This window comes from Bidens hawaiensis, unplaced genomic scaffold (assembly GCF_021521415.1).
Source record: "Bidens hawaiensis isolate Kalapana, Puna unplaced genomic scaffold, B.hawaiensis_p1.1 tig00013187_1, whole genome shotgun sequence".
Lineage (NCBI taxonomy): Eukaryota > Viridiplantae > Streptophyta > Magnoliopsida > Asterales > Asteraceae > Bidens > Bidens hawaiensis.
In genome coordinates this window covers 218,433-283,484 of record NW_027492113.1, presented here as the reverse complement: position 1 = coordinate 283,484, position 65,052 = coordinate 218,433, and the positions used below count along the sequence as shown (strand labels likewise).

General features: G+C 38.0%; 1 protein-coding gene and 1 pseudogene across 3 annotated transcripts; both read right to left on the bottom strand.

Moving 5' to 3' along the window:
- Positions 1-5,523: 5,523 nt before the first annotated feature.
- Positions 5,524-58,857, bottom strand: LOC143543603 (lipoxygenase 2, chloroplastic-like). Of its 2 annotated transcripts, none has more exons than XM_077035887.1 (8): positions 58,475-58,857; positions 10,548-10,807; positions 8,733-8,970; positions 7,503-7,820; positions 7,351-7,436; positions 7,163-7,273; positions 6,527-7,095; positions 5,524-6,378 (listed from the first exon to the last, which is right to left on the bottom strand). In XM_077035887.1, the coding sequence occupies exons 1-8, from the start codon at positions 58,830-58,832 to the stop codon at positions 5,619-5,621; spliced, it is 2,700 nt and encodes an 899-aa protein (XP_076892002.1). In that variant the 5' UTR covers positions 58,833-58,857; the 3' UTR covers positions 5,524-5,618. The 2 variants fall into 2 exon arrangements, with proteins under 2 accessions (XP_076892002.1, XP_076892001.1); XM_077035886.1 differs by lacking the exon at positions 58,475-58,857 and adding an exon at positions 11,589-12,049.
- Positions 52,555-55,352, bottom strand: LOC143543571 (lipoxygenase 2, chloroplastic pseudogene; annotated as a pseudogene). The gene is made up of 3 exons (XR_013137093.1): positions 55,097-55,352; positions 53,195-53,821; positions 52,555-52,903 (listed from the first exon to the last, which is right to left on the bottom strand). The product of XR_013137093.1 is annotated as a lipoxygenase 2, chloroplastic pseudogene (transcript).
- Positions 58,858-65,052: the final 6,195 nt, after the last annotated feature.

The following is a 65,052-nucleotide window of genomic DNA, read 5'->3' as shown; positions in this document are numbered from 1 at the left end:
ACATATGTATCAAGTAGTTTAAATCTTTACTCCTTTTATAGCTAAAAATGATTAATTTAGGTCATCTTCCTTGGGATATCACTGATAGGAAAATAATAATATTAATAACTTGTCACGCAAGATATAAGAACAAAATATTGCTTGAAATTAAGTAAGGCTTAGGCTATCAGGTTTACCTGTGAATCGTGGATGAGGTGGCTGTCACAAGGGCTGATTCACATAATCAGAGAAGGGAAAGACGATTTATGCATGGATATTTTCATGCATATCTTCATGGAGTTGTCCACTCATCGAAGACGGTCCAGAGAGAAAGAAAAGGAGAACAGTGAGGGTAAGTGATGAGCAGTGAGGGAGCGGGTCCATACCGTGCTGGGATGACAATGATGGGACGGTGATGGTAAGTAGTGAGTGATAAGTATATCGTGTAGCCTTATGCCTAATTTGCTATTTGCTTACTTGCTTTATTTTTACCGCATTCGGATAAGTCCATCGTAATAGTATGATCATACGACCGCCGTAGGGGCCGGCGTCCAGCCAAATGACAATTGTTTCACCGACAACTCATTTTTGATAACCAATGCCTGATTCGCATGGCAACGGTTTAGCCCTTTCTTGTAGTGTTAAAATATGGTGTTTTACTCACTAAACCATGTGTAGGCAAAAATTATTTCTAATTTATGCACATATGCAGGTTATCGTATGAATTGAATGCAAGTTGGTGAAGACGTGGTGATGAACTTACGTTAGAAGAAGTTTAATCAAGATCATTAGAAATATAAATTGTTTTGTTGTATCTTATGAAATATGTACTTGTTTATATTTGATGTATTTGATTATTTAATTGAATTAAATAAATATTGTCATTTTTAAATATTGCATGATAGTACCTTGAGAGTTGTGAGCAATCAGCTCACGCCCGACATTTCCGCCTAAGGTTGGGGTGTGACAGTCAGCATTCTTGTAATTTGAATCCGGTGATCGTTGATAAATTCGCAGCCCGAAGCTGAATTTTCTTGATCTTTTGACCCGTTCGTGATTTGAAAAATGTGAAATAATGACTAAAGGCAGTTCGAAATTAACTAAACCAAGGCCATTTACTAAAGCATCAATTCATTTGAAAATACCTAAAACATTAATTCATTTGAAAATACCCAAACTGCCCTTGCGAGTGTAAGATAATAAAGATGCATATTAACGAATATTGGAATATGATTTAAGGCTCAGACTCGTTTGAGCATCATAGCAACACGGTTACACAAAAATGGCTGCAATATAGGTTGCAAATAGAGTACCCAATTGCCATCTTATGTATATGCCAAGCCAAGTTTTTACTTGCTTGTTAGTCAAATAGCGTGTTCATCAGAACCTAAATTTGCATTTACAAACACCCGAAACAATGCTCGGAATAACCAAACCTAGCCCATTTACAAGAACATCAATTTCTTTTAAAATACCCAAACTGTTGTTCGGAATTCAAATTTATCTTTAGTGCTATAACCTTCATGTGACCTTTTCTCGTCAGCATCCACGTAATTCGAATTCAGTAAGATCTGTAATCAAAACACTTATCCTTCTACATCATATACGCATTGATTTATCAAGTTACGCGTGTAAGAAACAACATAGGAAGGATGTGCATAACCGTATGTGGCAACATTAACACACCTTGTAAGCCACAAACAATAAAAAAATAAAAACCGTATAAGTAGCACAATATCAAATTGAGAGTGATGACCATGGGAGGCTCGTAGGATGTGCGAGCCGCACCATCTGCCGGGACACATAAGGTTCGGGGCTACAAATTTTTTATTCATATTACATATATATGATTTTTTATGTTAAAAATAAGGTTATTTGCAATGGTTTATAAAATAAGTACATGTTCAGAATGGTTTCTACTTATAATAAACCGGTCGATAAAAGTTTAATTCATGTACAATAGCGAATAAAAAATTTTCGTTAAGACATACGGGCCTTTTTATTTTTGTTCGGCCGGGGTATTTAAATTCTCGGAAACGACCCTGATGATGACAAACTTGTTAATTAATACATAAATAATAATTAAAATACCGTTTGGCCATCATAGCAACATGCCACCATAATACCACCAGTCCACCACCACGGCATCACCGCTACCTAGGGTTCACAATGGCGTAACCGGCGGAAAGAAACCCTAGATCTAATAGCCATCACTTCCCCACACCGAAGCACTAACATATGACGTGAAGCACATCACAAACAAACCAATATGAAGGTGCCAACATTAACGCATTAACAACTTGTATCACATGCTTCAAAACACGTCGGGGGTAGCAATATGTATCTCCCGCCGACCTTTCAAATTAATATTTATATAATATAATTAGGACCCATATATGGATCATCAAGCAATCAAGCCTGCGTTTTTTAAACTGATAATCATCTTTTTCACTAATTTCATGAGTCAATTTGATTCCTTCACCATTTATCAACTGTGTTTGTTAATTGATTTCTGGGTTTGTCATATACTCAACTAATACTAGGCTTGAATTTTGCTTCATCCTTGATCGATCATGTGGATAGACCACTCTCTTGGTAGTGGAATTGATTTAGCCAAATTTGCGCTTCACATCAAGATGGTACTTTTGAATAATCACAAACACAAATTTTGGATAGTTTTTGTATAACATTGACTGTTAGACTTTCGTGTCGCCGGTGGCTAGATAGTTAAACCATCCAGACACACAAGATTGGCGCCAGTAACTCGGGGCGTCCAAGTGAAGAACGGCGCCGATGGGGGAGCGCCACCAATCTCCCTCCCTCTTTCCCGTTAGTGTGTTGGCAGCTAAATAGACTCAAAAGGTAGGATCCACCTCTCTACTAACAACCAATCACTTTTTTTTGGTTAATTCAATGTCTAGTTAAAACATAGCATGCTTGCTAAACGATGGGTTAGTTGAGGTTCACATTCTACATAACACTAATATGGTGTTGATGTGGCGTTTTAACTAGGCTTGCTAGTTAAACCATATATAGCCTTGATATCACATCACTCTCTCTCATTTGTTTCCCTAAAGGAAAACAAGTATTCTCATTAGTGACGTAATCAGAAAATTTTTTTGGGGAAAAGGTGGGGGGGGCTTATTGATCAAATGACAAGTCAGTGATTTAATGGCGGAATGTCAAACTTAATGTCCTAACTAGTGGTCGTCGATATTGGAATTTTGGCCGGCTTTGGGCTGATCGGCATCTAGTGATGCCGTCGGTCTTATGCAACACTGTGTGTACCACTTCTTTCATTCATTCTTTTCGTTTATAATAAGGTTTAAAGTTATAGGCTAAGAGACATTATTTGGATATTGGGTCTCAGAGTTAAGTCCATAACAAAGTTAAGATTTGGACATGGTTATTACTTATAATTATGCCTACGAGTAAACATATGAAAATTGGGCTAAATTAGATAAACTATATTGGCAATTATTATTTATATTAAACTCATATTTTAAAAATTATAAATATCTAATTTTGGTTTTTTAGAGGTCTGTTTTAAAATTTAATTTGGTTTGTTGTCGAAAGTTCAATGGAGACGATTGAAAATCTTATGGGGAGCGCTCGGAATTTAACACGTATATAACACTATATAAATAATTAAGAGGGGTGACCGCCCTCATCTTTAAGCTATAGGCCCTATTATTTCTCATATTGGAATCCGGTAACACAAATAACTTCAATTGCACTATGAGTCTATGACAAGGGCACAAGGGTAACAAGTACTATTTCATGGGCTTCCATCTTCAAATCTTCTGATTTCATAATCCTTTTTTGGGTTGATCAATCCATTTTTGTTTTCGGTTTTCAAAGATCACAAAGAAAACTTGGTTTCGGATCAAACCCGATGTATCCGACCAGGAACTGGTTCCTACCCGACCTGGCTTGCGGGTATGAACCGGGTTTCGATTCCTCAAAACGAGTTTTTTTTTCTCAAAATAGTGTTGGTGAAATATTTTTTTGTACCAAAGTATCGTTTTAATCACTAGCTTGTTTGTTTCTTACTTCTAGTCTTATTATATAACTTAAATTAATTAATAACTATTTCTTACTTTAGTCAGGTTTGTTACGATATCGGATCTAAACCAAAATATAAACTCGTAAAATGCGCATATTTAATAAAATAGCAAATTAAATTGGTAAAACCTAGGCATTGCTAAATGCAAACATTGTGGCGGCTATTTAACACGAACTTGATCGATACCGATTAGGTTTGTTACGGTACAAAACGAAATCCAGAAGAATAAAATTTGTATAATGAATTTATTTAAACATGAGACAAAAAAATATTTGAAAACAAAAAAAAATCAAATAAGAAAAGAAAAAAATAAGAACGAGTTACTAAAAAAAATAAGAAAAAGGCTTATTCACAAAAAATAAAAAAGAAGTTGTTAGATTTATCAGACTAAAAAATTATAAAAAATATGATAAAACATAAAAAAAATGGATTAAAAATAGAAAAGTTAGTTTTAAAAGTATAAGATGAATATAAAATAAGTGGAAAACTCCAAAATGGTTAAATATTTTTTTCCCATCAACACTAGTTGGTAAATATTTTTTAAAACACACCAAAATGGTAAATACTTTCTCACTAATACTAGTTTGGGAAAAAAATCACAATTTAGTTATTTACATTTAGAAAGTAAATCATATTATTTAAGAACTGGGTTTCGGTTCCTAAAAAAACGTACCCGTAACATGATCCAGCCCGGACCGGCCGGAACCGGTTTCACCTCTATCCGGTCATAACTTGGGCATGCCCAGCCTAAAAATTGATAAAAAAATGCCAAAACCCGTTCAAAATCCGACCATACTTGGAAGCAATGTTGCAAAAGTTGCTAGGCGGTCCGTAGGCGGCCGACCCCCTTGGAGGGAGTACTCGGAGTACTCGGGGAGTAATCGGAGAGTACTCGGACATGGAAAATATAAAGAAAATTAATATTTGGTTATTATATATATGTCAAATATCATAAGTTTACTAATATTTATAACAAAATAGGTGAATATCAATATAAATAAAAGAAATATATTTTTAAATATAAAATATTCTAAAAATTACTAATAATTAATTAAAAAAATGATATTTATTTTTTAATATTATTGAAATAACAATTATGTTTTATTTTTTTTGAGTCAAAATCGGTCAAAGTTCACCGATAAGATGTAATTATGGCTAAGGTTGACCACATTTGACCGATTCTTAGTAACTAGGTGGATTTACAGAAACTCGCCTCGGTGACATACCTTGTAGCGAGTACTCGGAGAGTACTCGACCTTGTAATCCTACTTTTACAACATTGCTTGGAAGCGATTCTTACCAGAAATCGATCCCGAATTGTGCACCTCTAATCACAACCAATCAGGTATTAAGTTTTGTTTGGTTAATAAGGAAATTTTAACCAGGAGAAACCAAAGGATACAAATTTATTCCAGTTGCTACTTCATTAATTACATTGACAATGGCGTGCATTAACAATACAACATGATATATAAGCTTATTCCAAATAACAACAAAACACAACCAAACCATGGCTTATGACTATATTACACAACACACAGACCATGTATCACACTTCACCAAACCAAACCAACTAGATAGATATGCTGTTTGGAACACCTCTACCAGTCACACCATCTTCAGAATACGGTTTAAGAAGCTGATACGGAACCAAACCGGCACCAGTACGGTTCTTCAAACTAGGATCCGTGTTCCTTGAGTCTATGATTGCCTCTAGCTCGTTTAGTCTCCCACGAAACTCCTCAAACGCTGCTTTTATAGCGGGCTCCGCCTTCCATGCCTCCTCGATATTACCACCAATGTACTCTTCATCCACTGAATGACTTGATAAAACATCCAAAACCGACATCACTTGTATAGCTTGAAATTGAGACGGGAAGCATTTTAACAAAGCATCCTCGGGACGCTTAATAAACGACTGCCATTCTTCGTCTGTGGGGTCTTCGTCAGGCATTTTGGTGCGGGCAATTGTTGGTCGGTTAGGGAAGTAACCCGCAAAGTCATATTGACCGAAGTTAACTGCGGAATGGTGGCCAGATGGCACCCACATTATGGTTGAAACAATTCCAATCAAATCTTGTTGGGTTTTGAGTTGTGGCCACCATGGTTCATTTTTCTTGTCACCATGACCAACTGTACGGATTTCATTCCACCATGCTTGAAGCTCTTCATCAGATTCGACTAGATTCGGTTGCGGGTAATAATGATTGACATAAGAAGTTGCCCATTGTTTAATGGCATCGTAAATGAGTAAACCATCGTTAGCAAACGGATAATCCTCGATTGTTAGTTTCACACCATGTGGTGCAGTTGGATCTTCAACCGCCATACCCCTAAACAATTTTTTTTTATTATTATTAGAATATTTACATAGTAATAACTTTTTAAAAAAATTGTATCAAAACTTTCATATGAGTAAACTACAAGACCAAATGTGTAAGTAACCTTATACGTATCCTCTTTCAGGCAAAAAAATAATACCTGCTAATTAGGTTAGATGGAAGTGCTTCATGATCAAAGCGCCATAGTTGATCATATGCATCAGAGCAAATTTGCATACAATATTTTCCAGGAGTAAATGTTGACTCTATGATACCACCAGCATTAACAAGAAGCCATCGAGCTAGAGAATTAATTTGCATAGTGTAACGGAAATGAGGGAGAAGTAGTCGTCGAATTGGGTGCATCTGGTTGAGCTGACGGTTGGTAGCAATTATGTAAGGCTCGGTAACAGCATGAGTTCTTAACCAATGGCTAACAAGTTGGTGAATACCGGAATCATGGGAAAGAACATGAGCCTTGGCTAGCTTCCAAAGCCATGCACCCGTGGCATCCCATGCGGGTGTATAGACATGTTTCCACTGTGGTTTACCATCAGACGGTGGGCGAGTCAACTCAATAGCTAGTGGCCTTAATGTTCCACTAGGAGTAAGGAACATTAAAGTTCTTGAACCATATAAAACTGACCCTTTAAGCTCTCTTGTTTTGTTAACATAAGGTAAAAGCAAATCATGGTAATCTAACATGAACAATTTCTTTTGTGCTAAAGCCTGCAAGAACACAAGGCATGAGAACGTAATCATAAAGCATTATAATTGGTTTTTTGTTTTTCATTACCTCGTCAAGAGTCATGAACCCTTTAATCTCTTCCTCTACAATCTCCTTTGTGATTGCGGATTCAGCTGGCCCGTAGATTTCAGGGTCCAATTTACTCGTCAATGGCCATTCCTAAATATGCACACATGTTATAAACTCGTAACCACTTACAAAACATCTTATTTAAGGATTATAAGTTAAATACATACAGTAACCAGCTGTATGCTGTAAGGATTGAGACCAGCAAGCATTTGTCTGCAAAATTCCTCATCACGGAACCAAGAGAACGTGTCTCCTACAATTAGAGCCACCAATTATACGCAAAAACATAAAAGATGCAAACTGTTAAATAAATGCTTACTGTCAATGGTTTCAGGGGTCTCGAACTTGATAACGGTGTTTGTAGCGTCAGTAGCCCTTTTGATGAGTCTAGGTAAGACACTAATAATCCCATTATCAGGTGGAGGAACATTAACACCTTCATTATAAAGCTTGTCTATGGAGGTGAATAACGGAAACCCCTCGGTCTTGTCTGTCACAATTGATTCTAGAATTGGTACAACTCCATGAAGCACAGAGTATAATGTTCTTGCTCCAAAGGTAGCTTCCTTAATCTCTGAAAAGTCTTCGTCCGCGGGTACATAAAACGGCGTCAAAGTTCTGGTCTCCGTCAATGGATCTGTAATTCAACACAACATGTTTTGTTATATTTTATGAATTCTTTTCTTAATCAAAATTCTAAATCCTACCTAGCATTCTTTCAAATTAGATCAAATGTTTAAACAATTTTCGGAAACAAAACTCAAAATCCGATCTGAAACTCATTCATCACATATCAAATATTTAAACAGCATCCGGTAAATTCCTCTCGTAATAAGTAAATGTGACATTCATTCATCTCATATCAACATTTTAAACAAGTTTCAGTAAATCCCACTGGTAATCGGCAGAACTCTAAATCTAGTCTAATATTCATTCATACCAAATCAAATATTTTAACGATTATCAGTAATTTCATCACATAATTTTGTAAAATTTCAAATTCAATCTTTCATTAAATCATAGCATATTGAATATTTAAACACTTTTCAGAACATTCTTCTTGTAAAAATAGGAAAAGTTATAAAAAAGAAAAGTCGATTTAGTACACATAAGCAATGGTGTGTATTGCATATATGCAATCCTGTTGTATTGCATCTAATACAACACTATTACACATATTTAATACACAATATTTTATGTATGTAAATACAACACTATTGTATATATGCCTTACATCGACGTTTTTTTCTTTTTTTGCATATAATATAATATTATTGCACATATACAATACACACTATTACATATATGCAATTAACCACTATTGCACGTATGTAACAAAAAAAATCGATATATTGCATATTTGCACTATATCGATTTTTTTATTATTTATTTTAAAAATAACAACATATAAAAAGGTTGAAACAAAAAAAATTTGAAAATATTTTTTAAATATATTTTTAAAAAATTAAAAAAAAAAACTCCTTTATTAGTTCTATAATTCTCTCTGTAATAAGAAGTTCTCTCGTGTGATACAATGAAAAATGTGTACCTTTAGAGGACATTTTACGACCAGTACGACACCGCCTAGGGTAAGGATGTTCATCACCACCTAGCACCGGTCGTGCTAAACCTAAGCTCAGGTCCGGAGATCCGAGATCATTGTACACGTCGTAATCGTAAATCCTCTCGGGTGATTTACGCTCTCCTTGGCCGTTGCCTCGAAGCGATTCTAGATCTTTCTCTCTTAACGACTTCAGTGCCTTAGGTGTTTCCGATGGAAGATACGACTACACAAACAATTCAAATTATGATTATTGAATGTCCATTTTTGTATTTTTAATTATTTTGTTTTAAAAACTTTGGGTCCTTTTAACCTTTTAAGGCAACATTTAAGCCGCTTAAAAGTTTATACTAATTACTAATGTTGCACAAACTGGTCCGATTTAGTTAATAAAAGTCAAAACCGGTTTATGATTGGTTTCGGTTTGAATTAAAACCGATTTATTGGTTGTTTTACAGTCAGTTTCGTCTGAGTTATGATCGGTTTTTGTCAGGTTTAGCCGGTTTTGGTTCGCTTAATCGGTTTTGATAGAGAAAATTACAAACCGGTTTATGATTGGTTTTAGTTCGGGTTAAAACCGGTTTGTTGATCGGTGATCAACCGGTTCGTTCAGGTTATGATCGGTTTTTGACAAGTTTTAATCGGTTTCGGTAGAGAGAATTAGAAACCGGTTCTGAATCTACGGTTTCAATCGATTCCAAACCGGTTTCTAAATAATCAGTTTCAAACTAATTTAGTTTTGGCTTAATTTTCGGGTCATTGGGTGAACCAGTTTTTTGCCCACCTCTACTAATGACTAAACTACAACATATCAATTTAATCAACTAAAAAGTTGATTTAGGGAGCAGGTTAAAAAGGTATCTTATCGTCGTATCTATCTTATCAATGGTTAAGATTAAAATATAAATAACTTTTGTTAAAGTTTTCAAGTTCCCCTACTTTCTTAAACATTAAGACATTTTTTTTAAAATTGTTTATTTGTTTAATGAGTTTGAAAACGATGAAAACTGTGATGTATGGATTTGTTCAACTATTATGATGTAGTTTTGTGTTGTATGATCGTGTTTTATTTTTTTGTTTTATTTTTTGTCATGTATTTGTTTAATGAGAGTTTGTTGTTTAGAACTAAAAATGTTAGGTGTCAAACTGTCACACACGTCATATTCGCAATTTTCTTAGCCTACTTGACAAAACACACTTTTTTATTTGTTCTAGTGCCAATTTTTCTTATACTTACACAAAATACACTTTTTTTATGTGATCTAGTGCTGTACTAGTGCCTGTATATATAACCAATTATTATAGGGATAATAATGAGTCGGGTTTAGGCCGGGTTAGGTATTTTCAAACTCATACCTAATCATAAAACCCGTACCAGATTCATCGGGTTTTAATAGAGTAATTACTTGTCTGGTTTCGGGTTTCCAAACCCGTCAAATTTTGAAAAAAATATAACTACTTAATTACAAATAACGATTACCACAAAAATAATATGTCTCAAATAATTGTTGTAAGCAAGTTCCAACAAATAATATATTTAAAACGTTCAGAGTATTATATATTAATATAAAAAAAGTTATATTGGGTGCATGAGATATATAGATATATAATCGGGTAAATAGGCCGATATAATCGGGTATATTACAAATTTCAAACCCATGAAAAATTTCAAAACTAATCTCAAACCCTAATGAGTCAGGTATTACTCGTTATAGTTAAGCCGGGTTTTGAATTTTTCCATCAAGCTCGAGTTCCCGTCATCCCTAATTATTAGATATAAAAATAAATAAGGTTAGGGTCTACCTTGTCGGTGAAAAATATTCTTTTCTCAGGATTATCATATTTGGAGTGAACCCATGATTCACATGTGAAAGTAACACCATTATCAAGAACAATGGTTTTGAAGAACATCTTCTTGCTATACTTATTTTCAACCAACACAGCTCCTATTTCCCCAAAATCATCAGGGACATCAAATTCACAATTATATGTGTACACACTAATGTCAAAATCCAATGCATTATATTTTGCAAACGCCTTCACTGTCTTTTGATTTCCTTTTGCTGTAACCAAAAAATGGAAAAAAAAAATTACAACTTCGAACATGGACTTTTGATGATATATAGTTGACAAACTTTTAAAAGCGAACAAAATTCTGTATTTTTTATAAGAAATCGATGTGTTAGTTACGTGAAGTTTTACAAACATGTGTTTATTATGTTGTATGTCTTCTTTATAGATCCAAAAACCTAATTCTAAACCTATGTTCTTAGCTTTTTGTAACTTTTCAAGAAATCAACGTGCCAGCCAGTGGTGGATCTTAAACATCTAGTATGGATGGGCCGAAATTCACGAAACCCAATTTTCTTTTCCTAATTCTAAGTTTCGGGTCAGGCTGTCAAACAATAATAACTCTATATTCAATTCAATCATAATATTTGTGGGCAAGACACAATAATATGGATGAGGCTGACATAAATAACATGGATAGGCCGGACTCAATACATATAATATTTTTTAGAATTTCCGAAAAAAATTACTCTACTAAGCAAAAAAGACGGATGGGCTGAGGCCCACTTTGACCCCTTATAAGATCCGCCAATGGTGTTAGTTACATGAAGTAGCATCCATGTTCAAGCTTATTGTTCTTCATAACTCGCATAAAGTTCGTGTAACAAACTCGTGCTTATTATGTTGTATGTAGCTCGTTTTAAATACAAAAACTAAGGTCTTTTATATTCAATCTAATATCAATATGGTTTTATAATTCTAACCTTTAAACTGTCATTTATCATTTATCTAACATCTTGTTTTTGAATATGTAATAACATTATATATACATACCATCAAGGTCATTAGAAACGATCTCCAGCAAGAATGAAAGCCCTAGAAAATCAGTGGCAACATCAACAACGCCACCGACACTTACACCATCAAGGGCGGAGCTAATAGTTGGTTGAACCGAGATGACGCCCTTGACGGTAGTGCCCTTGGTAAGAAAGGGAATTGATATGGCTTTAATACTACCTACATTTGAGGTAGGCCTAGCACGGGTTGCATTAGATTTCTTGGTGGACGTGTGTTGGTGGAGGATGGCAGGGGAGTAGGCGGAGGAAGAGGAATGGTTGGTGGAGTCACCGCTAACGAAAGGCTTGCGGATTGGGATTCGGTTGTAAAGAGAGTGAGACCGGTTGATTTGAGACTTCAACATAGTTTGCTTTGTTTCCTTTTCTTACTACACTCACTCTTGTTTTTGTGATTTGAAAGTTGGAACATGAACCTCTATTTATAGAGGGGAAATGTGCTATGTTATAACTTATAAGGTGTTTATTATTGGAAATTATTGGATATGGAAAGATGAATTTAGGTTTTAATTTCACGTGTTTTTAATCATTGTTGCATATTTTAATGTTGTGTCATTGTTCTAGAATACGGCTTGAATGCATTGCATGAAGTATATTATCGTTTATAACTACTGAATATAATATTATAAATTACAATATGTATCACATGAAGGTAATCAACGCAAAATGTAGCAGTAACGTATTGTTTTTGAGTTTTTTAATCAAGGAAAGAAAAGGAAAAGAGAGGGAATGATAAGAAAGGGAATAAAAGGAAATTTTGTTTAATTAGGTGTGTTTTTGAGTTGGAAGGAAATTAGAGGAAAGTGTAGGTCCCGAAACCGGATCAAACAACAAAACAAACTAAATACTAGTTGTTCTTGGATCAACCTCACAACTAGTTGGCGAAAACAACTAGTCGGACCGAGATCTCGGATCTTGTGTGTGGGTAGTGTAGGCCGAAAGTTAAGGGAAGGGTGAGGGGTTAGAGAGAGTTTTAGAGTTACAGAAAATATGGAATACTTGGATGTGAAAAAGCAAGGGTTAGGTTGGTGTATGAGATACATACACCTTATATATATGTGTGTGTTTACTCATACACCTCTTTCATTAATAATGCCCAATGGCCTCCAAATACAGAGACCTCGGGGCCAACCATACAAACGTAAACGAATAAACAACGTAAACGTACACTAGGTACAAATACGAAAGACTACTAATGAAATGGACCTTACAGAAAGAAAATGACAACTATGTTATCTTTAGTAATCAGCTCATTTTTTAGAGGATAATTTATTGGAAAAAAAACATTAATTTAGTCACTCTTAACTCCTCTTACTCTTTTTCTTTCCATACTAAAAAAAACTCAAGAACACCTTTTAACTATCCTTAGTTTTCCTTTTCTTTCAAAAAAAACTCAAGAATAGGCCGTAATAGAAGTTTAATAAGAAAGAAAAGACAAAACTCATGTAAAATAATTTGTGATATCTTATCCACTATACCACCCATTTATATACATTAACTAGTTAACATTGAATTATAACTTATTAATCTAATGATATCGTGTTACAATTTATAAAAGTAAACTATAAAAGTAAGTATGTGTCTTTGTAACAATAATTAAAAATATAAATGACGTGTAACAGTATTATATTTATGTACAATCAGATCATATTAAACAAGTTATTAAACGTCAACGATTGCTACTAATGTATTTTTAATCTTTTTAACAAACGTTTATTACAACTTTCAAATTTTATTGTGGTTGAAATTATACAAATAGACTACTTGGATTTGAATAATCGAGAAATAATTATATATATATATATATATATATGTCAAATTATTGGGTCCGTTACAAAAATTACTTTTACTTTTAATCCTTTATATGGATATTTGCATCGGCTTCATCGACGTTATTTTTCATCTGGAAGCCTAAGAACTAACTATCGAGACTTTGGACTATCACGACACACAATTCATGTAGTTCATGCATGTTTGTTACCAGGTGTAACAAGATCGAGTTGAAAATGATTAAAATCTATCTTTATTTCATTTCTATGATCAATGATCATAGACAACCTCTATACCATTCTGTATAAATAGGCTATTTAATTTGTACATATCTGGCAGAGGGACGTATTTAATCCTTGCTTATATATTTGCTTTCAGTTCTTCTCTTCGATGTGGGGTAGAGCAGTTTGATAGCTCGCAATGCTCATAACCTTGAGGTCACGGGTTCAAATCTTGAAAATCAACTTTTAGTCATGATTATATATAGGGTTGTTATTGGCAACAAAAATAAAAGTTATGAAATAAAAGTTATGAGTGTTATTAATATAACTGTAAGTATAAACTATCGTAAGTTAATTACTTAAAGTTTATATTATTAAAATTCAATTTATTCTATAAAGTTATATTGTTGATATTGAGTTATATCTTTGGTATTGAGATGAAATTATTGGTGTAGCCCGCAACAAATATTTGCAATATTTTAAAATCCGGTAATTTACTTGTCCCGAATTTGGTTCAAAATTGGTACAACCGGTTGAATAGTTTACCCTGTAATTTCATATAAATAACTTCAACTCAAAAAATAACTAAAAGTACATTAATAAACATCACATTTGAACCAAATATCACATGGCATGAAGGATGATCGAATCAAATAGGAAGTTTGTACTTTATATACGAAATTAATCAATTACAAAAGATGTAAATAAACCAACCTTGGATTTGCATGATACAAAATTGGTTGATTAACGAATCATCATTTATCGTGAATACTCGTTTCAATTCATTCCGCTATGCTAAAAGTCATTTTAAAAATATACGGGCCAAGAAAAAATATAAAAAAAATCTCTTAGGTTTAATACCGGTATTTAAAAAAACCGACGGTACGATGATATAGCAAACCGCCTAAAAATATCGGGCTCTAAACTTCGGTAGCCTTTTCAAAATCTCGTATAACCGCTTCAACTGGCCGATACATACTGGTTTTTAAAACATTGAATATTCGCGTTTGGAATTGATCCCATTTACTGTGTGTAATGAATTTTTATGATTGCATTCAAATAACTCCTAACATTTGGCCCATTACGACCATAAATCCTACATTATATAATCACATCCATTAATTGAGGGTTTGTATTGGCTCTAAGTGTGTAAAAGGAGCCAACCATAATCCTGTAACATGCATAACACATAAACTTGAATAACAAATAAATTTTAATAGCTTGCAAACAGAAACATTAATGGATTGGCATGACATTGAAAATCATCATACATAACTGGTAACCAATCACAAATGGTTTCACATTGTTGCTTAATAACGTAGCCTAGATATTTCTCTTTCTAGAGATTGAACCACACACACATACATATAGATTGAAAGGGTATCTGTCTTTCTAAAATTCAGTCACCCAACACGTAGACAGTGATGGACATAGAAGAAAAGTTGATAGATAATGCGGTCTAAAAAAATTTGTTCAAGGGTAGCCTATATATACATAAAACAAAGAAAAAAAACTTGCACTAAAAGTGTACTTCGCCAAGAAAGTTGATGGGTAGCGCAAAGATATTTTAACAACGTATAATTTCATAGGATTGATAAAACACCTCAACACACATGATTCATATTCATCAATACAAAAATGATGACACAAAGTAAGCGAAACGATCTATATGTCTCATTGTCTCAAAAAAATACAACAGTACATTGAATCAAAGCTAGTTACCACACTTGGTAAGGGTTCAAAAACTTAAGTTATGATATCATTGAGAAATGAAAAAAGAAAAAATTCATACAATCCGTTCACCCAAGATTTTTTTTCTACGAAGGTAGGCGTTTTTCGTTGCTTGGATGCCTCTTTACTCACGTTTGAATTTTCGGTTTGACCGGTAAAATTATGAGTTGCAATGTGATCTAAAATTAATTATAACCACTTCAAGGTAATAAACTGTTCAATAACCATTTTAAATGAATAAATGAAATATTTATTTAAAACAAAACTCTCTTTTTTCTTTATTCTTTTTGAATAGCTTGTTGTCGAAGTGTTCGAAAGGCGATTATCGTTATGGAAAGCACAGTCTTTACCGATTGGTGGTCGAGTGACTTTGATAAAGTCTGTACTTGAAACTTGAAATCCTGCCGAACATTTATTCTCGCTTTTTAAAGCTCCAACTAAAGTGGTAGAGACTTCAGAAGGTGTTATGAGAAGGTTTTTATTGGAAGGAACAAATAATGTGCATAAGATTCATTGGATGGCATGGGATAGGGTTACTATTATGTTGAAAGTGGAAGTCTTGGGCTCTCTAGACTAAAGACGATTAATTATTCGCTTTTAACTAAATATTTTGGAGGTTCCAGACGGAGAAAGAAGGGCTGTGGAAAAGGGTATTGAAGATTTTTATAGGCAAAGATCGGGATGTGATTCGACCCAGTTAATAAAAGGGTATTATAGGGACACCACCTTTTTTGCTAAAAACAACCCATTAATACATCTAGTATAGGGCCATATGGGGCGTATAGGCCCCCATATATGTCCCATATAGCCTTATACAGACCCAGTACGCCCCGTATAGTCTTATACAGGGCGTATAGACGTCTGGGTATCCCTAGTATGACCCTTAATAAAAGCCTAACGGGGTTGGTGGAAGAATATTGAGTGTGGTGAATAATCTGTCTTTGGCTGGGGCTAGGTAAGTCTAAACTTCAGATTGATTTCCCTAGTATCTAATGATTGGAAAAGGTAAAATTTTGGCTTAAATAGTTGAATTAGTTTTAGTTATAAATTTATTTTATGTATTAATATTGTAACTTATTAATTATCATAAGCCTACTACTAAATCTAAATCGACACATTGTCCAACAAGAGACTAAAACCTTAACCATTTTAATATCATAATATCATTGGACTACAAGCCTTTGATATCTAAACAACCTACTACTACTACTACTACTACTATTATTATTATTATTATTATTATTATTATATGAGACCAGAATATAAGAGGAGTGTCACACATCTAATCCTACACATGATTTAATATGTGAGGAGTAGACACAAACGGCCCAAATGAACTTAAAACCATAAATATTTGAATATTGTCACAATTTTGATTTAAATCGAAGGCATAATTTAATAAGGTTGGACCCAACAAGATATCAGTTAGACTTCTACCAAATAATTAGAAAAAAGTATCAAATTTTAAATAGTCACCGATTTGTAAGTTAGTCCTTACTTACAACTTTACACCTTTTATAGCTAAAATGATTAATTTAGGTCACCTTCCTTGGGATATTATTGATAGAAAAATTAAAATATTAATAACTATCACTCGAGATGTAATAAGAACAAAATATTGCTAGAAAGTAAGGCTTAGGCTACCTGGTTTACCTGTCGATTCACCTTGAGGGTAGATGAGGTGGCTGCCACAAGGGCCAATTCACATAGTCACGTCAAGGAACGATGATTTCTACATGAAGATCTCAATGCATCGAAGATTTCTATGTTGAGTTGTCCATGCATTGAAGAAGGTCTAGAGAGAAAGAAAAGGAGAACGGTGAGGGTAAGTGATGAGCGGGACCCATACCGTGCTGAGTGATGACAATGACGCGACAGTGATGGTAAGCGGTGAGTGATAAGTATACCGTATAGCCTTATGGATACGTGTTCAAGAGAAATTTATTAAAAAATACACACTAAAAATCAGTTTTATTTGGGGAGTCAACTATAGAAATGATGCAAAGTTTTAAAAATTGTGTTTTTAATCCACCTTTAAATAAGTATTTTTTAACTAGAAAGCATTATATTCAATTTATTTATTTTTATTGTTTTTAATGACTAAATGTTTGCACTTAACAGGGATTGAACATTTGACCTTTGGTTTCACATCATAACCACCCAACCAAAGTGGCAATGGTGCGTAATATTCAAATGGTTAAAATCAATATACCTATTAAATAATATCTTGATTTACATATATATTATAACTTGATTTTCTTTTCTGTGTATGAACCCTCACCAACCAACCAAACCCAATCAATACACCACCAACATCTACACTAACAATCACAAAATAGAGTTGCCCAATGGAACAAAAAGAAAACTCACATTTTTGGGTTGTAAGTATAAAATTTTAAAATACATAGCAAATCAAATGATCCATTGGATGACAAAACAATAAACACATTTCGCAGCTGTAAGCATGTCACGAAGAGGTCTAGATATCGGGACAAGCAATCTGCCCAAGATTAGCGACCCATAGATTGATTTCAAGAAAGGCTTTTGTGATCCACCTCGAACACAGTCCGTTTGAAATCGCCATGAAGTGGACATCTTTTGTATGCCCGGGAGGCAAAATATGTAAATACTAATCTAAATATAATGACCTAAGGCTTTTGTAAAAAAACCATTAAAAATGGACAGAAAACGTATAACTCGATAGACTCGGCGCAACGCGCTGAGAATCATCTAGTATATATTACATGAAGTAATTAACATAAAATGTAGCAAAATGTTTAATAAGAAAAGAAAAAAGAAAGTACTATATTCAAGATGGCCAAACTCAGGAGTGTCAATCGAATCGTGTCTGGTTGGTGGGTTGACAGGCTGATAGGTTTTGGGTTGGTGGATTGAGATTCTTCAACCCTAACCCAGCTCATCTACTTATTTGTGTCAAGTCGTGTCGACCATTTAAATATGTGTCGTGTCCGGGTTTTGTTGTAGACTTGTAGGTCAACCCATTCTACGTTCATTTACGAATATGAATAATACATAGTGACTTTGTAGCAATTTAAACAATTAAGTACTTTTATTTATATAAAACGTTTTAGTTATTTGTGTTTAATTGTTTTATGTATTCATCTTTCCTTCTCAATTAACAAAATTAAATTTACATATATAATAAAATATTAGAACAAATGTGGTCCCTAAACCTATATTTTTTTCGTAACATGTCAGGAATTGTGGTCCCTAACCAAGCGTATCTTAAATTACTTTAATTTAGTTATATAAATTTTATCACTTTCATAAAAAAATGTAAATAAAATATACATCTACACACACCTAGACAAGTATAGTTACCTGTTTGCTAAAATAAAGGTATATTAATCATCAAAACTATTAATAAATAGTCAGATTATATACACATTATTGAAACCAAGGATTGACGTTTAGTGCAACATTATTGATCAATCATTTAAAATGCATCTTATTCATTTTTTATAGACATTATTGAAACCTAGGATTGACGTTTAGTGCAACATTATTGATCAATCATTTAAAATGCATCTTATTCATTTTTTTTAAAACGTTCCGTACGATCGATTTTGTCTGATTGTCTTTGTATCGGGTTGAAATAATTGATACAAAATAATGTTTTTGCTATGATCACAACATCCAACCTTTAAAATACATAAATGTGTCTCATAGATAATGGGTAATGACATTTGGTTTTATATGAATGCTTAATATCATAGTCGAGGTTATATTTTCTTTCTAGTGATTGATTCATACGCCTCTTGACATACAATAACACATACAGATATACAGATTGAGATAATGGATCTCTTTCTTATAATCGGTCCCTCAACATACAGACATATTCAAACAATGTATAATTTCTATGATCAACTATACACCTCAACACAGTCGCACATAACCGTTATACATCAATACAAAAATTGTCTAAAGCATACAAAACGAGCAAGACAATCTTTACCTCTCAAAACATATAACAATACGCAAAACCAAAGCTAGTTACCATACTTAATTAGTAACCGGTTCACAAAGGTAAGTTATAACATCATTCAAAAACGAAAAAAATCATATTAGGAAGTACAAAAGCGTATCAAAATTATCACTAAAAATCATAATATCAACAATCAGAAAAAGAAAGAGAGAAAGAATGCTACATTAAAAGTTTAAGAAACGTTGAGCAGCTCTTACTCGAAGGCCAAACAATTCATATCACTAAAATACAGTTATTCGTACTTTAAGTCCTTAACTGAGTAGATTTGGATTTGAAGAAAAGCTCTAACGTCTATTTGATATGGGATAATGAAATGATAAGAGAATTGAATCAATGAGATAATGAAATGAACAATGAATGAAATAAATCTTTACCGGCCCTTCATCCTTGTTTGATTAACATATGATAATTGAATGAATTACCATTTATATATGTATGATAGAAAAAAAACCAGGAATGATATAAATGGCATAAATGCCCCAAAATTATCACACATGGGTAGGAAAAGAATATTAAATTATCACGTAAGTTAAAAGAGATGAAACAAGAACAATATGTTTATTAAAAGAATGTCCACACCTTAAGGCTCATGGATATGTTATTAAGAGAACGTCAAAAGCAGTTTTACTAGTGGAATCAACTAAAGGAAATGTATTTAATCCACTTCTACATAGTGTTCTTTAAATTATAGAAAGCTAATTATTCACATGTTGTAAATGATGGAGAGTTATGTTCGCCCACCTCAATATGAATGCTCTCCTATTAAGGCTTCACCAGAGCCTTCAATAGCAAAGTCAAGACGGCGACGGGTGATCTTCCCTTGCATGAGTGGAGGTTTTGAGAATTCAAGAGACCCGAGTACAAATGAAATTCAAGAGTTTAGTGATGACTTTAACGAGGATAACATCGAATTGCTTAAAAATATACGGCTTTGAGTCCGCATGACTTTATATGGTGGCTTAAATGCATCGCCAACCTTGCTAATGTGATAGTGGAGACAAGGAAACTTAAATCTTATCATATGTTATCGATTATGAAAGCTAGCATTGATTTTGCCTATTACGACAGTGCATGCTTAGAGGTGTTTCTCAATAATAGAATACGTAGAAAGTTTGCACAATCGCATTATTGATAATTAACATTTCGTGATATGTGCCGTAGAGAAAGATAAGCTTGTCGGCGTTACTCATGAATATGCAATTGAGTGTTTCTAAAAAGATGAAAAAACATAAAAGAACAATTGTAATACGTACAATTTTTTTCTAATAAATTTAGTAAACTATGTTTTTGTTATATTAAACAATATGATATTATGTTATCATTTGTTTTTGTTAACTGATGTTATGTTGTTTCTTACGGCTTTTTATCTAAAACTAGTTTTAATTTTTTAAAATGAACATTTATTTCAGAACTAAGAATATATTGAAAACTACGAAGACTACAAATACTTCCAAGTGTGATATACAAAGCGATTGCATAACCTTTTACTCCGCTATCACATCAAACTATAAATGCGTAACATACAAATGTTTTATACGACTCTTACGTATCACCCTAAATTTCTCATATAGTCATATTTACTTCTAGAACAGATATTCATAACTAGTTTGAATATTATGCATTTGTGTTACTCCCTAACATGGTCTTTTTGCACGCGGCTAATATATAACAAACGTGATTTTCATTTATATTGGTTATCTGCTGAAGAAACGTGTATCGACTCACTGGTAGACGATCAACTTTCCTCGGGTATGATTATGCTATTTCACCGATGGTTCTCCGGAGTACGAGTTCTTCCACCTACAAAACGAGCAGCACCGTGAACTTACCCCTCAGAAAGGGACAGAGGGGTCCTCTTTGGGGTAACCCTCCGGTGTGAGAATAAGAGTTTGTAGGAGAAGATAATAATCTGAGAGTAAGGAATTGGAATGTATTTTCTTGCTTACTATTTTCTGCCGTCCCCTCTCCTTGTGGAGGTGGTGTGGTATTTATAGTGCTAGGGTTTCCAATGATTGGGCTCAGATCCCATTAGGGCCTTTTTGGCCTCCTCCTGTTGCTTTGCGCCACGTGTCCTTGGGACACCTGGTGCTTTTTCATTGATTATTCTCTGACCCAGGTATTTCACCTGACCCATGTGCAATAACGTGGTAGCACATGGGTTTTGCTGAGTTGTCCACCTTTCATTGGTAGCTGTCAACATCAGAATATTCTTATTCCTTAAAGGATACCTTCTGGAAGGTTTGCTGACGAGCACAATCAAGGTTGTCCTTATCCTGATTTGGATAAGGACGAGGTTGATTATGTGCACGTGTGATATGCGCCTATCCTGAGGATGCGCGAAGTCTTCTCTTTATTCTCACGCGCAGATGTTTCATGCGCGGATGTGATATGCGCAAGCACATGTAATATGCGCCACGCGCAGATGTGATATGCGTGAGCATGTATGATGCGTGAGCATGTGATATGCGCCATGCGCGGATGCGCCACGCGCAGATGTGATATGCGTGAGCATATATGGTGCGTGAGCATGTGATACGCGTGAGCATATGTGATGCATGAGCATATGTGATATGCGTGAGCATATGTGATATGCACCATGCGCATAGGTTTTGGCTTTGTGCCTTCATAATATCTTGATTTCAAGCCTCTTGTATATCTTGTGGGTTGACCCGCCTCGCTCGATGTTGAGGCGGGTACATACCTCTTCAAGCCCCCCCAGTCTAATGTGTGTCTTGTCTCGCGCGAGCGAGGTAAGATAGATATTAGACTTAATAGTTTGCTCTTTTGATAGGGTTTGTCTTTTCTTTTTATTTCTCATCGTTGCGCGAAATTCTATCCTTTTGGTTGAAACGAATCGTCCATGTACGTGGTTGGTTGGTGCTGACATGCGTCAGAGATGGAGGCATGTGTCAGACTTTTCGTGTGCTCGAGGTGCTACAGTTGCCTTTCATGTCCCCTCACACAGTGTCAGGAACACGTGCCGCGCTCGTGTTGGCCTGCACCTGCGAGTGGGGGCGCGTGAACTCTGATCAGTGCCTGTTTCGTTCCCTTTCATGTCCCCTCACACAGTGTCAGGGACACGTGTCGCGCTCGCGTTGGTCTACACCTGCGAGTGGGGGCGCGTGGACTCTGATCAGTACCTGTTTCTCTCTCTCCTGGGCCTATAAAAGCAAGCACTTTGAGTTATTATTCTTTATTTTCCTTGTTATTTCAGAGCTTTCCTTTCCTTCCCTTTTTATTCCGATTTCCGATTAGGGCCTGTCTTCTGCTTCCAGATTTCCATTGTTGAAGTAACCTCTGTCTGATTCCCAGTTGTATGTCTGATAGCCCAGACACCACAATCTCCCCCAGCGAACGCCGTGTAAAGTCATTGGTGATGTCTACTTTGAAGAAGACCGGCAAGGGGAAACGGGCTGCCGAGGCCTCATCGGAGGAGGTGGGGAAGGCCAAGGTAGTGAAGAGGTGGGATGAGATCCCCTGTAAATTGAGACAGTCCGATTTTGACAGTCTTATCGCCTCTCAGGGTTTTCTCCCTGAGTATGGCTGCATGCTGCCGGCGGCCGGGCAAACGGCGGCGGATCCGCCCACCGGCTATATCTCCCTGTATTGCCATTTTTTCACCCACTGCAACCTTCATCTCCCGATGACAAGGTTTGTGGGTGCGCTGCTTCGATTTTATGGGATTCACATATCCCAAGTCCATCCGTTTGGACTTGTGCGCATGACTCATTTTGAGTTCATGTGCAAATCTCAGCGCGAGGAGCCCACCCCTCGGCGCTTTCAGTATTTTTATAAGCCAAAAATCCAAGATTCTTGGTTCTCATTCGTTCCTCGCAGTCAGAAGGTCAAGTGCTGCACTGTCTCTTTCAAAAGCCTTCATGACTGGTCTGAGAGATTTTTTTATATTAAGGCTGGTGTGATTCCCATCCGCATGACCATGCGCGCGATCTCTTCTGCGCCCGCGGATGTGGATGTTCTCAAGAACCCAACTGGCGCTTGGGTTAACAAGTTGACTGCTGAACCATCCCCCGCCAAGAACATTTGCGAGGAGGCGCTGGTGGGGGTTGGTATGAGCAGGAGGTGGGCCGACAGCGCGACTGAGCCTGTTATCCAAGTTGACAGCTTGTGTAAGTTACTAACTCATTGCATTACTTCTGCGCGAATATAATTCGTTTTGCTGATATCATTTTTGTTTTATGCAGTTAGCAAGGAGTACGTCCACGCCGCCTATGATGAGCATATGGAGGGTGGCTCTGTCGCGCTGGGCGCTGGGGAAGTTGGCTTCCCCGATCGCTTCGATGACATGTTCATCCCTGTTGATCTGGGATTTTGCTTTGACAGCGACGCGCCTGGTAAGCCCTTGTACTTATGCTTATGCCTTTAGAATACCAGATTTGGTTAACATTTCTGTTGCACGTATTGTAGATGCGCTCGAGAACTACGAGCTGGAGCTCGCGGGAGAAGAGGAGGAGGAGGAGGCTGAGGTGCCACAGCTCAAGCGCAAAGCTAAAGGGCAAACTGGCGCAGGGGCCAGTAAAAAACAGAAGAAAAATGATGCCCCTGTTGCTCAGGATCCTCCTATTCAGGCGAAGGGACTTAAGAAAACCAAGGGGTTTACCTCCAAGGTTTCTTTGTCTTCTTTGCCTCAAGGTGTGGGCAGTCCTCCTGTCCACACGAGGTATGGTGCCGCCACCTCCTCTCTTCGCGCGGCGGAAAAGGGGAGCGGCGCTGCGCCTGCTGTTTTCTCTTCAACAGGTATACTTTGTTTATACTTTATGTTTTACGAGCGCGATTCGGATAGAATTATTAATGAATCTTTGCTCACTCAAATGTTTGTAGAGCCGGCGACCTTGGTGGGTCAACCTCAGGCACAACCAGGTACCGAGGCTGCGCCGGAGGTTGCTTCGAAGTCCCCCGTTTTACCCTCAAAAAAGGGGAGAATGGACTTCATGGCGATGTTTAACTCGCGAACGGCGGTGCGCCAAGGTATGTATTGCGCTTTTATTTTCTGACTTTTTTCTTTTAGATCAAGTCATGAACCATTTCTCTTTGTTGATTTTTTCATAGGAGTCATAGTTGGCGTACAAGCTGCTGGCGGCACTGCTGGCGCCGGCGCCAGCGCCGTTGGTTCTGCTCCTGCAAGCACTGAATCTCCCCTCATCGGGATTACTAAGGAGCAGGAGGCCGTTTTACGCGCTGATCTGGCGGCGTCGAGACCTCCCTCACCTCCTCCTGCGCGCAGCCCTCCTCGCGAGGCTGATTTTGATTTTTCCAGGTCGCAGGAGAAAAGGCCTGTTACAGAGGAAGATGAGGATGTCCATTTTGAAGACACCGACGGCGGCCGCGCAAGCCCTGTAGCGCCACGAGATTTCGCGGCGCAGTCTTCTCGTGGGGCTGGCGCTGACTTTTCTGCTTGCTCCCCGCAAGTATAAGTTCGTTTTGCTCCGCTGTGCGGACTTTCATATTAGTGTTTAGATGACTTAGAACATTACTTTGTGTTTGCAGGAAGCCGATCACATCTACCGCCCGAGATGGAATATTACTGAGGATAGCTCATTTCAGTCCATGGGGGTGTGTGAAGACTTCTGGGCTCACTCCGTGCCTCCAGCTGAAAGGAGGTTTCAGGAGGAGCGCGCCCGCGTGGACTTGCTCAATGACCATCTTTTCGCTGGGTCGGCTTTCTTTGCTGCCTCCCAAGAGCTTCGTTATGATTATGTAAAGGTACGTGATGCTCTTGCGGAAGGCAAGCAAGAGGCTAAAGTATCTGCTTGGAATCTTTCTGATGCTCTAGAGAGAGCTGAGAAACTCCAAGCAGAGCTCAGCGAGAATCGAGCAAGTGCCAACGCTGCTTTCGTGAAGCGCGGGCATGAGCTACAGGCTGCGCGGGAGAAGCTGCAGGCGGCCGAGGCGGACGCGGCCAAGTACGCACGACGAGTGCGCGACTTGGAGCTGGACGCAGAGGCGCGTGACCAAGCTCTTGTGCAATCTATCACCGACAAATCTTCATTAGAGAGTGAGGTTGCGCGCCTGAAGAAGGAGCTAGAGGCCGCGCGGGCAGAGAAAGCCGAAGCCCTGGCGACGGCAGCGTCTAGCGAAGAAGCGCTCGATGCTGCGCGAGCGGAAAGGGAAGAGGCCTTGGCGGCAGCAGCGTCCGACAGAGAGGAGCTGAAACAGACCAAGGAAACTGTTGAGTTGTTAAACTCTCAGATTCCTGCTCTTGAGACGTCTGTTTCTTCCCTCGCGCAGGATCGCCAATGGCTAATCTCACAGGGTATGACTCGTTGCGCTTATGCAATGAAATACTCAGACGAGTTTCAGACCCTTGTGATGGATTGCAACGCTGCCTCGCGCTTGGTGGGTCGAGCTGAAGGGTTTAAGGATGGCTGTGAATATAGCATGTTGAAGAAGAACCCATCCGACTACCCTTATCAGCTCGACGTTGTCTGCGCGGACATGGCCGAGATGGGGGAGAAGTATTTGAATACTCCCATTCCCATCCTTGAGCAGGTATTTTAACCTTAATGAGTTTACCTTGACTTATTTTCCTAGTCTTTTTGTACTCATATTTTTCCTTATGATTTGCAGATATCCGCGCTCGCAGACTAGCCCGATCTCGGCGCGCTAAAGAAATTACTTGACGAGTGCGAAGGGGCTGGTGGCGGCGATGATGGCGCGGGGAATGCTGCCCCTGCTAGCGGCTCTGGCGTGGCCAAAGGACCCGCTCCTGACACTATTATGATAGAAGACGACTCCATTCAGGACGAACATCTTGACTATGGTCAGTTTGGAGATGACGAGGAGCGGGCTGCGCCAGATGCTGAGGGCGGTGATGAGGAGGGCGATGAAGAGGCTGACGTCGACGTGGAGACTTGAGAAGCCCTTCATGTTTTTTTTTATTTGTAGTTTGTATCTCATCATCTTGTAAACTTGTAAACTTCAATGCTTTGGAATGAAATTTGTTTTTCCCTTATTCGCATCTTGCGCATTCCCCATTCATCTCTTTATATTTCATGTTTGCTTGTTGAATATAAGATATGTTTGCACGTTGAAATAAGAACAAGGTTGTAAGGAAATTATTTTACTTAATCCTTGTCATATTGTAAGTGATTTTGCAATATCCTGACTATGTTGACACGTGCTTTGGCGTTTCATTATTCCTCTTTTGCGCGACGTTATCGCGCATTTATTATAGGGAATTATGAGTTTTTTAGCCTTTACGTCAGTATGTGTTACTCTGATATCCATTACAATTCCATGCGCGACCTCGACCTGAGACCTTAACAACTATGTTTTGGCATGTGCTTTGCCTTAGTTGTGCTTAGGTATTTTTATGGTCAGGCTGCGCAGCATGTAGGATGGATGTTGTGAGTGATTTGAGCTAAGGCTCACATTATTGGGCTAAGGCCCTGAGCTAAGGCTCATATTATTGGGCTAAGGCCCTGAAGTTTTAGAGTTAAAACTCGTTAACGCGTTTGAGCTTGAAGCTCGCGCATGTATGTTTTACTTCGTTTTATTTTTGTTTTGATGTCAATACAATGTTGTCATATTGCTCAAAATTAATAAAGGGAAGCGTGAAACATGTATGCAAAAAGTAATAGAACACACATTAAGAAAAGATAGCGCGTATCATTATTCATAATGGCTTAAAAAGCCTTGATTACAAACTTGACAATTTTTACATGAAACATTTTCTAAGCTGTGCTGCGTTCCATGCGCGCGGGATCTTCTTTCCATTCAAATCTTTTAAAGCGTATGCGCCTTTTCCCAATTCTTCCGAGACTTGATAAGGTCCTTCCCAATTGGGGGACATCTTTCCCGGGGGTATCGCGCGGCTAGCTTCATTGTTTCGAAGGACAAAATCATTCTTCTTGAAGTGGCATTCTTTCACGCGCTGATTGTAATATTTTTCCAGTTTTTTCTTGTATTTGGCTTCACTGATGATAGCCGCCTCTCTGCGCCCTTCAAGCAAGTTGAGATCCAACCTCCTTTCGCGCTCGTTATCAATCTTGTTCATCATGAGCACTCTATGGGATGGGCATCCAATTTCTGCTGGAATCATAGCCTCCGTTCCATAGGTTAGGCTGAACGGGGATTCGCCATTGCTGGTTTTGCTTAATGTCCTGTGCGCCCACAGGACATTAGGTAGCTCGTCAACCCAAGAATGGGATTCTCCCTCCAACCTTTTCTTCAGCCCATTTAGCAAGCTTTGGTTCGCGCGCTCCACTTGGCCATTCCCCTGAGGGTGGTATACTGAAGTGAAAATTTGGTTGATGCGCAATTCCTTGAGCCAGCTGGATATCTTCCTGTCAGTGAATTGTTTGCCATTGTCGCTCACAATTTCCATGGGAAGGCCAAAACGGCATATGATGTGGCCCCAGATAAATTGCTTCATCGCCTCGGCTGTGATTTTCGCTAGTGGCTTGGCTTCAACCCATTTTGTGAAATAGTCTACTGCCACTACCAAAAATTTTACTCGCCCTTGCGCTTGCGGTAGGGGACCCACAATATCGATTGCCCATTTGTGGAAAGGCCATGCGGAGGTCACCGGAATCAAGTTGTTATTTGGCCGCATGGTGTTTGGCGCATAGCTCTGACACGCTTTACATTTTTGGATCTCTTTTAACGCGTCCAAGTACATGCCTGGCCAATAGTAACCTGCGCTCATTGCCTTGGCAACCACCATGCGCGGGCCAGCATGTATTTCACAGATTCCTTCGTGTATCTCTCTGATCACATAGTTTGCTTCTTCAGCATCTAGGCATTTCATGAGCGGTCCAAGATAAGAGCGTCGATATAATGTACCATCAAGCAGTTCATAGTTCTGCGACTTGTGTCTTATCTTCCTCGCCTGTGCGCAATCGTCCGGTACCTTTCCCTCCTTCAAGAATTCAATTATTGGAGTTATCCATGATGAAGGGGTTGTATGAATTACAAGGACAGACTTCGCTCCCACCGACGGGTTGCTCATTACTTCTACCCTGACATCTTTGCCAAAGTGATCAAAGCTGGTTGATGCCATCTTGCTCAGCGCGTCGGCAGATTTGTTTTCACTGCGCGGAATATGTATGATTCTGAAGCAGTCAAATTGCTCGATGAGCTTTTTCGCCTGCTCTAGATACAGAGGCATGGTGTTCTCCTTGGCATCATAAAGGCCATTGACCTGTGCTGCTACCAAGTATGAATCAACATGGGCCTCTAGCTTTTTAACTCCGAATTTGTGCGCGATGCGCAGGCCAGCCAGCAGGGCTTCATACTCAGCTTCATTGTTGGTGCTCTTGAAATCCAACCTGATTGCATAAGTATACTCATGATTTTCTGGATCCACCAGTTTGAGGCCTGCGCCGGACCCTTCGTTGTTTGAAGCTCCATCAGTGAATAATCTCCAAACATTCTCTTCATCATTGGCTCGCGGAGGATCTACCTCGCGCTGAGCCTCTTCAATTTTTCCTTCAGGGATTTCTGCGATGAAATCAGCTAAGACTTGTCCCTTTATTGCTGGACGGGGCTTATAGGCGATCGTGTGCTCTCCTAATTCCAGCGCCCATTTTGTCAGCCTTCCTGAGAGCGCGGGACGCTGCAAGACTTGCTGGATGTTGTAACCAGTCAGAACTTCAATAGGATGACCATTGAAATATCTATGAAGCTTGCGCGACGCGTGTGTTAGTGACAAAACTAACTTTTCCATGATGGAGTAGCGCGTCTCAGGATCTGTCAGCACCTGACTCACATAATATATCGGTGTTTGGATTCCCTTGCGATCCACCAACAACACTGCGCCGATGGCGCGTTCTCCTGCTGACAGGTACAGCATTAGAGTTTCGCCAGGAAGTGGAGATGTGAGCGCGGGCAGATTTATCAGACATTCTTTTATCTCATTGAAAGCTTGCTCAGCCTCAGGCGTCCACTTGAATTGGCTTTTCTTTAGGCAATTTCTCAATGTGTTAACGAATGGGGTAGATTTGCTTGCATGGTTCGCTAGGAACCTGTTGATTGATACCAATCTACCATTCAACTTTTGAACTTCTTTCATGGTGGATGGCGAGGGCATGTCAAGGATGGCCTCCACCTTTTCTGGGTTCACCTTGAACCCATCCTTGGTGACCATTACCCTAGAAATTTCCCCTCTTGTACGCCGAAAGTGCATTTGCTCGGGTTGAGCTTCATGTTTACTTCCTTTAGGCGCGAAAGGGTTTCTTCGATGTCTTTGAGCATTTGTTTTTCCTCCCTGCTTTTAATCACCAAATCATCCACGTAGACTTCTAGGTTTCTTCCAATTTGCTCATTGAAAACAGCATCCATAAGTCTTTGGTAGGTGGCTCCTGCATTCTTCAAACCAAAGGGCATTTTTGTGTAACAAAAAACACCATTGTCGGTTCTGAAGGCAGTCTTGTCCTCATCTTGTGGTGCCATTTGAATTTGGTGATAGCCCTTGTAGGCATCCAGGAAACATTTGAACTTGAATGGCGCCACCGAGTCCACCTTTGCGTCGATGTTTGGGAGGGGGTTACAATCTTTTGGACATGCTTTGTTGAGGTCCTTGAAGTCAATGCACATCCTCCATGACCCGTTGCTCTTCTTTACCATCACAGGATTGGCTACCCATGTCTGGTATCGTATCGGGCGGATGATGTTTGCGCGCAGTAGATCCTCAACTTGCTCATTCATGGCCTTCGCCTTCTCATCCCCCATGACTCTCTTCTTTTGAGCAATTGGCTCTACAGACTTGAACGTGTTGAGAGAATGTTGCGCCAGGTCTCGCGGAACCCCAGTCATATCAGAGTGTTGCCACGCGAAGACCGACATATATGTTGTGAGCAATCTTTTTATTCTCAACCTCGTGTCGTCTGATATCATAGCTCCAATTGTGATTTTTTGCTCTGGGAATTTTGGGTTGAGAATCCATTCCTCTGGCGCGTTGTCTGCCATTGGAAGTTTCATTCTCCCTTCCCGCGGTGTACTTGTCACTGCGCAGATCTCGGTATACGAACGTTACACCTGTTGGTGTTGGGAACCCCAACGCGCCGTGCGCTGGCGACGGTATGGCGTTGAATTGGGCAATCGTTCCTCTACCCAAGATCATATTGTGGCATGAAGTGGTGGGCAAGACCAAGAAGTTGACAATTTCGGCTCGCTTGTGTTTCTCATCCCCCATAGTTAGTTCAAATTGTATTTGACCTAGAGGGTGAATGATTTCGTTTGAAACACCAGAGATTGGTGCATTCACAATTTCGAGCCTTGCTTGGTCTGCCGGATCCAACTTCCTGAAACATTGCTCATACATGATGTCTGATTCACTGCCAGTGTCCACCAGGACTTTTGACACTTCATAATGAGCAATGTGTGTAGTGATGACTAGAGGACTGCTGATAGAAGGGCCTCCCCTGATTCTTGGGAAGATTACTTGTTGCTCGCGCCAATCTCCTTGGACTTGCGCGCTTCTCTTTCTCGATCGTTGCCCTTGCCTTCCTCCCTCGGCTACACAGATTCTTTTGAACTTTTTGTTGGCTGGGGCTCCTTCTGGTTGTTCATTTTCTGGTCTTGGGTTTTTTACCAGGTGAGCCAACTTGCCTGATTTCACATCTTTTTCAATTGCATCCTTCAAATGGTGGCATGCATCAGTGTTGTGCCCGGTGGACTTGTGAAACTCACAATACTTGCCACTGTTTGAAGGTCCCTTATAGTGTAGTGGCTTGGGGCTTTTGAACTGGACATTCTCAGTGCTTAACACTTGTGAAGGCGTTTTAGTGAGGGGGGTCCATATTCTTGGTAGAGGTCTGTTAGGATCTCTGCCACCTTCCCTCATGTCACCCTCTCCGCGATTACGAATGTCTTTTTGGGGCTGGGGTGAGCTTGGTTGCGCCTGCTTTTCTGCGGGAGAAAAACTGGTTTGTTACAACCTGGACCATACAGAGTTTTGTTTGCCCCTTCTTTCGTTGTTGCGCGGTGCCTCTGCTTGATGCCCTCTTTCTCTTGCTCTATCTTGGGCAATTTGTTTTTCATTTCGCGCGAAGACTCGCGATGCTTCCATTAGCTTAGCCCAAGTGGTTGGCATGCCATCTCTGCTCACGAGAGCTCTGCGGAGTTGATCACTGCGCGCACCTTGTATAAAGGCCACGCGCAAGAGTTGCTCAGTGATACCTCCAATGGCAAGAGATTCCTGATTGAAACGAGTTATGTAGTCTTCAATCGTTTCATCATTCCTGCGCACGCAGTGCATGATGTCATCAGGGTCGCGCGTGTGTCTGCGCTGCTGTACGAAGTGAGCTTGGAACTTTTCCAACAGCTCTTCGAACCCATCGATTTGCCCAGTCGGCAAGCTTTCGAACCAGACACGCGCCGCGCCCGTAAGGCAGCGAGCAAACATGTGACACCATGTTGGCATCGTCCAGCTTTCTAGGTTTCCAGTGTTATAAAAACCTTGTAAGAAATCGTCTGGATCTGTTGTGCCGTCATATTTGCCCAAACCACTTGGCATCTTGGTTTTGTGCTGAATGGGAGCCTTCGCGATGCGCTCAGTGAATTTTGAATGCTTCACCAAGATGGCTGGCCTGTACGTTGTGGTTACGTCCACTTGCGCTCTCACTGGTGGGCTGTATGGTGTGTACAGATCCAGATCGGCTTTGGCTCCAGGCGCCATGTTCATGTGCGCGCGGAGCTGTGAGCCTCCTGCATGAGTATCTCGCGTCTTCCTCATGCTGTGCACTTCTTCATCACTAAACTCAGCGTGTTCAGTGTGAACAGAGTGACCATCTTCCGGCGCGCGCGCCCTTTTTGTTGTTCCTTGAATGGTTTGCTTATCAAACGCTAGCCTTTGTGTTAAGTCGGCTAACTTTTTGTGTTTGACCAGCTCATTGTACTTGTCCATTAGACGTCGTTGCTCGTTTATGAGCCATTCTTTAGGGTCATTGGTTTCATCTTCTGGACCCATTGGTCCTTTTTGTTTCGCGCCGGTAAGATTTTGGAACGTGAGATCGTCTGGAGGAGTTTCAGTCTGGCTGTGAGGAGTTGTGATGAAGGGATGGTTACTGGTGGTGCGCGCAGAATCACGTGGCACCCTCAGAAACTGTTGTCCCTCATTAACATCCTCACGCTCAATATCCTCCAGAACTTGATCGCTGTTACGAACACCAGAAACCATGGTGAAATTTTTTTTTTTTTAGAGAACTGATGAGATTTTGTTGCCGTTGTAACAGGTGATGGCGCCAATGAAGAAACGTGTATCGACTCACTGGTAGACGATCAACTTTCCTCGGGTATGATTATGCTATTTCACCGATGGTTCTCCGGAGTACGAGTTCTTCCACCTACAAAACGAGCAGCACCGTGAACTTACCCCTCAGAAAGGGACAGAGGGGTCCTCTTTGGGGTAACCCTCCGGTGTGAGAATAAGAGTTTGTAGGAGAAGATAATAATCTGAGAGTAAGGAATTGGAATGTATTTTCTTGCTTACTATTTTCTGCCGTCCCCTCTCCTTGTGGAGGTGGTGTGGTATTTATAGTGCTAGGGTTTCCAATGATTGGGCTCAGATCCCATTAGGGCCTTTTTGGCCTCCTCCTGTTGCTTTGCGCCACGTGTCCTTGGGACACCTGGTGCTTTTTCATTGATTATTCTCTGACCCAGGTATTTCACCTGACCCATGTGCAATCACGTGGTAGCACATGGGTTTTGCTGAGTTGTCCACCTTTCATTGGTAGCTGTCAACATCAGAATATTCTTATTCCTTAAAGGATACCTTCTGGAAGGTTTGCTGACGAGCACAATCAAGGTTGTCCTTATCCTGATTTGGATAAGGACGAGGTTGATTATGTGCACGTGTGATATGCGCCTATCCTGAGGATGCGCGAAGTCTTCTCTTTATTCTCACGCGCAGATGTTTCATGCGCGGATGTGATATGCGCAAGCACATGTAATATGCGCCACGCGAGGATGCGCCACGCGCAGATGTGATATGCGTGAGCATGTATGATGCGTGAGCATGTGATATGCGCCATGCGCGGATGCGCCACGCGCAGATGTGATATGCGTGAGCATATATGGTGCGTGAGCATGTGATACGCGTGAGCATATGTGATGCATGAGCATATGTGATATGCGTGAGCATATGTGATATGCGCCATGCGCATAGGTTTTGGCTTTGTGCCTTCATAATATCTTGATTTCAAGCCTCTTGTATATCTTGTGGGTTGACCCGCCTCGCTCGATGTTGAGGCGGGTACATACCTCTTCATCTGCAATAATTGTATGTTAATATTCCTTTTCTTTTGGATCTATCTATTTGCTGTATAAATAGACTACAATAATTCAAACAAAAAACAAAATAAGAATAATTCAAACCAATAACCTTCATCGAGACATATCTGTATTTTGAAAATGAAAAACTCCCCGTATATTTACTAGATGGAAGCAATCGTAATAAGTTAAAAGGGACTTTACGATTTCCCGTTGATATTTTAATTGAGAGATGTAACGAGTTTAATTATATCTGATCATAAAAATGTACCATAGTACGTACTATTAGAGGTGCACAAAAAACCCGAACCCGGAACCGGACCCGAAATAAATACCGGAACCGGTTTTTCTAATACCCTGGTTTTTAATACCCGAACCCGACCCGTAGGGTACGGATAGGGTATGTATTTTGGCACTAAAACCCGAACCCGAACCGGACCCGATTTGTACCCGGTAATACCCGAAAACCCGATTTGTACCCGGTAATACCCGAACCCGGAACCGAGGTTTTCCAATACCCGAAACCGGGTATTTCAAATGCCCGATGTATACCCGAAAAATATCTTAAAAATACCCGAATAATACCCCTAAAAAGTGTAAACTTTTAAAAAATCCAATCTATATAAAAAAAATACCGGAAAAAACCCGAAAAAACCCGTAAATAGAGTTTTTTCAATACCCGATAATAGGGTATTCAAATACCCGGTTTTAGAATACCCGGTTCTATACCCTACCCGAACCCGATGCATAGGGTATGATTTTTAGAGACAATACCCGACCCGAACCCTACCCGACTATTACCAATACCCGGTCATACCCGTACCCGGTCATACCCGAACCCGGTTCTATACCCGAACCCGGGTATTTAGAAAACCCGATTTGTACACCTCTACGTACTATATAAAACTTTATAAAAACTAATCAAGATTGTTTTGGACAAAAATCTGCTAAGGATCAATTATCCAAATCTGTTATGTGAGATGAGGTGCTAACTAGATAATGACAAGTGTATGAGCGTAATATTGGTGAAGACAAAGGTTTGATCACGAGGGAATAAAACCCTTAACCAAGTTAGTCTTACTTCGGTCAAAACTTATCAAGGTAATCGTTGGTAAAATAACTCCGGTCAAGGATTAATAAGATAATCTTTGGTCGAAGCACTTTAGTCAACGATCAACAAGGTAACCTTTGGTCGATGAGTATATGGTTATCGTGGTCTCCGGCACAAAAAACCCTCGGACGGTGAAAACTATCACCGTCGATTATATTGATAAATAAAAGGTGATTACAAGTGTTTGTGGAGTATATGATCGAGATTACAAAGAAAGCTAGTGTGTAGAGAGAGTATTTGCTTCTGCTCTAATGTGTGTGTAAGTACCTGTGTTCCCTAACTGATCATAATCTCCCTTATATATAAAAGATAATAACTCAAGGGAGTTATGATTAATAAAGACTATTAACTAATAATCCCTAAAAATCCGCCAAGTCTTCAATATAATTGTTTTGGATAAAAATCACTCAAGGATAATGTATCCAAATTCGTAAATGTGAGGTATGGTGCTAACTCGATAATATCGAATGAGTAATCGTAATCAGGGTGAACACAGTGATTTGATCACGAGGGAAAAAGCCCTTAACTAAGATAGTCTTACTTCGGTCAAAACTTATCAAGGTAATATCTTAGTCGAATCTCCTCGATCAATGATTAACTAAGTAATCGTTGGTCGAATCTTTTCGGTCAAGGATCAACAAGGTAACCTTTGGTCGATAAGTATGTGATTATCGTGATCTCCGGCACAAAAAACCCTCAGACGGTGAAAACTATCACCGTCGATTATATTGATAATAAAAGGTGGTTACAAGTGTTTGGAGATTGTGATCGATATAACAATGAAATCCTAGTGTGTAGAGAGAATTATAAGTTCTGCTCTAGTGTGTGTCTACAATGTGTCCTATAACTGATCATAATCTCAATTATATATAATAGATAATAACTCAATGGAGTTATTAATAATAAATGCTATTAACTAATTTTCCTAAAAATCCGTCTTTATCTTGAATATACTTGTAACAGCCACTTTGACCACGTGTTCCATCACTCAGGCTGCGAAATAGGTGGTAGACCAGGTCTTCTAGCCGTTACACTTATTAAATATCAGCCTTCATATAAGATACAACCGTTAATAGTAGCAAATACCGAGGATCCATGATCCTGACATAGCTCTAGAACTCTTCAGAAGGATAATTAATCCAGACACGTCAATATCTTCTTGACTGCAATTTAGTGGATAGACTGAGTCTTCTAACCGTTATACCTGCTAAATATAAGACCACACATGAGAACAACCGTTAGTAAATAATAAGTACTGTGGATCCTTGATCCTGACGGGATCTAGAACACACGCTAAGGATAACTGATCCAAAACATATGCCATGATAACATATCCACAGTGTCAAATTTCTGTGCACTAACAATTGCCCTCAAAATGGCGGTTGTGATAAGATCACAACTGTCATTTTGCCTTTGAATTCAAACTTCCTGCAAAAACATATGAGATTTGACAAGCTAGATATAATTGTCACGTATCAATTGAGTTTCCTTGGGAACTTCCCTTCTGGCTGTATACTCTTTTTTCCTGCAAATCCTGAACAACTAGTAACACCTGTGTAACCCGGGTGGATGGTCCATTTTTTGAATGGTGAAATCCGGGTTAAAGATTTTTGGTAATTGCAAGTAAATAATATCTTTTAACTATTTGTTGATTGTCTGTCATTTTGAAAGTATGTCTGATATAGCTTTAGACTTGTTGAAAGTTTTGAGAAATACTCTTTAGTATAAAGTTTTTTTTAGGATAAAATATCCTTGCAAAAATAAACCAGGATCTTAAATCCTTATAAAAATAGATTGAGAATAATGAATCCTTATGTCTATGAAGATATAAACTGAAATCAAATAAGTGTAAACCGATAAACAGAAATCATACTTTAAGGTCTGGTTAGACCTAATTTACCATAAGTATTGATCCTTTTGCAATCCTTATAAAACTGAATTAAAGGATTTTGAATCCATAAGTATTGATCCTTCGGTGATCCTCAGAATCTAATTTATGATACCTAATGCAAATAATTTATGATATTATCTGGGATTAAACCCAATAAACCGAGGACAAGCCCATAAAATAAACTGGGGACAAGCCCGTGCAACTGGGGACAAGCCCGTGTAATCTAGGGACAAGCCCGTGAACTGGTGTTAAACTGGGGACAAGCCCAAAAAATGGGGACAAGCCCAAGGATACAGATGTTAACTGGGGACTCGCCCAAACCGGGATTTAGCCCAAACGTGAGTGACGTGAAAACGCCAAAACCTTAGCTAACATGAAAACGTTAGAAACATTTGTTATGAGATAACGTGAAAACGTTATAAACCGGTGGTATGGTACGTCTACCATAAATCGTAGGATCTTCCATATAGCCGAAGACAACGAAATTGTCAGCCACTAAGAGTGTACTGGTCCCGCTTCCCCGGACTATACGTTGGATAACGTGCTCTCCAGGCGAGAGTGTAGAAACTCTAATTTGTAATAAAGGTGAAAACCTTTAAACCTTGGAGGATATGACCATCGGGGATCATATCCAATCGTGGGCTAGGTCAAGGAAAATAGCAATGTACCTTAAGCGTGAGGGAGAGGTGGTCAACCTCTTAGACATTGAATCTCTTATTGAAATCTGCATTGTTACTTAAAAACTTGGAAAAGATAAATGTTAAGAATACATTACCCTTAAATTATTAACAAGAATATGAAATAAATAAGTGATCAGATAGATATTACCAATTTTATGATGCTTGATCCTAGATGGATGCTTGATTTTCGAAGGATACTAGATCCTGACTAGAAAAAATATTTCTTGAGATGGATAGCATTCCATGCTCTTGGTAATCTGTTGCCTTCCATGGTGAGCAAATGATATACCCCTTTCCCAGCTTCCGACTCGATCAGATAAGGACCTTCCCACTTGGGTGCTAGTTTCCCATCTGCCGGATTGGTTGTGTTTTGAAAGGCTTTCCTCAAGACTAGATCTCCTTCTTGAAATCTTCTTATCCTTATATTTTTGTTGTATGCCCCAGCTACCCTTTGTTGATATGCTGCCATTCTGATATTGGCTAGGTCTCTGAGTTCTTCAACGGTATCTAGATCTTGGAGAAGGATTTCATTATTGGCCTCAGGATCACGGATGCTTGATCTAGCAGTAGGAACCACCATTTCTGTAGGGATTACAGCTTCTGATCCAAACACCAATGAGAAGGGTGTTTGACCTGTTGCATTCTTAGGTGTTGTTCTATCAGCCCAAAGAACATAAGGAAGTTCTTCAGCCCACTTGCCTTTCTTGGATCCTAGTTTCTTCTTCAAGTTGTTGATGATAATCTTGTTGCTTGACTCTGCTTGACCATTAGCTTGGGGATGTACCGGTGTGGAAATAATCATCTTGATGCCCCAACTGTCACAAAAGTTAGTGGTTCTTTTCCCAATAAACTGGGAACCATTGTCACAAATAATTTCTGAATGGATACCAAATCTAGTAATAATATTTATTTTAATGAAAGATATTACCTCTTTTTCGCGTACTTGAACAAAAGCTTCTGCTTCTATCCACTTTGAAAAGTAATCAGTCATTGCAAGCATGAATACTTTTCCTCCTGGTGCCTTAGGTAGTTTACCCACAATATCCATGCCCCACTTCATAAAAGGCCATGATGAGGATATAGGATACATAGGTTCTGCTGGTTGATGTAATATGTTTCCATGCCTTTGGCAAGCATCACATTTCTTTGAGTATTCCATGACATCTTTCTTCATTGTTGGCCAGAAGTATCATGTTCTTAGAATCCTAGAAAACAGAGCTCTACCTCCAGTGTAATTACCACAATCACCTTCGTGAAAATCTTTGAGCACCGCTTGAACTTCAGGATCCTCGATGCACCTCAAGTATGGACCTGCAGGAGATTTCCTATACAGCACATCATGTAATAAAATGTTGTGTGATACCTTGAGTTTGAAAGACTTCGGATTCTCTGTAGCTGGAATTTCTCCATCTTGAATGTATTTTTTGATTGGGAGGATTCAGGATCCTTGGTTGTTTGAGGATGATGGATCCCAAAGTACGATGTCAGTTGTTATCTCCCCAACTTCTTGTTCTCCTATTGCTGGTGAGAGAACATGAATGATTGGAATCTTCGTGTCTTCTGGAATTTTCAGAGTTGAGGCTAAATTTTCCAAAGCATCTGCACCGGCATTTTCTTCCCTTGGTACCTGTATAATACTAAACAATTCGAAGGATTTTGCTAACTCCTTCACAACATCTAGATATTTGATTAGTTTTTCACCTTTAACAGCATATGATCCATTAAAGTGGTTAGCAATCAATAATGAATCTATATATACTTGAAGATACCTGATCCTCATGCACTTAGCTAATTGCAAACCTGCGATCAAAGCTTCATACTCTGCCTCGTTGTTCGTTGCTTGGAACTCACATGATATAGACTGGGGTAATATGTCCCCCTGTGGTGATTTCAGTAGGATTCCTAATCCTGTTCCTCTTACATTGGAAGCGCCATCAGTGAAGAGTATTCAAGAATCCTTACTCTCTTCTAGTTGTTGAACCTCCAAGTCAGCTTCTTTCTGCATGTCGCTACTGAAATCAGCCACAAAGTCTGCGAGTGCTTGTGACTTGATGGCTGTTCTTGGCTCGTACTGAATATCATATGCACTCAGTTTCACAGCCCACTTGGCCATTCTACCTGACAACTCAGACTTTCTAAGGACATTCTTAACAGGATAATTAGTTCTCAAACTAATAGTATGAGTTTCGAAGTAATGTCTCAATTTAGTAGAAGCCATAATAAGTGCAAGAACTAACTTTTTTAAATGAGAATACCTGGCTTCTGCATCTAAAAGACTCTTACTTACATAGTAAACGGGATGTTGTTCACCTTCATGATCCTTTGCCAAAACGGAACTTACTGCATTTCCTGAGACAGCTAAATACAGATATAAGGATTCTCCATCCACAGGCTTCATTAGAGCTGGAGCTGAGGATAAGTAATCCTTCAAGGCTATAAGGGCAGCCTCATACTTTTCCGTCCATTCAAACTTCTTATTTTTCCTAAGGATGTCATATAAGTCATTGCACTTCTCGGAGGATCTTGAATTGAACCTATTGAGAGCAGCTATTCTTCCAGTCAGCCTTTGGACATCCTTTGCATTTGCAGGAGATTTCAAATCGAGGATGACTTCAATTTGCTCGGGGCTTGCTTCAATTCCTGTTTTAGTCACCATATATCCCAGAAACTTTCCAGCCTTAACACCAAAGTGGCATTTTGACGGATTCAATTTCATGTTATATTGGTCGAGGATATTGAATGCTTCCTCGAGATCTCTAAGGTGATCCTCAGCTTTCTTTGATTTTACCACCTTATCGTCTATGTATACTTCCATAGTCTTGCCCAACTGATCCAGCTTGAACATCATGTTGACTAGTCTTTGGTATGTTGCCCCTGCATTTCTTTGTCCAAATGGCATAGCAGTATAACAGTATATGCCGGTAGGAGTCATGAATGTTGTATCCTCTTGATCAGATGGTTCCATCTGAATTTGTTGGAATCCAGAGGAAACATCCATAAAGGTAAGCATTTTATGCCCTGCCGTTGCATCCATCATGGAATCTATATGTGGTAATGGGAAAGGATCCTTGGGGCATGCCTTTTTTAATCAGTAAAATCGACACACACCCTCAACTTTCCATTCTTTTTAGAAACAACAACCACATTAGCTAGCCATCAAGGATACTGAACCTCTCTAATCATACCGGCCTTAAGAAGTTTTTCAACTTCTTCTTGTATGATCTTGTTCCTTTCAGGAGCGAATTTTCTTCGCTTCTGATGGACGGGTTTAATAGATAAATCAAGGCCGAGTTTATGAGTAATTACCTCCTTTGAAATACCTGTCATGTCTGAGTGCTTGAAGGCAAAGGTAGATTTTCTTCGCCCTAAACAGGATATGAGATCCTCCTCGATCTTGCTAGGGATACTGGATCTTAGGAACACCTTTATCTCTGGATCCTCGGGGTCCAAAGATACTTCTTTAAGGTCTTTCTCCCGGGCTTCCAGCACGTCCTTAGGATGTTGCTGTAATTGCTATGCTATCATTTGTTTAGCTGTCGGCTTCATGGATGAAGAATAATAATTCTTGCCCTCCGCTTGGTCACCAACTATCTTTACAACTCCCCAAGGAGTAGGTAGATTGATGCATTGGTGATAAGTTGAGGCTACTGCCTTCATTCCATGGAGCCAGGGCCTACCTAAAATAACATTGCAACAGGAAAGGTTATCTATAACACAAAATTTTTGGTATGAATTTAACCCTTTAATATAAATTGGGAGGTTGATGTCCCCCAATGTCTTCTTGGTTTCACCACTGAAACCGACTAGCACTGATGTTCTAGGGATGATCTCTGAATCTGGTATGTTCATCTTCTTGAGGACATCATGCTGGATAATGTTGACCGAGCCCCACCATCAACTAGGATTCTGCGTACATAATGGTTAGCGATAAATAAAGTAATAATCAAACCGTCATGGTGAGGATCCTGGATGTTTAATTTGTCTTCCTCATCGAAGAAGATCCTTTTATCTGTCGTCATAGTGGTGGATACCTTTGGTTGGTCTCCGTTATCTATCTTGATTTCTTTGGCAAGTCTTCTTGCTGCAGAGAAAGAAGTTCCACAAATGTCTGAACCTCCAGAGATGAAATTCACCATTCGGACATCCAGCTCATCCTGGTGAGGATCCTGGATCCTCGAGTCGAAGAAGATTCTTTGATTAGTCACTCGAGTAGTGGGTATAAGCAGTTTTCTTTCATCATCCAACTCGAATTCTTATGCGGGACAAGATGTTTGAATCCCTGTATTCTCTGGAGACGAAGTTGATCACGTGAGTGTCTGGTGGTGGTGGTGTTGCTTTTTGTGGAAGATCTTCAGGATCTTGGATCTTGGATCTCTTCCTTCTCAAGAGTTCTTTGAAGTGACTATTGCTCAGAAGATATCCAATTTCCCTCCTCAAGCCAATGCACTAGTCCGTCATGTGGCCAAAATCTTCGTGAAAGGCACACCACTTAGATTTGTCTTTGAAGGCGGTAGTCCTCTCGTTCTTCCGGGGCCACCTTGCTTTGTCCCCCAGATCCTTCATGGCACAGATTAAGCCATGAGTATCCACGGAGAAGCAATAGTCGGAAATACTTGGGTAGTCCTCATAATCATCTCCTTCTTCAACTGCTCGGACGTTTTGGTTGTTGAACTTGGAGTAAGGCTTCGAGTTATTGTTCCTGAATGAGGATCCTTTATTCTTGTCAGGGGATTCTTGTTTCGTTTGCCCTCCAAGACGATCCTGGATCCTTTTATCATCTTCTAATCGGATGAATCTTAACGCCCTGTTCCTGACTTCATCTAAGGTCCTGCACGGAGTCATCACAAGATCATCATAAAAAGGGGAGCCCCTCTGAAGTCCCATCTTGAAGGCTTCAACAACCGTAGCCATATCAAGATTAGGGATTTCCAAGGCTTCCCTTCCAAACTTCGTAACATAATCCCTAAGGGATTCGTCACTTGGTTGGATAACTCGGCAAAAGTCACTGGTTAACTTTTCAAATTTCTTACTATAGGAAAATTGGCTGTTGAACAAGTTAACTAAGTGAGAAAAAGAAGTAATTGAAAAGGGGAGGAAGACTAAGCAGCCATTTTAATGTTGATCCTGTCAGTGTGGATCCAAAGCCTTTGCATAGGTAAGCTTCTTTGAGTCTCTCTGGAATAGGATTGATCTCCATCCTTTCTCTATATTGTGCCACGTGTTCTTCAGGATCAGTGGTCCCGTCGTAAGTCTTCATATTCGGAGTCTGGAACCGCTTCGGGATTTCAGCATTACAGATAGGTGGAGCAAATATGGATAACTTGTGGCTCCCTTCTGGTATTTCAGGAATTGGACGACCACTCCTGGCAGGCTGGATATCATATCCGTAGGCTTCTGAAGTTCCCTAGCCATAGCCTGATTGATACTTGTATCCTGCATAGAGCCAAGGTTAGTGTCTGAGGATATGTGATTATAAGCGTTACCTCTTGGTTGGTTGAACGTTGGCATCCCAGAAGTGTAGTTAAGATAAGAGGCATCTGCTACAGTAGCAGGTCCATTAGAGGCAATGGTCTGCATGGGGATTATATCTCCTTCATGGACCTCAGAGGATCGTTGAAGTTGAATTCCTGAGGATCCTTGATTCTGCCAGAAGGATCCTTGAGGTTGGGAGCAGAAGGATCCTTGAGGATACAACCCAGAGGATCCTGGTTGAAGGATAGATGATCCTTGTTGAAGAAACGAGGATTCTTGAGTTTGCTGACCCATGGACCCTTGTTGAAGGATAAATGATCCTGGCTGAACGAACGAGGATCCTTGAGTTTGTTGACCCACAGACCCTGGTTGAAGGATGGATGATCCTTGCTGAAGGATCGAGGATCCTTGAGTATGTTGAGCCACGGATCCTGTAGTAGTGAAATCCAGCACCCTAGGCATCAAGGGAGTTTGATCCTCCGCTGGCCTATTTCTTTTCTTGAGATCTTCAATTTCACGTAGGATCATCTGGTTGGTTTTGTTCTGCTGCTCCATGTATGCCTTAACCTGTGAAAACATTGCAGAAACATCATTGTTAGATTTGACCGCCGAAGTAGCAGCAGTGGCTTTTGAGCTCTGGAAGACTGGAATTTGTGTCTTGTTTCCAGCCGCGGTGGTCCTTGGTGTTCCCGTAATTGGAGGAGGCATCGGCGGAAAAGTTCTTGATGAGAGAGAAACCGAGGATGGCATGGTTGATGAAGCAGGTTGATTGAGAGGCCGTTGATGATGATATGGGTATGAAAAGTTAAAAATTTATAGGAAATAATCTGGATTATAGCACCAATTGCCCCACGGTGGGCACCAAATTGTTTTGGATAAAAATCAATCAAGGATAATGTATCCAAATTCGTAAATGTGAGGTAAGGTGCTAACTCGATAACATCGAATGAGTAATCGTAATCAGGGTGAACACAGTGATTTGATCACGAGAGAAAGAGCCCTTAACCAAGATACTCTTACTTCGGTCTAAACTTATAAAGGTAATCTCTTGGTCGAATCTCCTCGATCAAGGATTAACTAAGTAATCGTTGGTCGAATCTTTTCGGTCAAGGATCAACAAGGTAACCTTTGGTCGATAAGTATGTGATTATCGTGATCTCCGGCACAAAAAACCCTCGGACGGTGAAAACTATCACCGTCGATTATATTGATAATAAAAGGTGGTTACAAGTGTTTGGATATTGTGATGGATATTACAACGAAATGCTAGTGTGTATAGAGAATTATAAGTTCTGCTCTAGTGTGTGTCTACAATGTGTCCTATAACTGATCATAATCTCAATTATATATAATAGATAATAACTCAATGGAGTTATTAATAATAAATGCTATTAACTAATTTTCCTAAAAATCCGCATTTATCTTGAATATACTTGTAACAGCCACTTTGACCACGTGCTCCATCACTCAGGCTGCGAAATAGGTGGTAGACCAGGTCTTCTAGCCGTTACACTTATTAAATATTAGCCTTCATATAAGATACAACCGTTAATAGCAGCAAATACCGAGGATCCATGATCCTGACATAGCTCTGGAACTCTTCAGAAGGATAATTAATCCAGACACGTCAATATCTTCTTGACTGCAATTTAGTGGATAGACTGAGTCTTCTAACCGTTATACCTGCTAAATATAAGACCACACATGAGAACAACCGTTAGTAATAATAAGTATTGTGGATCCTTGATCCTGACGGGATCTAGAACACACGCTAAGGATAACTGATCCATAACATATGCCATGATAACATATCCACAGTGTCAAATTTATGTGCACTAACAATAATCGTAACAGCCACTTTGACCACGTGCTCCATCACTCAGGCTGCGAAATAGGTGGTAGGCCAGGTCTTCTAGCCGTTACACTTATTAAATATCAGCCTTCATATAAGATACAACCGTTAATAGCAGCAAATACCGAGGATCCATGATCCTGACATAGCTCTGGAACTCTTCAGAAGGATAATTAATCCAGACACGTCAATATCTTCTTGACTGCAATTTAGTGGATATACTGAGTCTTCTAACCGTTATACGTGCTAAATATAAGACCACACATGAGAACAACCGTTAGTAAATAATAAATACTGTGGATCTTTGATCCTGAGGGGATCTAGAACACACGCTAAGGATAACTGATCCAAAACATATGCCAGGATAACATATCCACAATGTCAAATTATTGTGCACTAACAAAGATCTCTCTAAAATCTCAATCCTTTCATCACTCAAAAGTATCATAACGGGAATCACTACCTCATCATCCTCATCTAAGATCGTTTTTCTCACAAGTTAATTAAATCTGATTAATATGATGTCTAAGTTATGTTAATGATTCAACATATTAAGTTTTTATTCTTACCCTGTTCTAATGATATAATTAACTGAGAATCCTAAATCTCTAATATATATAAAATTTTATTTAATTAAATTTAATTATATCATGCTAGAAACCAATAATAATTCTAATAATTTCGTATGTTCCGTAGATAAAAACAAACGAGGTTATAAACTCATTAAAATCATGTGTGCCTTTTTTACAAAACAAATAGATAAAAACAGGTGTACGTGACCATCACCAACCGACGAACAATACCTCACCTACTACCATTGATGTATCATTGTCAGAGTCACATAGCAACAAAAACCGATTTCAAACCATGCATTATTGTAACTGACAATTACTAGAATGAACATGTTTGATCAAAAAATGTTCATGAATAGATAAGGCTATTCTAACATACATCTTCTCAATCATAGACTTTTGGTTTAATAAACATGTTAGGAAGCCGGCTAAGACAGCTAAGACTTAGTCAGCACTTTATGAGCATTAAATTCTGTAAAAAGTAAATGAGACTCGCTTTTAAGCCAATATAATTTTGGCACGTGTCAAACATGACTAAACTTAACCTACAATTTCAGTTTTTTAGCCGGCATCCTTAACACTTAATTAGCCGGCTTTGGGATCTATGTTTATCACTTAGCCGACTCATTATTTTCCCTCTTAGAGTGTTCCAACTCAGCTCGCAGACTAAAACTTCATTTAGCTATCTTCTTTTATTCTTTTTAGCCCCGTAACTTTAGTCACTAAAATTAAATATTTTACCCAGTTAAATATTACAGCATCCATTTTTTTAAATCTTAGTTGTCTTCTTTTATTGTTTTAGCCGCATATATTTAGCCTAAAAAATAGATACTTTTACCTACACAATTAAATACTTAGTCGGCCTCTATTTATTTTTTCTCTTATCGGTCTTCTTTTCACACCTTCCTCTCGGTCTAGGCATGTGACCAACAGTGAGTATATGTATTGTAAATATATCATAGTTGCGTGTTGTTCTAGCGTAAGACTTCTTAAAATAAAATATTTATTTATTCGGAAACTTCTTGGACATTAATTACTAGAGCGTTTGGTTTACAAAATATTTCATCTGGTTACAACCATTTTAAAACTGAGCAATATTTATAGCGAACATCTAATTCCATAAATGACTCTAACTCTCTGCTATTGCTACTTGACTTGTTTTCCTAAAATGCAGGGAAAAAACATGTGGTATGCTGATGAACACGTTGACTCCAAAACAATATTTATATACTTAGTTATTCCCTAGGGTATCTTATTACCCAACCCGTCATGGCAAAGGAAATAATAAAGTTAAATAATTTATGCAATTATATTATAAATTCAAGCTAAACTCGAAACCGGTCAACAAACATTGTAACGTTCGAGTACTTAGAAACTACCAACATACACAAGACCATTCCCTAATGGGTATTACGTACACCTGCCCAACGTGGCAGGGAGAATGATCAAGCGGTGTGCCCACCGATTGCCACATATGTAATGATCCTGACAAACGTATATAATAGTTTGAGGGCTAGCGATTACCCTTGTTCATAAATTTTTAGGGATCTATAATCCCATGTAAACTTTGTTTATATGACTCATTTAAAGAGTTGTAAAAGTTTGAGCGTGTTCACCTTTGTTATAATCAGTATTTTTCACTGATTTATGCTTGTGAGTTACCTCATACCTATAGTACGAAAATAACTTTGTATAAATATCTAGATCCAAAGGATTACCTTTAGAACTTTAGTCTAATATACAGTTGTAAACCTTGACTCATCATTTGAGTAAAGCATTTAGACCTACAGTTTTCCTTTTTATTTTATCAATCACATGTTAAGTTTCTTCATGAGACATCAATTTGTAAATATTTATGTTTCTTCTTCAAATATAAATGTTAATTTGACTATCACCTTTGTATATAAAATTTTACGTTTCTTAGCTATGAAGAAAGGTTCATGAAACTTTTAGAAAAGCTAAAATATAATTGAAAACTCTTTAAGGCTTAGACTATATCCCCGACTACGTCTAAACTATATATTTAAATAACTTAAGCAGAGTTTCTACCTTATCACGAGTATTTGCTTAAGATTGATCAGGCATTATTTCTACTACATGTCGTGTGTTGGGGCTTCGTCCGGACTCTTGGTATCTGGCACGTACTTTGAGACTCGAAGCTACGCAGGGACGTTGTAAGGGATTTGGGGCACGCCTTATAAGGTTGTGTGTGTAATTGAGAGTGAAATGGGATGAGCTTGCCTTCATCCCCGACCCCTCTATTTATAAGCGGATTTAGGGATCCCTCGTGTATGGGTCCCTATGGGAAACCGTCGCGTAGCGCAACGTCTCCTAGACCGCCTTTGTTATTTTAATCCGTCGTGTAGCGCGATAGGTTTTTGGGTCAGGTCGTCGCGTAGCGCAACATCACCTACTTGGGTTGTTTCATCAAATCTAGACTTGTCACATGTCTCTGACTCATCGACATGTGTCACACTGCTGTGGTGGCTACGTCGCGTGCATGATGGACTTTGTGTCTGTCCATTGCTTAGCGTGACACCGCACAAATATTGGGTTTCTCAGTTCCTTCATGTAGCGCGAGAAACCATGGTCTCACCCATCGCGTAGCGCGACGGGTATCCAATCTCATTTTGGGATGTTGGTTCCTATTATTTTTGGAAAGATTTTGGTCCTTAGACTTTTGAAAGTTGGCAAATTTACCCAAAGTCTTCGGGATGTTGCACTTCTTTTTTTCTCTTAGCCAGCATCCTTTTTTTTCTTAGTTGGCTTCTTTTTTTTCTCTTACCCGCATGTTTTAGCCTTGTTTGACAAGTGTCGATAAAATATCAAATTAATTTCTCTTAGCCGACATGTTTTAGCCATCTTCTTTTTTGGGTAAGAGAAAAAAAATGAAAGCCAGCTAAGTATTTAATGAGTATGTAAAAGTATTTAATTTTGGCAGCTGCAACATGCCGGCTAAGAGAAAAAATAAGAAGACAGCTAAAAGAAGGGGAAAATGAAAGTCGACTAAGTATTTAATTGGGTAGGTAAAACTATTTATTTTTGTGGGCTATACTTTTAACAAAGTTCAGTGCCCATTAAGCGTCGGATAAAGCGGTGGCTCCTCCACCGACGTGACAGTTGTTATTGGTTCAAAAGTCAATAACTGAGGAATTATAGGCTAAAATAGCCATGTCTATTTTTCAAAGTGTGTGGTCTTTGTTTGATTAATTGTAAACTTGAACTACAAAATGGTTTTAAAGTCGAAAACACCATTGATTGCAAGCACGTTTAGCTAAACGGGTTGGGTTCGAGTCAACTTGGCAGTTTCATGGATTGACCCGTTTAACCCATTTGTTTATTTCAGTTTTAACTGTGTTTATGCAATAAATTAATTTGGTTCGGTATCTTATATTGAAATTCAGAAGGGAAATAACATAGTATTTTATAATTAAAAATGTATTTCTTTTATATAAGTTTGTTCTTTTTTTATAAATACGTAAATTTAAACTTTAAAGTATTGATATATGAAAAAAGTTGATGAGTAAACAAACTTTCGGTGCAAATGGGTCGTATTCGGGTTAACCCGTGAATACGTGTGTCGTATTCGGGTACAAGATTCCACTCCGGACACCATCATTACCATACTAAAACAGTGAAACATTCTAACATTTTTTTAATATGGAAATCGATTCAACCCTCATGTGGCTTTTTATGTTGCCTTTATGCGTATGAGATTCTCAAACTATATGTGAAATTAATTCTTTTGTGTGGCCCTAAATGATAAATGACTTTTATTTTGCTTACGTGGCCCATCAAATTAGAAACCATATCCAACATATCAATTTTTGTATGGTTAACTTTCATGTGAAGTTTGTTTTAGTGGGCTATCCGAAACTTTACTTTGGGCCATGCATAAAGAAAATGCATATCTAATTTTCAGTATCTTTAATTCTTACGGTTAATAACTCAATTTTGAACCATAATGGATATTCACCATGATATCATGATGTTAGATTCACTAATTTAGTGATGTGCACTTTTAATATGATTATGTTTAATACTTTTCCGTATTGTAGGTCCTGGAATGGATTTACTACAAAAGTTCACGAGTGTTGGATGTAAGCATGTATAAATGAGTAAAGCACAAGGGTCAACCACAAAGGATTCTTGTATTGAATAATATCTCAGTCCTCAGGATCGATCAATACAACAAAAAAACATGCAGGCATGAAATGGCAGAAGTATCTTAAACCCTAATTTAAGTTGAGTTTATATATTTACTCAACTTCGATGTTACAGCACTGGCAAAGCTATCACAACTTCGCCACTCTCCTAACTTCGCCACTTGCATATAAAACAAATATCAACATAAACGTAAATATAACAAAGTATTTATTACAGACAAGAGAAACATTAAACTAATGAACTACTGGCACCAAATGCACCAATAGACTCCCCCGGTTTCTTCAATCTGCAATAAAAAATTAGTAAACCTTCCACTAAGCAAAGCTCCCCATATGCACTTCATGTCTCACACAAACCGTGACAACCTTCTGGTATATCTTCCCCTCAATCTGCAATATAAAATACCTTTATGCTATGCAACACCCGCAAGTCAGACCTGAATAGATTTACTAGTTGCATCGGGTCATAAACACGTAGTAGCTCTTGCTCATTTTATCTTCCATTATCGCTTCAATTGTTTCACAATCAACATACCACCACTTCGAATTTCCCAAAACATCATGTGGCATTGGCTTTAGCAGAATCTTCTTCAAACACCTTACAAGTTTGTATTTTTACCATCATCCATGGTCTCCCGTTAGTTGTAACTCCCCTCTCTTTATCTTCGACATACTTACCAACTTGAGGTTTCATCTGAACCTCCTATTATACCTCTTGTATATGACACTGTACCACCTCTTGTTTCCTCATAAATTAATGCTCCTAACATCCCTCCCTGATAGTGAAGGCACATTAAATTCACAAGAATCTAATCAAATCCCTGAACATGTTAATGAGCTTGTATAACCCAAAAGTCAGATTACGAAGTCATCAAGGTTTAAAAGGCCTACTAACATTGATGACTACGTAACCTACCTTAATGACACCGATTTGGATTAGTAAAGATTACCCAACCACTTTTAATGAAGTCATTAGTAGTGACAAGTATTCTAACATTTGCGAATTGGTTGCTAAAAGATATACTCATAAAAAAGGGAACTATTATCAAGGAACCTGTGTATGACAAAAGGTTTTCTTAACGATCGTTGTGACATTAGTAGCTCATTATGACTAAGAGCTAATAACAACTTACATGATGGTGAGTTTATTGGTCAGCCTGAAGACTTTAAACCTAAAGGTCAAAAACACTTGGTTTGTAAGTTAAAGAAATCAATATAATGGATTAACAAGCATCTAGACAGTGGTACTTAAAGTTCGATGAAACCATGAAAAAATAAGGCTTTATATAAAAACTAAGTAAATCAATGCGCATACCTCAAAATGCGTTGGAGCAAACTGTATACACTTGTCATTTATATGGATGATATCCAACTGAAAAGTGATAAATTACAATTATTGCATGAGTCAAAGTGATTCTTTCGCATAAATTTGACATGAAGGATCTCAGAGAAGCCACTTGCATAACAAGCATCGAAATACATTGGGATCGTACCATTGGAAATTAGGTTTGTCCTAGATGATTTATTTCGATCATGTTCCTTTACGATATAACATGCAATATTTCTCTCCATTAATGGCTCCAGTAGTTAAAGGAGATGTTTTGGTTCATTTTAATATCTTAAACAAGAGGTTGAAAAGGACAAAATGAGGTTGATACCTTATGCTTATGTAGTTGGAAGCGTGATGTATGCTCAAGTCTGTACTCGTCCACTCGTCCAGATATCTTATATATATAGCTAGAATGCAAGGTTGATATCGATCTAACCTTTGCCTAGATCATTGTAAGGCAAAGAAAGTAGTGTGGTATTTGTAAGGAAAAAAAAGACTTTAAATTAACATACAGAACAACTTATATTTTGGAAGTATTTGACTATTCTGATTTTGGTTTTGCTAAATGCAAAGACAATAAGAAATCAATAAGAAATCAACTTCGGGGTGCATATTTATGTTGACAGTCATATTAATTTTATGATAAGGCATAAGCAACAACTAACTACAATCTCCATGATGATGGATGAATACATTGTAGTGTACACATGCCATGGGATGTCGTTGTTAATATATATTAAGTGGACTCGTAATTGTTAACTCCATACTACGACCATTAAATATTTACTCTAATAACTCAACTGCCATTAGTTTCTCAATTACTAAGAGTTCGGGTGGCTTTGGATTATATATTGATACAAAGTACTTGTTCGTAATTGTAAGAAAACGGGTAAAGGAAGATAACCTTTGTATAGAATACAATAACACTAAAGATATGTTAAATAACTAAAAGTCTCCCACCTAGAATTTTCGAGAACTTATAATGCGGATGGGTATTGGTAGAGACCTTATAGCATATAGTGTGTATGAATTATTATAATTTCCTCAAATGTTTAATTTGTCTATAATAAATTAAATATTGTACAATAAGGATTTTATTTTAGTCTTTTGGGTCTTACAATTAACTGTATTATATTAAGGTTTTGATATGACTATTGGGGTCTTGAATTGATTGAAATTCAAATGACTATAACTATCTACTTCAGTTTCAATATGAAACTTGATGAGTGTTTTAACTTCACCAAAATTAATGGATACCCATCACAAATTGTCAATCAACCAAGTGAGAGATGTTAGGAAATCACCTGCATTAAATATGTCCTTCTAGAAATCATTCCTTAAATGTAATCAGTTGACTATAAAAGGGCTCTAATAAATATTAATAAATATTGCAATTATATGATGGTATAATTGTATAATGTGAAAGAACATGTAACTCTTGTCCTTTGATGTCTTGTATATGTGTATAAATAGAGATATCTATAACACCAATTGATTATCTCTACACACACTCTATAAAGTAAAAGATATCTAAAGGGAAGTAAGAAATACTAGGATTATGTCTAATTCGTCCTCTTCAAAGATAACTATCCCTACAAGTATTATTATTTTTATGTCTAATTTATCATCATGATTGAAGCTACATGACTAGAATTGTATGATTTTGACCCACATGTAAAGATTCAATCAACACAAAGGTCACGACAGATTGCACATTAAGTTTTGTTTTCCTAATAAGCTAATATTAAGACTTTATTTTATTCTTATCCCATTTCATGTAGAAAGGTGTACATTAACAACACAACATGACACATACTTGAACTTATTCCAAATAATAACAAAACACAATCAAACTATGGATTGTGAGCTTATTATACCACACACATATAATGCATTACTCTAGCCAACCTAGCTAGATGGATATGCTGTTTGGAACACCTCTTCCGGTCACACCCTGTTCAGAATACGGTTTGAGAAGCTGATATGGAACCAAACCCGCACCGCTACGGTTCTTCAAATTGGGATCAGTGTTTCTCGAGTCTATGATTGCTTCTAGCTCGTTTAGCCTCCCACGAAACTCCTCAAATGCCGCCTTTATAGCGGGCTCCTCCTCCCATGCCGCCTCGATATTACCACCAATGTACTCTTCATCGACTGAATGACTTGATAAAACATCCAAAACCGCCATCACTTTTGTAGCTTGCATTTGAGACGGGAAACATTTCAATAACACATCTTCAGGACGTTTAATATACGACTGCCTGAAAACCCAACAAGATTTGATTGAAATTGTTTCAACCATCATGTGGGTCCCCTCGGGCCACCATTCGGCAGTGAACTTCGGGCAATATGACTTTGCGGGTTACTTCCCCAACCAACCGACAATTGCCCGAACCAAAATTCCTAACGAAGACCCCACAGACGAAGAATGGCAGTCGTATATTAAACGTCCTGAAGATGTGTTATTGAAATGTTTCCCGTCTCAAATGCAAGCTACAAAAGTGATGGCGGTTTTGGATGTTTTATCAAGTCATTCAGTCGATGAAGAGTACATTGCTTCTAGCTCGTTTAGCCTCCCACGAAACTCCTCAAATGCCGCCTTTATAGCGGGCTCCTCCTCCCATGCCGCCTCGATATTACCACCAATGTACTCTTCATCGACTGAATGACTTGATAAAACATCCAAAACCGCCATCACTTTTGTAGCTTGCATTTGAGACGGGAAACATTTCAATAACACATCTTCAGGACGTTTAATATACGACTGCCATTCTTCGTCTGTGGGGTCTTCTTTAGGCATTTTGGTTCGGGCAATTGTCGGTTGGTTGGGGAAGTAACCCGCAAAGTCATATTGCCCGAAGTTCACTGTCGAATGGTGGCCCGAGGGGACCCACATGATGGTTGAAACAATTTCAATCAAATCTTGTTGGGTTTTGAGTTGTGGCCACCATGGTTCATTTTTCTTGTCACCATGACCAACTGTACGAATCTCATTCCACCATGCTTGAAGCTCTTCGTCTTCTTCCACTAGATTCGGTTGTGGGTAATAATGGTTGACATAGGAAGTTGCCCATTGTTTAATAGCATCATAAATGAGTAATCCATCATTTGCAAACTGGTAATCCTCAATTGTTAGTTTCACACCGTGTGGTGCAGTTGGATCTTCAACCTCCATACCCCTACACAATTTCATACAAAACACTTAGGGCACGTTCGCTTCACGGACTTTTTTTTAAAGGATTTGGAATTGGAATAGGAATAGGAATTGGAATTGGAATTGGAATGGAATGGAATGTTTGAGAATCCCTATCATGTGTTTGGTTGGTTAATATGTATTGGAATTGGAATCTTCTTCATTCTTGGTTTTTTTTTTAAGAACGAGGGCAAAGGCGGAAACGTTTTAGTTTTTTTACATTTTTCGTTTTTGATTTATATTTTGAGTTATGATTTTTTTATTAATTTTTTGAATTTATTTTGGAGGGGTTTTTATTGTTAATAAGTAAATCCTGAACAATCCTTTCAAATAGGTTGGATTTTAAAATCCCATGAAATGTGGGATTTGATGGGGTTTAATTTCCATTCCCATTATGAAACGAACATATCAATTCATGGGATTTAAAATCTCATTACTTAGAATTCCTTACAAATCCTTGAAATGAAAAGGCCCTTAGTTTGATGGAATTGACATGTTCCATGCATTATTATTATTACTATTATTATTATTATTATTATTATTACTATTACAAAAATTGTCCTTAAAAAAACTAATTTCCTTCGACTGCTCTCCTTCTCCTTCTCTTTTTTTTCGAACGGTGACTTTCACAGTTAAGCTAGCACCGCGCGACTAAGTCGCGCCCCACCACCCCACTCAGGCCAGCTATGTTGACATGATCGGGATCCACGCTGGCATCCAAGTTTGGCTTGGCGTTCCCGGTAAAACCCAGTTTGCTCACCCCACCTTAAGGCACGACAGTGCCTTCAGGTTTTTAATGCTCTGAAAAAATCCGGTCGAAAAAAATCCGGTCGAAATCAGGATTCAAACCCGGGACACTTGGGTCATCCATCATGTTCCTGGCCATTGGGGCAAGCCCCGCTAGTTTAATATACTAGAAATGTTTTGCGTTTTTAATACTAAGGATATTTTAGACGTTTTACACCAACTTAATAGAAAAAGATAACTCATCCAAGGTACGGGACCAATCATGTTAGACTCACTTAAAAATTATTGGAGTAATTTTTAGATGGAAAAAATTGTGTCAAATCCGTAATAAGAGTAAATCGCAGGGACCGGTCGCGCACCTTACTCTTTTTATTAGGCAATGGTTATTCATATACCCTTTTTGGATATTCATGCACCTTTTTAACACACATTTGTCTTTTATATACACTCTATTATAAAGGGTATATAAATAACACCTCTCTTTTATTATTGTCTTTTATGTAAAAAAGAATACCTGCTAATTAGATCAGCTGGAAGTGCTTCTTGGTCAAAACGCCATAGTTGATCATATGCACTAGAGCAAAGTTGCATACAATATTTTCAAGGAGAAAATGTTGACTCTATGATACCACCAGCATTAACAAGAAGCCATCGAGCTAGAGAATTAATTTGCATAGTGTAACGGAAATGAGGGAGAAGTAGTCGTCGAATTGGGTGCATCTGGCTGAGCTGGCGGTTGGTAGCAATTATGTAAGGCTCAGTAACACAATGTGTTCTTAGCCAATGGCTAACAAGTTGGTGATAAACAGAATCATGAGCCAATACATGAGCCTTGGCTAGCTTCCAAAGCCATGAACTCGTGGCATCCCAGGCGGGTGTGTAGACATGTTTCCAAAGTGGTTTCCCATCAGACGGTGGGCGAGTCAACTCAATAGCTAGTGGCCCCAATGTTCCAGCCGGAGTAAGGAACATTAAAGTTCTTGAACCGTAAAGAGTTGTCCCTTCGAGTTCTCTTATTTTATTAACATAAGGCAAGAGCAGATCATGGTAATCCAACATGAACAATTTCTTTTGTGCTAAGGCCTACAAGAACATAATTGTTTTTCTAATATTAATAAAGCTACACAATCATGACACTAGATAAAGCAATCGGGTTTTTTTTGGCTTTACCTCCTCAAGAGTCATGAAACCTTTAATCTCTTCTTCTACAAGCTCCTTTGTGATTGCTGATTCAGCTGGTCCATAGATTTCAGGGTCTAGTTTGCTCAACAAAGGCCATTCCTAGTTATACACACATGTCATAATCGTTTACACAACATCTTGCTTATGAATATATACTCCCTCCGTCCCATTTTAATGTCATGGGACCCAAAACACACAAATTAAGAAATGTTGATCATTTTATTTTATGAGCTGTAAAATGACAATAATATCCTTTAAGTTATTATGGCTAAAAACCATTTCTTCCTTGGCTAAAAAATCCACTACTTTTTGGCTCTAGTATATGCAATAGTAAGGGCACAATTGGAAATTGAATTTATATGTATAGAAATGACATTTAAATTGGGACAACCAAAAATGAAAAAATGAACATTTAAAATGGGACGGAAGGAGTAATTGTTTAGGCTCTGCAGTTTATATGTTTATTGTACCGTAACCAATTGTATCCTACAAGGATTGACACCAGCAAGCATTTGTCTACAAAATTCCTCATCACGGAACCATGCAAATGTGTCTCCTGCAATTAGAGAGCCATCAAATTATAGAAACTTATACTAACAAACACGATAGAAGAAAAATGGTAAAAATGCCTACTATCAATGAGTTCGGGGGTCTCAAACTGAATAACGGTATTTGCAGTATCAACAACCCCTTTGACAAGTCTAGGTAAAGCACTTATAATCCCATTGTCTGGTGGAGGAACATTAACACCTTGGTTATAGAGTAAGTCTATGGATGTGAATAACGGAAACCCCTTGTCTTTGTCGGTAACAATTGAGTCTAGACTTGGTACAACTGCATGAAGCACAGAGTATAAAGCCTTTGCTCCAAAGCTAACGTCCTTTATCTCTGAAAAATCTTCATCGGCGGGTATATAGAAAGGGAGCGAAGTTCTGGTCTCTGTTAATGGATCTGTAATTCAATAGGTTATGTTAATATATAGCAGTGTTGTAAAAATCGGTATTAGTAGGCTATTGATCAGTAATTGGTGAGTGAGTGATTGGTTCGTATTTGAAATATTATGCTTTTTAATCCAATCCGATTAATAAGTTTAAAAAACTATATATCATGTTATAATAAAATTCTATATATGTGAATAACTTTGAAAAATTATTGTTGACCGTCGGTACTCTCACCACTCAGCTAGCGCCTAGTGAGTTCTACAACGTTGATTAAATATTTCAACGATTACAATTTCATCATCAAACAAATAACTCGCATAACAAATTGACACTCAAAACAACACATATAGTGATCTATTTGTACCTTTAGAGGACATCTTGCGACCGGTACGACACCGTCTAGGGTAAGGATGTTCCTCGCCACCCAGCACGGGCCGTGCTAAACTTAAGTTATCATCTGGAGCTCCAAGATCGTTGTACACATCATAATCATAAATCCTCTCAAACGATTTACGCTCCCCTTGCCCGTTGCCTCTGAGAGATTCGATATCTTTCTCTCTTAACGACTTCAGTGCCTCCGGTGTTTCCGATGGAAGGTACGACTACACAATAGATAAAAACTTGTTTTCAAAACTCATGCAGAAAATAAACATGTTTTCTTTTTGTTCTTGTGATTATTATTTAACAAGTGATGTATAAAGTTTTCACTAAACAACATCTCAATTCAATTTGTTCTATAAAAAAGTTATATATCACCCAAAATATTTAATAACGTGTTAGATATAAAACCAAATAAGATTCTAGTGTACCTTGTTGGTGAAAAAAATTCTCTTTTCGGGATTATCAGATTTGGAGTGAACCCATGATTCACATGTGAAAGTAACACCATTATCAAGAACAATGGTCTTAAGGAACACCTTCTTGCTATACTTATTTTCAACCAACACAGCTCCAATTTCCCCAAAATCATCAGGGACATCAAAGTCACACTTATATGTGTACACCTTAATGTCAAAATCCAACGCCTCGTATCTTTGCATTCGCCTTCACCGTCTTCTGGTTTCCTTTTGCTTTATCAAGTAAATTAAAAGTTTTATAACTTCTAACATAAACTTTTGTAGATATTTATTTAACATATTTTTTTCTTTCAAAATAGACGCAATTTTAAAATTTGTAACATAACATATATCATCATCATTATCGTACTCGGTAAATCCCATTAATAGCAAAGTTATGGTAGGGTCTGAGGATGGTAAGATGTAGACAGCCTTACCTCTATCTCTTATGAATTATGAATAGAAAGGTTGTTTCCGGTGAGACTCATGGCTCGATAGTAGTATTGCATCAAGTCTTGGACATAAGGCACATAACACTCAACCATCGGGACACCGCCGATTGGTGCATGTACCCTTGTCTTTCGGCTATCAACGCCACCACATGATGCCTGGTTAACTTTCCGTCACTTTTAACGTTATTTTCACGAGATTAGTAAAATAACGTCAAAATTAGTGCAATTTCACTTTTGCTCACCCGATGGTTCACACATATATACATTATATGTGCGCACAGCAAGCAAGGCGTACGTAACATAACATATATGCTAGATAAAATTTGTAACTTAGTTAACATGTTCAAACAAAATCAAGAGTCTATATGTGATATACTTATATGTGTCCTTTTTGTTCTTTATCAAATGCTTTGTTAAATGTATAAGGTTTATGAGAACATATAATATCACTACTTCAAATGAAAATGCGTATAATACGTACAATCAAGGTCATTAGAAACGAGCTCCAACGAGAAAGACCGTCCTAGAAGATCAGATGCAACATCAAGGACACCACCAACACTTACACCCGCAATAGCAGCGGTAATAGTTGGTTGGACCGTGATGACACCCTTGACATGGGTGCCCTTGCTAATAAAGGGAATTGATATGGCTTTAATACTACCAACATTTCGAGCACGGGTGGCATTGGATATCTTGGTGGATGCATGTTGGTGGAGGATGGCGGGAGAGTAGGCAGAGGAGGAGGAATGATTATTGGTGTCACCGCTAACGAAGGGCTTGCGGATTGGGACTAGGTTGTGAAGAGAGTGAGACAGGTTGATTTGAGAGTGAGACATGGTTTGCTTTGTTTCCTTTACTTATTGTTGTGTGATTTGGAAGTGGGATATAGAGCTCTATTTATAGAGCTGAAATGTGTTACATTGTTGGGGGTTTATTTAATGGAAAAATATAATATGATAGATGAATTTAGGTTTATTTTCACATGCTATTAATCATTGTTTCTAGTTACAATATATGGCTAGAATGCATTTAAATATCGGTAAGAAAATCTAATATGTCGTAGAAATATTATCCTTACGTTAATTATAATACGAATTACAATTACAATATATATTACATGAACTAATTAATTAACACAAAATGTAGCAAAAAGTTTTAAAATAGAAAAGAAAAGAAGAAAGCCCTATATATCCAAGATGACCAGAACTTATCTTAAATTACTTTTGGTTATATTTTATCCACTTTACCGTCATTTATATATCTTGAGTTTAGATCAAATACAAGTTAAATTAACGTGCTAAACGTGATAATTAAGTAGAGTAATTATATACACAACACAACTTGAAAATTAGACATTTTTCTACGACTGATTTCGTAGGATATATGTTGGAAAACCCACTTTCTAACATTTTTTCAACAAAATGAGGTGTTAGAAAAACACATGCTTGAAAATTGTTTTCAACCGTTTTCCAACAATTTTTCTTACAAAATTGCTACAAATATACCCCGTTGCAAACTTCCTACAACTTTCCTACAAAAGCTATTTTCTGGTTTATTTTTCATTTGGAGTTAGTTTATACAAGCATTAGGTTGATAAATATTTTGTTTGTTAGAAGTTTGTTGGAAAGTTAGCAACAATTTTCCAACAAAAATCCTATTGGAATTACTTGTCGTAGGAATTTTGTAGGAAATGTTTATAGGAAAAGGGTATGTTTTCTAGTAGTGCGCAAGTAGAGTAACTATGTAATTACATCATAGAGTAATAATGTAATTAACCTATGATGTAATTACATAATTACTCTACTTGTAATGTGAGGAGATCAAACATTTACCAAATAATGAAGACATAGGTTATGGAATTACAAGAGTTTATAATTAATATTTTATGTCTTTTGGTTTAATCATTAGAAGCCCAATGGTTTATAGTTTCTTTTAAATATTTGAGATTTGTCATGTAAGAAGATAAGGTTTGGAATATATAAAAAAAACCATTTCCTCTCTATCACAGTGTGTGTTAGTGTGTGAATGACCTAATTATCGGTATTCTTTGTGAATCAACGATAGTTGGAAGAATTGATCCCGGTATTCGTGTGAATCAGCAGGTTCAATTATTTATCTTATTTACGATTTACGTCTTTTTTGAGAGTTTTGGGAAGTTCTTCACGGGTATTCTTAGAATCAACGTGTTTGACTTCCAAATTTATCATCACGCTGCATCAGTTGGTATCAAAGCTGAATTCCTGGCTCAATATGGCTTGTGAGGGGGACAATATCTATGATTCTTGGCCCGTGTTTGATGAATACGAGGACGAGGAATGGTATGTTTAGGCAACCGGTGATGTTCTTGAAAGTTTAAAAAGAAAACATGAGTGGTCTACAATTTATTCAGGTGGCGTGGATATTACTCAAGAAGAAAAAAACCACTGGAATAGATTTTTGTCAAATGCTAATATTAATATGGTTAGCAATGTCATTTATGAAGATTTGTATGCAAGTTTCACAGACAACACTCTAAGGTTAGAAGTCAATCAATTATATCTTAAAAATGCACAAGATATAATGGGGCCAATTATTAAATATGCAAGCAAAGAAATATTATCAAGATCACATGAACTTGTAGAAAAAAAAAAGTGTATCGATGCTCCCTTTGACCCATGTGGTACAAGCCTAGAGTCGGACAAGATGATTAGTAAAGTTGAACTATTTGAGAAGGTCATCATAACTATAAATTGGAATCGGATGGATGGTCCCTTTGACCCAGGTGGCTACGGTTCAAAGACAAAAACTCGAGGGCGAGTTTTTCAAAGGTGGAGAGAATGATGTGGGGAGATCAAACATTTACCAAATAATGAAGACATAGGTTATGGAATTACAAGAGTTTATAATTAATATTTTATGTCTTTTGGTTTAATCATTAGAAGCCCAATGGTTTATAGTTTCTTTTAAATACTTGACATTTTGTCATGTAAGAAGATAAGGTTTGGAATATATAAAAAAATCATTTCCTCTCTATCACAGTGTGTGTTAGTGTGAGAAGGACCTAATTATCGGTATTCTTCGTGAATCAACGATAGTTGGAAGAATTGATCCTGGTATTCGTGTGAATCAACAGGTTCAATTATTTATCTTATTTACGATTTACGTCTTTTCTGGAAGTTTTGGGAAGTTCTTCACGAGTATTCTTAGAATCAACGTGTTTGACTTCCAATTTATCATTTTACCGCTGCATCAACTTGTATATATAATTGTTTTAATTGATTCTCACGTTTAGCACGTTAATTTCATTTGTACGTTAGCATTCCCCTATATATCTTAACTCATTAACTTTCATAAAAAATGTAAATAAACAAATATACATATATACTCATAACACACACCCAAACAAGTATAATTTACCTATTTGCTAAAATACTGGTATATTTTCATTTTCGTTCTTCAAAACTATTTATAAATATAGTCAGATTATATACACATTGTGATTTGTGAAACCAAGGATTGCCGTTTAGTGCAACTTTGTCTTTGTTTAGTACACGTGCACATTATTGATCAAACATTTAAAACGCATTTTATTCAAAAAAGAATTCAAACGTTTCGTACAAGTTTGCTTGTGTATCTGGCTGAAATAATTGATACAAAATAATATCTTTGGTATGGATGAAATTATTGCTATAGCCCACAGTAAACTGTAAAAGTTTTGGAATTAATTGCATATATTGTTTGTTGATCACAACATCTAACTTGTAGATACATAAATGTGTATATTGTGAATATATAGCATTGTAACTTGTAACTTGCATAACATGTAAAGTTGAATAACAAATAAATTTGAATAGTTTATAAAAATTAACAATGAAATAGCATAGCATTGAAGAATCATCAATATAGATAACGGATAATAACCACTATGAAAGTCACCGTTCAAAAAAAGATAACGGATAATAACACTTGGTTTTATATGGATTCTTAATAATGTAATTGAGATGATATTTCTTTTTCTAGGGATTGATCCATACACCTCGGCGCCCAAAAACCCGCCCCCACTAAGCCCCATAGCGGATGGTCTTAATGGATTGGCGACGATAGCTACTGAGAGCGAAATCTTATATTATATAAACTGCAAAGAGGTGATCAAACAATTTGTTGCCAAGTATACTATGAGAGCTTCACGAATAATCGGTTAGCGGATAGATATTATTGTATTTGGTTTTATGACCATATTTTTGATACTTTTATTGTTATAACTTTAATATCGTGAAAAAATTAGCTTATATGTTATATATTGTGATACTCGTTAGGGCTTAAGGGCCTATTTATTTCGGCTCGGCTGGAGTATATAAATTCTCGGAGACGCCCATGCTCAACGTATAGACAAATTCAAACAATGTATAATTTTCTTCGATTAGCAATACACCTCAACACACATAACTGTCATTCATCAATACAAAAAACGGCAAAAACATACAAGACAAGCGAGGCAATCTTTACATCTCAAAACATACGCATAACCAAAGCTAGTTACGACACTTAGTAAAGGATTTTATGAAAAGCTCTAATGTTTCCTTTGGATACCTAATGATAAGTTGGTTCGATATTAGTGTCGTGATTATTCATGGTGCTTGGTGTGTTTGTGGATTTAGATATTGATAGGTAAAGAACCGATTAACAGAGAAACTAGAAAGAGAGGCTAGGGTTTATCTTCAAAACATAATCATTTATTCCATAATACGTAACTTAAATAGAATTCAACTTACAATAGCAACCCAAACAAACAAATAAAAACATAAATAGTCCTTGAACTTAATAACAAAATAAATAACGTAACAATACTCCCTCCTTAACCGTCTTTTTTCCCTCAAAAAGCAATTCAAGGAACCTTGTCTCCATCATCTTCAACAAACCCCTTTGGCGCTTGATCTTCATCATCGATCTATCACTTGAAGTATATAGAGTTGTCTCTTTGTACACTTGTGGCCCGGAACGAACTTTTCGGTACACCGGAAACATTCACCTTTTGCCCTTTTCAACTCGAGTTCATCGCTCGTCAAACGTCTCGAGCTAAGTGTTCCCGGTTTGGAAGTCAGTTGCACGTTTGTTGGACTTGGTAGTAAGGGTAGTTTTGAAGCATTAAACGGAGGGGTAATTTTGGTATCTTCACGTTGTGAATCATCCTCTACGCCTTTAAGTCGATTCATCAAGCTCGCGTTGTTGATAGTTTGAATCCTTGCTAACCCATATGCCTCATGTAACGTTTGAGGCTTGAACATCTTTACCGGTCCTTTTATTCCTAATTTCAATCCTTTCACATATAGGCTAACGGCATATGGTTCACTAATGGTAACCTTATTAAGCAAACGATCAAAACTGAATTATATTCTCGTAGGCCATCGATATCATCAACAATTTGTACAAGAGATGCTATTTCTTCCATTGCATCTTCAAACATGGCGTTAGAGAAACGAGCCGAAATAGCCAAAACATAGTCTTCCCATGGTAGTTTAGCCACGGTAAGCCCTCGTGTTTTCATATAATATTGATGCCATTCAATCGCATCCCCCTCAAGGTGTATAACCGTGTGCCTTAGTTTGAGATTTGCCGGTGTCTCGTCGATGGTGAAGAAGTGTTCACAGCGGTAAATCCAACCTTCAACATCTACCCCCGAAATCTTTGGAAACTCTACTTTTCCAACCCGCATAGGCCGAATGCCCACCCGCGAATCAGCATCACTAAACAGTCCCTTACCAGACCCGCCGCCGCCGCTGAAACTGCCGGCACTTGAATGCTCGTAGGATCTCTTCTGGTTGTTTAAGAGATTGCTCTTGTTGTTTCATCAGTGCAGCTAGGGTTTCTTGCAGATCTGAGATGGCCTTGCCATGGTCCTTGAGAGTGTTGTCAACTTCTTGATTCCTGGTGTTCGTCATGGTGATATGGGATATGTCGAGAGGATCGACTGGAATGCTTTGATACCTTTGATAGGTAAAGAACCGATTAACAGAGAAACTAGAAAGAGAGGCTAGGGTTTATCTCCAAAACATAATCATTTATTCCATAATACGTAACTTAAATAGAATTCAACTTACAATGACAACCCAAACAAACAAATAAAAACATAAATGGTCCTTGAACTTAATAACAAAATAAATAACGTAACAGATATCGTTGCAAATTTGTGTAGTATTTCATTGGTTTCGAATCATTTGTTACAAAAGGCTTAATAACAGTTACATTTGTATGATCTTTTTAGCATCTAAAATTAACATTTACATAAATGTAAAACTTGAGTTACAAATCTTACTAAATTTCAACACCAATATAATAACTCATGTAAAACTTTAATAGTTGCCGACTCTCACTCAACGCCACTTGCTTGAGTTCCTGTTCCTCGTTGTTGGATCTGGACAAAGCCACGGACCGTTGCATCCTTGTCTTTGTCGCGCTATCTGCATATTGTCGAGTGACCGAGCATTGTTAGTATAAGATTTGAATAATAAGATTTTCTGACTTATATTTACTCCTTATATACATAAATTGATTAATATAGACAGTCTTTCTTTAGATCTCACTGTATATATATCATTGATCGGAAAAGAATATTAAATTATCAAGTAAGTCAAAGAGATGAACAACAAAATGCTTGTTAAAAGGATGGCCACATGTTAAGGCTCATGGATATGTTATTAAGAGAACTTCAAGAGAAAGACAAAGCCATATTAAAAAGCAGTTTTACTGGTGGAATTGACTTTTTTTTTTTGAACGGTTACTTTCATAGTGGTTGAATAATCAGCCACAACTCTTGAAGAGAGCCCCAACCGCCTCACTCGGGCCAAGACTATGTTGTCTTAACCGGGACCACGCTTAGCATCCGAGTTTGGCTAGGCATTCCAAGAGAAAATTTCGAGCCCCCTGCCACTTGACAGGAGTTGTCCGCCCACAAGAGCAAGCTATTTGGGAAGGGACACTCTAATAGAAAACTCGTGTCGCCATCAAGATTCGAACTTGAGAGGCCAACCAGCATCAAACTCTTACCCATCATTTGGCTGGCCACTTGAGCTAGCCCAA

What these genes read in the sequence shown, in the direction of transcription:
- LOC143543603 (XM_077035886.1), bottom strand. Translation starts at nt 11,955, where the DNA reads ATGTTGAAGTCTCAAATCAACCGGTCTCACTCTCTTTACAACCGAATC. An exon ending in CGTTTCTAATGACCTTGATG is followed by an intron (nt 10,808 to 11,588) that starts GTATGTATATAT and finishes TTTTGGTTACAG; the next exon opens with CAAAAGGAAATCAAAAGACA. An exon ending in ACAGCATACAGCTGGTTACT is followed by an intron (nt 7,274 to 7,350) that starts GTATGTATTTAA and finishes GTGCATATTTAG; the next exon opens with GAATGGCCATTGACGAGTAA.